This window comes from Phyllobates terribilis, unplaced genomic scaffold, assembly GCF_046119375.1.
Source record: "Phyllobates terribilis strain yellow unplaced genomic scaffold, ASM4611937v1 Scaffold_13__5_contigs__length_258822181, whole genome shotgun sequence".
In the NCBI taxonomy this organism is placed as follows: Eukaryota; Metazoa; Chordata; class Amphibia; order Anura; family Dendrobatidae; genus Phyllobates; species Phyllobates terribilis.
In genome coordinates, this window is record NW_027362773.1 from 226,402,764 (window position 1) to 226,474,852 (window position 72,089).

A 72,089-nucleotide genomic window follows, 5' to 3' on the forward strand; every position below is an offset into this window, starting at 1 on the left:
AGTCTTCACATGTCTTCCTCCTCTAGTTATCCAAAATTCTATAATAGCATGATCGCTGCCTCCTAGGGTCCCAGCCACCTTTACCTCCTCAACCATTTCCTCCCTGTTTATAAGGATTAGATCCAAAGTAGCAGATCCCCTTGTTTTCTCCCCTACCTTTTGGAAGATAAAGTTGTCAGCAAGAGAGGATAAGAATTTGCTTGACCTGTTAGTTTTACTTGAGAGAGATTCCCAACAAATGTCTGGATAGTTGAAATCTCCCATGACCACTACGTCATATTTTTTGGAGAACTTGGTCATTTGATACATAAAGAGTTCATCCATATCTTCAGCTTGCCCAGGTGGCCTGTAGTAAATGCCTACAATGGTGTCCTTTCCGTTGTTCTCTCCTTGTATTCTTACCCAAACAGTTTCCACAGAACTCCCAGTCTCTGAAGCTTCAATCTCTGTGCAGATATACACTTTTCTAACATACAATGCAACACCTCCTCCTCGTTTATCAAGTCTGTTTCTTGCAAATAAGTTGTATCCTTTTAGCCTTTTATTCCAATCATGTGTATCGTCCCACCAAGTTTCAGTGATTCCAATGACATCATATTCCTTTTCCTGCATTAGTAGTTCCAATTCTCCTTGTTTGTTGCCCATGCTTTGTGCATTTGTATAAAAACATTTTAGTTTGTGATTGGTTTCTCTTCCTCCCATATTTTTATTATTTAAATTGTTTTGTCTTTGTTCTTCCTTTCCACTTCCAGTAGCAGAGATCTCAATAGTATTTGTCAGCTGTATGGCTTTTTCTGGCCTTTTGCTTCCCTTCCCACATTGTTCTAGTTTAAAGCTCTTCTGATGAGTGTAGCAAGGCGACTTCCAAATACATGTTTTCCAGTCTTCGTAAGGTGCACCCCATCTCTAGCAAGTAGTCCATCGTATAGGTAATTCATTCCGTGATCCAGAAATCCAAATCCTTGTTGACGGCACCATCGACGTAGCCAGTTGTTCACCTGTAGAATCTTATTCCACCTCATTGTTCCATGGCCATCCACTGGGAGGATGGATGAGAAGACCACCTGCGCTCCCAATTCTTTCACTTTCTTGCCTAAGTCTTCAAAGTCATTGCAGATGGTTTCCAGGTCCTTTCTTGCGGTGTCATTTGTCCCCACATGTATTAGCAGGAATGGGTAGTGATCTGTAGGTCTGAAGAGTCTTGATATCCTGTCAGACACATCTTTAATGTTTGCTCTTGGAAGACAGCACATTTCTCTTGAGGTTATGTCTGGTCTGCAGATAGCGGCCTCTGTTCCTCTTAACAGGGAATCCCCCATGACCACCACTCTCCGTTTTTTCTTCACAACATTCTTCTTTCTCCATCCAGGAGGATTCTGAGGGCTTACAAGGTTATTCATTGCTGGCAAAGTCTTATTTTGCTGTATTTCTTCATGGTTCTTCTGCGTGAGAGCCTGGTACTGGTTCCTGAGCAGTATGGGTGCTGACTGCCTCTCGATCCTCCTGCTTCTGTGGGTCACATGCTTCCATTCCTCTGTTTCGTCAGGTGCAGTTCGAATTTCTTCTCTTTCTGAATCATGAAGAGATAATTCTGCTCTGTCTAAGAACTCTTCACCTTCCTTAATGATTTTCAAGGTAGTTAACCTCTCTTCTAGATTTTGCAACTTTTCCTCCAACAGGGACACAAGCTTGCATTTCTGGCATGTGAAGTTTGGCTTTTCCACTGGCAAGTCTGTGAACATGTAGCAGGATATGCAGCTCACCAAATGGCTCCTGGACTCTTCCATGTTCTTATTGTTAATGTTCTGAAAACAGTGAAAAAAGCTTAAAAAAAAAGCTTCAAAATGCGCACGCCGGTAGGCGCGCGGTTTACCGATGTCCTCTTTTCAGCTCCAACAGCCAAAATCCAGTGTTCTTTGAGCTCGCGGAGACTCTTCACTTACCCCAAAATGCAGTGGGAATATGCAAATTATCTCCTCAGGACTCCTCCCCTGGTTTACCGATGTCCTCTTTTCAGCTCCAACAGCCAAAATCCAGTGTTCTTTGAGCTCGCGGAGACTCTTCACTTACCCCAAAATGCAGTGGGAATATGCAAATTATCTCCTCAGGACTCCTCCCCTGGTTTACCGATGTCCTCTTTTCAGCTCCAACAGCCAAAATCCAGTGTTCTTTGAGCTCGCGGAGACTCTTCACTTACCCCAAAATGCAGTGGGAATATGCAAATTATCTCCTCAGGACTCCTCCCCTGGCTCATGGCTGGAAAGGTCCATGATTATCTGGCACTTCCTAGCCTGATAATATAAACCCCCAGTTGTCTGCTTTGCAGTAGCTGGTAATAAAAAATAGGGTTGGCCCCACATCATTTTTTTTATTATATCTTTAACAGGTTTAATAAGGCTAAACACCCTCTAGTGCCACTTGAAGGGTGTTAGTTTATTATATTTGGGGGGCTTGTGACATTAAATTTCTATGTGACATCTATCTATTCCATCTATCTATCTAATCTAAATATCTATACATCTATTCTATTTATTATGTATCTCCATTCTATTCTGACAGTTCGGGCTGTAAATTTACTGTACTTGGCTGATGAAATTTAGGGTTTCCTTTGAGATGAGGCATAAAAATTGGATTTCATACACATGGTTCGTGTGTCATGCAATTTTTTTCTCGCACCCAATGACTTGCATTGGTGACTGTGTTTCGTTTTTCGCATCCTCTCTCAGCATGCTGCAATTTTTTCCTCAGTCCAATTCGAGTTTAGAAAAAAATCACAAATGAGCACTTGCTCATTTACTATCATTGGTCAGAGCGCAATTCGATGTTTTCTCGAATTGAACTCCTGTATTATATGCTACTGTGAGCGAGCCCTTAAAAAAGGTCATAGTCTTTTGACAATGCACAGCTCTGCTATCTGTACCGAATATCTTCTGTAGATCTGTTTGCACATCACATGACCAAAACTTATTTCCCTGCACTAAACCTGGAAAAGAATGATGGAAGAGAAAAAGAAATATAGCGGCAGTTATCAGCAGAATTGTACCACGTTCACATTATCAGTATTTGGTCAGCAATTTAAATCAATATTTGTAAACCAAAACCAGGAGTGGGTGAAAAATACAGTGTTTCTATTATACTTTTCCTCTGATTGTTCCACTCCTGATTTTGGCTTACAAATACTAAACAGCCTCCCCCCAGTAAGCCCACGCAAAACGTGCGTTGGGGCTGCTACTGTGCGTGGGTCCACACGGGTGACTGATGGATAAGCAGCTATTTTCTGGATGGAGTTCACCTTCTGTCATTTGATATGGTTGCTGTACATTTGTTAATACATGTTTGATACCACATGGGATGTGTAGGAGCTACATTTTATAATGATACCTGTATGTACTTATACCCTTTTGACATTTGCTCAGATTTTATTAGCTACTCCCATACCTGGAATTTATGTGTGGACCCGGTGCATTAATACCTGTGCTCTCAATTTAGTTTTATCTCTGTATTGTATCCTATTATATATTTTTTGTAATAAAATCCCTATGATTGCTTTATATTGGCTTGGACTTTGGCTCATTGTCTCTCATTGTCCATATTTAGTCTGTGGATTGGCTAGCAGGCTGAAGCAAATGTTTTACGTACCATGTATGTGTTTTGGATGATACTGACAACATTTTATTATACGTAGAATAACCTTTATGTGCTGGATTAAAAAAAGAAAAATTTGAAGGCGACTAGTAATCATTAGAGAATCTCAAAGGTCGAAGAGTGGGTGAATTCTGAGACCCCTGTGGGCTCACACTGGTGAACTGTTCAAAACTAGTCATGGGTTGACTGGCCTGACCTTCATGACTTTGTTTTTTCTATTATTCATGTTAATTATATATCATGTGTTCTTAAGCAACTAATTAAATATTGATTTTTTTTATTATATTTAAGTGAACAAACAAGGATCAAGGATCTACAAACAAACATACAATGAATGTTTCTTTTCGCATGATGCCGTGTCATGCCACATTGAGGACTATTTAGATACTAGTTACAAAGGAATAAAGGAATCTTACAATAAAAGCAAACTGCGACTTACAGTTTGAAATTAAGACAGTGTGAAACCGTTATATACTAAAAAAATGTCTCAGTAATACTTTCGAGGGGTTTCCTTTAACCCCAATTTTTGTTTTTGCAATTTAGTTTTCCCTCCCCTACTTCCGAGAGCCATAACGGTTTTATTTTTCCATCAGCATAGCCATATGAGAGCTCGTATTTTGCAGGACGAGTTTTCATTTTTATTAAAACTATTCATTTTAGGATATGATGTACTGAAAAAAACATGTAATAAAATTCAAACTGAGGTGAAATGGTGAAAAAGAAATGCAATTCCGGCTTTGCTTTTTGTATTTTATTTTTGAAGCATCCATTAAGTGATAATAATGACCTGGCAACATGATTCTTTGGGTCAGTATGATTATGGTGTCACAAAACTTATATTTATTGTTTTAGTGGTTTAAAAATGTCTGAACTCTGTAAAAAAAAGTGTCGTTTCTGCAACCCAAACCTTTTTTTTATTTTTCAATTATGCTTTGGTGGATTTGCATTGCTTACTAGGGAGGAGATGCAGCTATCGAAGAAAACAGCATTTTTTTTTTTACAGTATTTCCTTCATGGGTTAAGTACATTTATATTTTGATTATTACTGGCTTGGTGATAAGTTGTAGTAATGAATGTCTACAGTAATTTTAACAATGTTATCTGTTTTTACAATGAACACAGTGATCGACAGCGGCATTTAAATATTTAAACGACAGCAATCATGGCAAGCTTTGGTCACTGCTGTTACAAGAAGTCAAAAAAATGAAAAACAAAAACAACTTGTTCACACTGGTAAAGCACGACAAAGCAGGAAAAGGTTGTTGTTTTTTTGCATTGTCTCATGGTTCCCCCTATAGCGCCCTGCAGCTGTGACATCTTACAGATTCTCATATTTTGTACTGTGGTGGTCAGAACTTGGGCCATCACAGATCCACGGCTCTCAGTGGAGTGTAGATTTTATGGCAGAGTCTTTCTCCATCTCCAGAGTCATTAAGTCTCTCTCTTCTATGGTGTGTAAGCTTTTATGATCAGCAGTGTTCTTTCTTTTTCTCGCTCTCTTCCCTAATGGGTAAGCTCTTATGGTCAACAGGGTCCTCTCTCTTTCGCCTGTAGAATGTAAGCTCTTATTGTCAGTGAGGTCTTCTCCCCTGTAGAGTGTAAGCTCTTATGGTCAACGTGGTCCTCTCTCTTGTAGAGTGCAAGGTCTAAAGATCAGCAGGGCCCCCTCTCTCTCTTTATATCTCTCAAGTAGAGTGCAAGCTCTTATGGTCAGCGAGGTTTTCTCTCAATCTCCTGTAGAGTGTAAGCTCTAAAGATCAGCAAGTCCTCTCTTTCTCCTATAGAGTGTAAGTTCTTATGATCAGCTGGGCCCTCATTCTCTCTTCTTCTGTAGAGTGTAAGCTCTTATACTCAGCAAGCTCTCTCTCTTTCCTCTCTCCATGTGTATTTCCTAAGCAACTACAAGTTCTACAGTATTGACATCTACTCAAATGTATTCACTGCAAATTGAATTGTTGGGAAAAATTCCTTGAAACCAGAGAATTCTAACATCAAAAGACCTGTTCATCTCTAATATATACATCACACTTTGCATTGTGGTTAATTCAGGTATTGTTTTTTTATTTTGATATTGGTATTCAATTTGACACATCCCTCTCTATACCTGTAATTTTTACACTGACCACTGAATATAATACTACTAGCTTTCTACTTCTTTTTTTTGTACAGATGACTTTTCAACAGTCATTATCAATACGGCAAAAGTTCAATGAAACGTAACACTTATGTACTGTAAATGATGCTGGATCCTCCATTCATATTAGATGATGTCACAGCTCACCTCTTCCGCTCCTTTCACAATCATATACAGATCAGAGCATGCCTAGAATGCTCTACTGTAGAAGACAATATGTCAGAGCCAGTCTACAGTTGCGTATGTCCGTTTGGCTGCTAAGGAATGGGAATTACAAGTGTATGTGCACACAGAGTATGTTTTTAAGGCAGTCAAAAACAAACGGTTTTCTAGAGGATCCACTTCAGGAAATCCTTCTTGGGGGAGTTTTTGAAGAAGATTTTAATTTCCTGACTGGTTTCAGAGTTCTGGTAGAGTTTCTTTGGTGAAGCATTTTTTGCAGTGTTGTGCTTGAACAGTATCTATTTTAAAGTGGATTCCATCAGGAGCCGCTTCAAACAAATGAGATGTACTTTCTTTTTTCTGACCAAGGGTTTTTAAAGGCCTGAAACAGGAAAAAATCTCAAAACACTGAACATATGAACATCAAAGTGGTTTTACAATAGAAATAAACGGGAGTCTTTCAGGTAATTTTTCAGGCGGTTTTTGAACCCTATCCAAAAAAAACTTCTCAAAAAACTCTGTACCATAAGGTTATGTGCACACAGTGTCTTTTACGTGTAATTTCTTTGAAGCAACTTTGCTGCTGATCTTTTGGGTGTCTCGGCTGCTGGCTTCTTTTACCCTACACTATCAGGTATAGAAAGCCAGTGGCTTCCTAGCAAAATCCACCCTAAGGCCATGTTCACATGTTCAGTATTTGGTCAGTATTTTCCATCAGTATATGTAAGCCAAAACCAGGAGTGAGGAGTCAGGGGAAAAGTAGAATAGAAACACATACACAGTGTGGGATGCGATGAAGACTTTCATTTGGGGCATTTGAATAAGAGAAATCAGCAAAATAAAATCCAAAACATGGGAGAAATCACAGGAACTGCAGCCAAGAGGTCATGATGCGAGAAGTAAATTATATAGAAAATCCATCGGAGACGAATAGACAGCAGTGGGAGTCATCTCAGAGGGACATGACTGGTCATCTAATGGGGTGTATGTTCACCAAACAAAAATATTTTATTGAAGGGGAAAGTGCAGGACATTTGCTGGCAAGAATAGTAAAGGCGCAAGAAGGGTCTTCACATATAATTAAACTAGTATCAGCAGAAGGGGAAATATTTCCAGACACTTCAGATCTCTTGTCCACATTAAGTGCATACTATAGAGAAATATACTGTCTAAATCCACAGCACAAGAGGATGATATATCCCTATACTTAGACAGTATAAAGCTCCCTAAACTGTCCATAACAATAATAATAATCTTTATTTATATAGCGCCAACATATTCAGAGGTTCATATACAATAGTCATAAGTAACTGACTCGCCCCCAGGGCCGTGGGGTACTCGGCAGCCAGGCCTCTGGATGCCGGTTGGCGGGGAATATCACGGTGGCTGGCCCGGTCCGTGACCCAGGGTGGTCAGTGCAAAAGGGGGTTATTTTTAGAAAGTTTGTGACGCCACTTGTGGTGTCTGGTGAGGATCACCAGCGTTGCAACAGTCCTCTGAGGCAGATGTTAGGGCAGCTTGTGATAGGACGGCTCCCTACAGATGGAGCAGGCTTCAGGGCAGTGTAAGATCGTGTGGTGGTTGTTGCGCTGGGCGTTGTAGTGCAGGGAGCGAATGATGGCGCGGATGAAATAACTGGACAGAGGCGGTGCGGTGCAGTCATCCGTGTCTTTACTCACAGTTCTTTAGTTCCACAGGGTGCACTGTCAGATTACAGCCTCCCACTTCGCGCTGCGCTCACCGGGCTGGGGTTCAATCCTTCCTCAGACAGCTTGGGAATACCTGGCAGAACCCCACTTTCTCGTGTTCCTATTTTGACCGACTTCACACTGGTCTTTCTCCCTCATGCTCTGCGCTGCCCACTCTCAATCCTGTTCGGGTACTCTGAAGTCCCTTCTGTCCGTCGGAGTTACACAGACTTGCTTGACCCTCAAGGGACTAGAATGCAGCCACGATCCCTCTGTCTTCTGGCAGATGCAGGGCGTACGGGTGCCTTCCTGCACTCACCGTACCCCTGGGATCCCTTCTCAAAATGGAGCCTACTTCCTGCTCCTCTCCGGGGCCTCCAGACTTGGCCCTACTTGTGGAGCAGAGCTCCTTATGAGACTCTGCTCCCGGACTGTTCTTCTGAACTGTCCCGAGCTGTTCTTCTGAACTGCTCCTCTGCTGAACTGCCCTGCCACTCTAAGATGGCTTCCCTATTTATACTCCTACAAAGTGCTCCCTCTAACTACTTCCTCCTCCCACACCCACTACTGGTTCCCCCTACCTTTGGGTTCCCCCCACTCCAGCCAGGGTCAGGGCTCAGCAGCTGCACTCTGCATGTTGCCCCTCCTGCCGGCCTGGAGCAGTGTAGTGTCGGATGCAGGTGTTTGGGGTTCCGTGCAGCACTCCCTCCTTACCTGAGAGAAGAGAGACACCACACCTCGGGGTGAGGTGCAGTACCTCTGTGGCGACTGAACCCTCAGGGGCGCCACATAACATATGACGCTCCCCCAGGGCCGTGGGGTACTCGGCAGCCGGGCCTCCGACAGCCAGGGGATATCACGGTGACTGGCCCGGTCCGTGGCCCAGGGCGGTCACTCAAAAGGGGAATATGAATATACGGGGGAATTTTGGGAAAGTTCGTGATGCCACCTGTGGTGTCTGGTGAGGATCACCAGCACTGCAACAGTCCTCTGAGGCAGATGTTAGGGCAGCTCGTGATGGGACGGCTCTCCACAGGTGGAGCAGGCCTCAGGGCAGTGTAGTAGAAGAGAGTGGGTTGCGCTGGGTGTTGTAGTGCAGGGGGAACAATGGCGCCGATGAAGGAATGGACAGAGGCAGTGCAGTACAGTCATCCAAGATTTTACTCACAGTTCTTTAGACACTTCACAGATGCACTATACAGGTAAAGGCCTCCCGCGTCGCGCTGCGTTCACCGGGCAGAGGTTCAATCCTTCCTCAGGCAACTTGGGAATACCTGGCAGAACCCCACTTTCTCGTGTTCCTATCTTGACCGTCTTTACTCTAGTCCTTCTCCCTCCTGCTCTGCGCTGCCCACTCTCAATCCCGCTCGGGTGCTCTGAAGTCCTTCCTGTACGTCGAATCCGGGACCTACTTGACCCTCCTGGAGATTAGAATGCCGCAGCAATCCCTATGTCTTCGGACAGATGCCTGGCGGACGGGTGCCGTCCTGCACGTGCCGTACCCCCTGGGATCCTTTCTGTAGAACGGAGCCTACTCCCTGCTCCCCTCCGGGGCCTTCTGACTTGGCCCTACTCCGGAGCAGATCTCCTAATGAGACTCTGCCCCCGGACTGTTCTTCTGAACAGTTCCGAGCTGTTCTTCTGAACAGCTCCCTAGAACTCACATTTCTACTGAACTGCCACCCTAAGATGGCTTCCCTATTTATACTCCTACTAAAGTGCTCCCTCTAACTACTTCCACCCGCACCCACTACTGGTTCCCCCTACCTTTGCCCCCCCCCCCACTCCAGCCAGGGTCAGGGCTCAGTAGCTGCGCTCTGCATGTTGCCCCTCCAGCCGGCCTGGAGCAGTGTAGTGTTGGATGCAGGTGTTTGGGGTTCCGTGCAGTACTCCCATCTTACCTGAGAGAAGGGAGACACCACACCTCTGGGTGAGGTGCAGTACCTCTGTGGCGACTGAACCCTCAGGGGCGCCACACATAGTTAAAGATAATACAATAATTAAAGCAAAAATAACAACGAACCTGCTAGTAAGAGCTTACAATCTACAATGAGATTGGGGGTGACACAAAGGGGCTTATTTACAATGATGTTCCAGCCATCTTGAGGGCATGAGGGATAGATAAGGCTGCATGATCAGTCACCAGCTAATATATGTAGTGCTTTTGGGTGCGGGGGAGTTTGATGGAAAATTATGTTCATAGAACTAATGAATCGGCTATATGTAAAAAGGGACTTTGATTAGGGAACATGATATGCCGCCCTAAACAGACGTGTTTTTAGGGACCGCCTAAAACTGTGTAAGTTATGGTTCATCCTAATTTCTTGGGGTAGGGCATTCCAAAAAATAGGTGCAACTGAGAAAAAAGTCTAGGAGCCGGGAGTGGTGGATACGGATTAGTGCAGATGTTAGTCGAAAATCGTTTGAGTTGCTTAGACAACGGGAAGGCCGATAAACAGAAACGAGGGAGGAGATGGAGGGGGATGCCGCGCTGTGGAGAGCTTTATGGGTGAGAACAAGCAATTTAAATTGGGTCCATAGATTCTAGTATGCTCTTGGACAGGCCATTAAAAGTAGAGTTAGAGGAGGCAGTGAGTAAACTCCAAAATGAAAAAGCCCCGGGGTCTGATGGTATCCCAGGAGAATTCCATAAAGAATATGGGGAGATATTGTTACCAAAATTATTGGGAGTTTATGAGGAGGCTGCATCAATAGGAAGATTGCCAACATCTATGAATGAAGCAATAATTGTTCTAATCTTGAAACTGGGAAAAAAAACGTAGGTACCCAGACTCATATCGTCCAATATCCCTACTCCCTGTAGATATTAAAATAATAGCCAAAGTACTAGCCAATAGGTTAAATAAAATGATAACAAAAAAGTGATCCAGGAAGACCAAGCAGGATTTATGCCTAACAAATCTACAGCTATCAACAATAGACGGTTATATCTTAATATACAAATGAGTAATAAGGAGGCTGTGAAAGCTTTCGACAGTGTTGAGTGGAATTATTTATGGAAAGTATTAAGCCAAACGGGATTTGGTCATAAGTTTTTTTAAACTGGGTCAAAATTCTCTATGGGTCACCGTCTGCTAGATTGAGAGTAAAGGGTCGATTGTCAAGGCAATTTGAGTTGGGCAGGGGTACAGGGGTTCCTGCTCTCACTTCTCCTATTTGCATTAGCTATTGAGTCGCTGGCATGTAAACAGAGATTCGAAGGACTTCATTGGTTTTAAGTGTAATAACATAATAGAAAAGTTGAGTCTGTATGCTGATGACATGCTACTGTATGTGGGCGATATAGAGTCATCTTTTGGCCCAATATAGACAGATATCAAGGAGTTGAGTCAGAGATCAGACCTAAAAATCAATTGGGATAAGCCCTCTATATCACCACTGGACCCTCTCCTACATAGGAAAATGACTCGCCCCCTGGGCCGTGGGGCACTCGTAGTGGCGACCCGGTCCCGAGGCTCAGGGTGGTCAGACCAGTGGCAGTCTATGATGTGCTGTAGGTAATGTCCGACTACGCCACCCGTGGATTGCGGTCAGAGCTAACCGCCGCTGCAGTGCAGACCGCTGGGGCTGATATAAATGTGCAGCACTGAATAGTTCAACTCCCCACGGGAGGAGTATGGCCCCAGGGCAGTATATAAAATGGATGATGGAGGGGATGATTCCGAACGCGATAGCCAGTAAACGGAGGCCTCTTAAACAGTTCAGGGTCTTTATTAGAAGAGGTAAAATGACCCAGAAACAGGCCCGGTTAGGAGGGGGCATGGATGTCTGAGAACAAGTGGGAAGCTGACCCTGGTCAGGGTGAGGGTGTAGGCCTACCGTGCTCTCTGTGCTCCTTCTGGCTATTTCCCTCCTTGTAGTGTAACAGTCCACGTTCCCGAGCTCACCGTGTCCTTTCGCCCGTATGGCTTGCAACTTGGGTCCCTTTCTACTCCCAGCCTGGTACGGCTTTGCTGGTCCCTTCTGCTGTGGCGGAGCCTCCGGGCTTCTTAGGCCAAGGAACATACAGTCCCCTGCGGACTGGTTATCTGCTGTAGGACCTGGAATCCTCCCAGCCTCAGACACCAAAGTCTGGTAGATTAGTTTCTTTATCTGCCAGGACAGGCTCACTTCGCCTTTTGTCCCTGGCTCGTGGCTCTCCTACTGCCACACGGCCTCTTAGGCTGAAACACAACTATCTGTCCCTGCTCTGGGACACCTCTCAATCCAGAGACAGGTTGTCCAGTTCTCCCTAACCCTGCCCCCAGCTCCAGCTTTTATAGGGGCAGCCTGCTCCCCCTACTGGTCTGGAACAGGAGGTGCTGCATGCTAATGGTCCTTGACTAGAGGACCTCCCCCTTGCTCTCAGACACAGCTTTATTATATTTGTGGCATCCAGGCCAGGGTGACACATTCCCCCCTAGTAAAATTTAGTACTCCGGGACTAAACAATAAACAAAGATAATATGCATGACCGTAAAACATCAGTAGACAAACGACGCACAGGTTGAGTTCTTAAGGTCACAGTGTGGTCTGTGACCGGGTGTCCATTTCACTAACACAACGGGGAGCCTTAACCAGGTGGGGGGTCTGTTCTAGCACCAAGTCCTTTATAATCTTAGTTCATTCCTTGGTTAGGCTCCGAACGCAGTCCATACAAAGTCCCGGTTATTAAAAGTCCATAACCTTTGAGTCCGTACGGTAACTGTAAGAAACTGAAATACACAATTACTAATCATGCATGTAACTTTGCAAACATTTCAACACTTGGCAACAGGGTTATTTACAGTTTTAGTGCACCCTATATTCTCCAGCGAGCGGGTATGTGTCCCTTTGTGCTACTGGTTGACCTGCGTAACCCACTGTCTGGTGGTGGACCGACCTGGTTTTCTTCACTACCATTTAGGATACAGTCACTGGCTAGACTTACAGGCAGGGCAGGCAGCTGTCTGCGGGTCCTCTGGCTCACCGCAGGCATGGCAGGCTCACTGTCAGCAGAGGGTGACTCTCCTGGGCTGCTGGTACAGGCTCTTCGGCCTCTGGAACTGCTTGCTCTTCTTCACCTTCCGGCTCTGGTGTAGGTTGTTGCTGAGCCGGTTGCAGGAAATGCAGGACGGGTACCACTGTGGCATCGTTTATTCGAGTCCATGACTGAGGGAACTTTCCGAGAACGGTGCTGATCATTTCTTCCTTGTCCTCTGCGGGTTCAAGGTCACTTTGATCCTCTTCTGCACTACGGAGATGCTCGGGGCACCTTTTTAGGTGGTCTCTGGAGACGGTACTAGTGGTTTCTCCTCCATCCTTGGTGATCACGCACACCTTCGAGTTGTCATGATCAGACTGCAGTACGGTGTAGGGTTCCCTTTCCCACTGGTCGTCCAACTTATGTAGCCTTCTCTTTCGCTTCAGGACCTGCTCACCAGGTTCTAGGGGACCAGCAGGGGCGTGTTGGTTGAAGAGTCTTTCTTGCCTTTCTCTCACCTGGGCCAGGCTCTTCTCCACACTCTCTTGTACCTTCTTGTACTTCAGTCGCCTTTCCGTATCCCAGTACGCATCCGGGGAGGAGTCCTCAGGTGTTAGGACTCCCATCTCCAGGTCCATGGGCAGCTTACCTGGTCTGGCTCGCATCAGGTAAGCCGGGGTGCAGTTTGTAGCATTCACTGGGATTTAGTTGTATAAGTCTATCAGGTCTGGCAGTTTTTCTTGTACAGGCTGCGTTCCTTCAGGGGCAAAGTCTTCAGGAGATCAATGACTATATTGTTCATTTTCTCACACATCCCGTTGGTTTGTGGGTGGTAAGGCGTCGTCCGAATCTTCTTACAGCCATAGAGGTTGCAGAACTCTTGGAAGATTTCAGCTTCGAACGCTGGACCCTGGTCCGTCAGGACCTGTTCCGGATACCCGTGTGGATGGCAGAAGTATTGCTGGAAGGCTCTGGCCGCAGTTTGGGCTGTCAAGTCTTTTACCGGGACCACCACTAGAAAATGGGAATAGTGGTCCACGATTGTCAGGGCGTAAATGTATCCTGACCGGCTTGGAGCCAATTTGACGTGGTCCAGAGCTACCAGCTCAAGAGGCTGATGGGTGACGATGGGTTTCAAGGGTGTCTTCTGGCTGGTGCGGTCTTTTCTCCTTAAGTTACAAGGGCCACAGTCCCTGCACCACTTCTCTACAGCCCCTCTCATGCAAACCCAAAAGAACTGTCCTCTTAGCAGGAACTCCAGTTTCTTCCAACCGAAGTGCTCCGCTCTGTCATGGTAAGCCCCCAGGAACATAGCTGCATCCCGCCTTGGGACCACGACTTGCCAGGTCAGCTCGGGTGTCCGGTGGTTGACAAGTCTTCTGCACAGCTTGCCTTCATAGAGGAACAGCTTGCTCTTCTCTTTCCATAGCTGCTTGGCTTCCTCTGAAGCATCCGGATCTAAGCGGGCATCTTCCTGGGTCAGCAGATCTTTCACCAGGCGGATCGCAGGATCACTATCTTGGGTCTCGGCCCAGCTGTGGTGAGGTAGGGGATTGACCATAACGGTAGTTAAATCTTCCTCCTTCACGCGGTGGGAGTATTGAGCGGCCCCATACTGGTGAAACGCGGGGAGTTCTACCTCCTCCAGCTCTTCTGGGTCTTCGTCACCTTCAGGTAAGTGAGGCATTCTCGACAGGGCATCAGCATTGGCATTGGTTTTGCCTGCCCGGTACTTGATCACAAAGTCATAATTGGAGAGACGGGCCATCCACCGCTGTTCCAGGGCACCAAGTCTTGCACTGTCTAGGTGAGTTAACGGGTTGTTGTCCGTGTACACAGTGAACTTCGCGGAGGCCAGGTAATGCTTGAAGCATTCCGTTACGGCCCACACCACCGCCAAGAATTCTAGCTTGAAGGAGCTGTAATTCTCCGGGTTCCTCTCGGTGGGCCTCAGCTTCCGGCTGGCGTACGCGATCACCCTTTCTCTGCCCTGTTGGTTTTGTGACAGTATGGCTCCCAGTCCCACATTACTGGCGTCTGTGTGGAGAATAAAAGGCTGGCCATAATCAGGGTAGGCCAGGATCTCATCCCCTGTGAGGGCCATCTTCAACTGGCGGAAGGACTCCTCTTCCGGTTTATCCCACTTGAAGGGTGGCTTTTGGGTTCTGGACTTAGACTGTCCTATCAGGAGGTCCTGCATAGGAGCTGCCATCTTAGTGAACCCAGGGATGAACCATCGGCAGTAGCCTACCAACCCGAGGAACTGCCTCTTTTCTTTGATGTTCGAGGGGCTTGGCCAGCTCTTGATTGCTGTGACCTTGTCAGGGTCGGGGGCTACTCCTTCCGCACTTACCACGTGCCCTAGGAACTGGACTTTCGGTTTCAACAGGTGACACTTTGATGGTTTCACCTTCAGGCCGTAGCCTGCCAGGGCTTCGAACACCTCGGCCAGGTGCTTTAGATGGTCCTCGTAAGTCTTCGAATAGACGATCACGTCGTCCAGATAAAGGAGGACTGTCTCGAAGTTTCGGTGCCCTAGACAGCATTCCATCAGCCTCTGGAAGGTCCCCGGTGCGTTGCAGAGCCCGAAGGGCATACAGTTGAATCGCTCAGTCCCATCAGGGTGGTGAAGGCGGTCTTCTCCTTGTCAGCCTCTGCCACAGGAACCTGCCAGTACCCGCTAGTAAGGTCCAAAGTAGAAAAGAAGTTAGCTGATTTTAGTGCGGCTAAAGACTCCTCTATTCTAGGCAGCGGGTATGCGTCTTTATGGGTGATACGGTTGATTTGTCTATAGTCCACGCACATTCTCATGGTGCCGTCTTTCTTTTTTACCAGAACCAGGGGGGCTGCCCAGGGGCTACAGCTATCTCTAATGACCCCAGCTTCTTTCATTTCTCTTAGCATGCCCTTTGCGTTCTGATAATGTGCAGGGGGTACAGGTCTATGTCTCTCTTTTATTGGTGGGTGGCTCCCCGTGGGGATATGGTGTTCTATCCCCTTTACTCTGCCGAAGTCTAGCGGGTGCTTACTAAAAATTCTCTCGTACTCCTGGACCACCCGGTAGACTCCTTGTTTTTGGTGCAGGGGAGTGGAATCAGCACCCACATGGAGTTTCTGGCACCAGTCCTCCTTTTGTTTCTGGGAGCCATTACCCTCCGCCTGTGGAGATGGAGGCAAAGGCTCCACGGCCCTGATAGCTTTGTGTTCAACAGCAAACAGTTTGGCAAGTGTAGCGTACCTGGGTAAGTGTACCTCTCTCTCCCCATTGTTGAGAATGCGAACGGGCACCCTCCCATGACGGACATCAACCACCCCCCGGGCTGTCAAAATGGTGGGCCTGCTGTCCGAGTACACGGGTTCGACCATGGCTTGGTAGTCTCTACCTCTCAACCCGATTTCAGTCCGACACCAGATCATCATTTCACTTTTGGGAGGCATGGAAATGGGGAATGGGTCACTCAGTCTTACGCTACCGATCTCACCACCAGACAGTTCTACCTGCTGCCGTCTCATCAGGGCTTTTATCTCCTTGTTGAGGACTCTCTGTTGGCTGGAACTAGCATTCACCGCCACCTGTTGTAGAATTACAATTACCTCTGAAAGACAATTTTCAATCACGTTAGTACCCACAGTTATTTTAGGGTGACTTTCACGACGGTCAATGTCCACAATAATCACTCCCTGTGCCGGTAGTTCAACTTTACCAATTTTAATGGTCATCTCCTTGAACCCCATCTGCGGCATGGGCAAGCCATTACTGGCGATGATGCTCAAGTCACTGTCCGGATACCGTGTTATATCAGCATCAGTCCAATACTGCTTAAAAAGTACATAAGGGATAGTAGTTACTTGCGACCCGGTATCCAGCAAGGCGCTCATGGGGATGCCGTCCAGCACCATGGGTAAAACCGGGCGCCCCCCAACGTACTTATCATGCCAATTATAAGGGCCTGGTGATCTTATGCCTGGGGGCTGGCCCTCTGCCCCAGGTTGGACCCGTTTAAATTACAGTACCTGGAGATGTGTCCGGGCTGGTTGCATCGACGGCAAATGGGCTGTTCATCCTCTGCGTAGCGATCTGTGGGCCTCCCTCGGAACGACGGGATCCTCCTCTGTCGACGCCACGGGACATCCTCCGGACTTGAATCCAACTCGATGGGTCTTGACTGGTCCACTTGCAACGCCTGGAAGGTCCTGGTCAACGCCGCGATGCTCCTGGTCAGCTCCTGGACGTGGTGGTGCAGATCTTTCGACGGGGCTTGGTTCAGGTCCTATGCGTCAGCCCCCACGGAGTCCAGAGAGGAGGGCGCTGCCTCCTGGTGATAGGTGAGAGCAGGGCGCCGGGGGTTTATAGCGCCACTTGTTGCGGGTTCGTGGAGCACCCTTATGGCCCTGTCCTTGAATTGGGCAAAGGTCAGATCAGGGTTCTGAAAGAACATGAGGCGCAGCTGGGTCCTGTGGGCGCTAGACAGCAGACCTTCTATGAACTGTTCTGTTAGTAGCTTATCTGTATCTTGCACGCTGCCAGGGTCAGCTTGTTTGATGGCTCTCAAGGCTTCCTGCAAATTTAGAGCATAGTCTCCGATGCTGTCCTGTGCCCGCTGCTTACATCCATAGAACCGCATTTTAATTTCAGCGGAGGTACGGGTATCAAAGGTACCCCGCAGCCGGGCCAGAATGTCCTTTACAGTTCTTTTCTCCTCAGCGGGCCATGACTTTACCTCCCGCTGGGCTGCGCCAGTTAACTGCCCTGTCAGTATGCTAATCTTCTGTTCCTCTGTCAGGGGGTAAACTTGGAACAAACTGTACAGCCTTTCCTTAAAGTCAGTTAGGGCATGGGGCTCCCCTGAATACTTGGGCAGCCAGGCCGCTCCAGGGATGTTAGGTAGGGAGAATGGCATCACCACTGCTGCAGCTGCGCTGGTGGAAGTGGGCGCCTCCGCGTCCGACATCTTTCTCCCCCCTAGTTAAGTGTGGCCTACCTTCCGACGATCCTCTTCTGTAGGCCGCGGCTCCGCTGGTGCTGCTCCGGACGAGGACCTTGCGTCGCGTCCTGGTGACGTCAGCGTCGCTCTCTCTCCCTTCCAGGACCTTGCGCAGCGTCGGTGCGTGGGGCGGAGCTTCGGGTCTCGTGCGGTTTGGACGTCTACGCCCCTCTTCTTCCCGCGCGGCATCCTGAAGATGGCGTCCGATGGCGGGAAAATGGCTGAAGATGGAGGGAACCGACGGAAGATGGCGGGAGATGGCTGAAAATGGCGGGAAACGGCTCCGGATGGCGAGGAAACTCTTCTTCAGGTACGTGTACAGTCTTTTTCAGGCACGCAATACCCGTTTGTGGCGGGTTGGTTACAATCCTGCCGACTACGCCAAAGCTGACTCGCCCCCTGGGCCATGGGGCACTCGGTACCGGGCTTCAGGGCAATGCTGGGAGTAGTAGTGGCGACCCGGTCCCGTGGCTCAGGGTGGTCAGACCAGTGGCAGTCTATGATGTGCTGTAGGTAATGTCCGACTACGCCACCCGTGGATTGCGGACAGGGCTAAGTGCCGCTGCAGTGCAGACCGCTGGGGCTGATATAAATGTGCAGCACTGAATAGTTCAACTCCCCATGAGAGGAGTATGGCCCCAGGGCAGTATATAAAATGGATGATGGAGGGGATGATTCCAAACGCGATAGCCAGTAAACGGAGGCCTCTTAAACAGTTCAGGGTCTTTATTAGAAGAGGTAAAATGACCCAGAAACAGGCCCGGCTAGGAGGGGGCCTGGATGTCTGAGAACAAGTGGGAAGCTGACCCTGGTCAGGGTGAGGGTGTAGGCCTACCGTGCTCTCTGTGCTCCTTCTGGCTATTTCCCTCCTTGTAGTGTAACAGCCCACGTTCCCGAGCTCACCGTGTCCTCTAGCCCGTATGGCTTGCAACTTGGGTCCCTTTCTACTCCCAGCCTGGTATGGCTTTGCTGGTCTCTTCTGCTGTGGCGGAGCCTCCGGGCTTCTTAGGCCAAGGAACATACAGTCCCCTGCGGACTGGTTATCTGCTGTAGGACCTGGAATCCTAACAGCCTCGGACACCAAAGTCTGGTAGATTAGCTTCTTGATCTGCCAGGACAGGCTCATTTCGCCTTTTGTCCCTGGCTCGTGGCTCTCCTACTGCCACACGGCCTCTTAGGCTGTAACACAACTGTCTGTCCCTGCTCTGGGACACCTCTCAATCCAGAGACAGGTTGTCCAGTTCTCCCTAACCCTGCCCCTAGCTCCAGCTTTTATAGGGGCAGCCTGCTCCCCCTACTGGTCTGGGACAGGAGGTGCTGCATGCTAATGGTCCTTGACTAGAGGACCTCCCCCTTGCTCTCAGACACAGCTTTATTATATTTGTGGCATCCAGGCCAGGGTGACACAAAAACAATTGCACTAGCTCATATACAAGTGGTAGAATGGTTAAATATCTCGGTGTGGTAGTTGGTTCAAATATTAAAGACTATTTAGAGTTAAACATAAACACCTTCCAGATAGATATAGATCCAAAGTAAATGCCTGATGTACATTGCCTCTGTCTATAATAGATAGGGGGAATCTCATTAAAATGATTTTGATGCCACAATTGTTGTATTTGTTGGATCCCTCCTCCCATATTTCGAAAAGTGCAATCATTGTTCAGAGAATATGGTGCAAGCAAAATGCAAGAATAAAACTGGCGTCACTTCAAAAGGGACAAAACTGAGGGAGGTTTGGAGATTCCAGATCCATGGATATATTTTATAGCTTCACAGTTGCAACATTCTCATGGGTGGGGAAACAGTGTGGGCAAGAATGTTAGTCTCGTCCTTCAAGACAAAAAATGGGTGTCGTCCATATATACTGGAGGTGGGCACTAAGTACACAGATAAGGGAATACTCTTATTTTACCCCATTATGGCAAAATGAGCGGCCGATGAAGTTTGACAAATATACTGGTTTCGGAGGTTGGGAATCAAGGGGAATTCAGACTTTAGATCAGTTAATAGAAAATGGAACACTTAACCCCTGAACGACCTTGGGTCTTTCTGTTTTTGATTTTTCATTTTTTGCTCCCCTTCTTCCCAGAGCCAGAACTTTTTTAATTGTCGTTCAATATGGCCGTGTGAAGGCTTATTTTTTGTGGGACGAGTTTTACTTTTGAACGACATCACTGGTTTTACCATATCGTGTGCTGGAAAATGGGAAAAAAATTCCAAGTGGGGTGAAATTGCAAAAAAAATGTAATTCCACAGTTGTTTTTTGGGTCCTTTTTTTCACCACGCTCACTGATTGCTAAAACTGACCTGCCATTATCATTCTCCAGGTCATTACGAGTTCGTAGACGCCAAACATGTGTAGGTTCTTTTTTATTTAAGTGGTGAAAAAAAACTCCAAAGTTTGCTAAAAAAAAAAAAATGACACCATATTCCGAGACCCGTAGTGTCTCCATTTTTCAGAATCTGGAGCCGGGTCAGGGCTTATTTTTTGCGCGCCGAGCTGAAATTTTTATTGATACCATTTTGAGGTAGATCCGATGTTTTGATCGCCCGTTATTACATTTTATTCCAATGTTGCAGCGACCAAAAAAACGTAATTCTGGCGTTTAGAATTTTTTTCTCGTTACGCCGTTTACCGATCGGATTAATTCTTTTTTTATATCGATAGGTCAGGCGATTCTGAATACGGCGGTACCAAATTTGTGTATGTGGGTTTTTTTTTTTATTATTTTATTTTGAATGGGGCGAAAGGGGGGTGATTTAAACTTTTATATTTTTTTTTTTTTTTTATATTTTTAAAAACATTTTTTGTTACAATTACTGCATGCTTCAATAGTCTCCATAGGAGACAAGAAGCAGCACTTGTCTGATTGCTTCTACTGCATACAGGCGATGAGCAGATCGTTTGTATGCAGCAGAAATGCTCACTTGCTATGAGCGCTGACCACTAGGTGGCGCTCATAGCAATTGAGACATGAAAACCACAGGGCTCTGCTGCAGACCCTGGGTTGTCATGCCCACCCATTGGTGACCCGCAATCACGTGACGGGGTCACTCATGGGCGGGGCCTAGGACTCGCTTCCCGAAAGCACGAGCTAAATGCCGCTGTCAGAGATTGACAGCGGCATTTAACTAGTTAACAGACGCGGGTGGATCGCGGTTCCACCCGCGGCTGTTGCGGGCACATGTCAGCTGTAAGAATCAGCTGACATGTGCTCGGTTCAGTGCGGGCTCAGCGCCGGAGCCCCTGCTGAACAGGCATTTCCGACCTGGTGAGTACTATTACTGACCAGGTCGGAAAGGGGTTAAAAGCTTTAACAAACTACAACAAGAGTTTGGATAGCCTCATGGCCTCTTCTTTCAATACCTACTACTTAGGTATGCATATCGGACTCAGTTTAACGCTGCAGCACCGGATATATGAAAAAATAATTTGCTAGACTCAATAGCAGCATCAAAATACACAACCGGTTTAATTTCCAAAATCTATCAGCAACTCTTACTGTCTCGCATGGGAGATCATCTCCTCGGAGCTAAATTAAAATGGGAAGCATATGTGGGGTCGATTATGGAAGAACAGTGGAAAGAGGTGTTGGAACTCACTCTTATAGTGTCCCCATGTGAATCCCAGAGGCTCTCGCACAAATACCTTATTCATAGAGTATATAGAACACCAAGCTTTAGTTACACGCATGCCGCTAGGTTTAGATAGGGTGAGACGGGTTTCATGAATTCTTTGGAATCCTGGGGGAACAGGTACTCAGGGCGACCATAGGCTGCAGCTTCTCTCAGGCACATGATAGATTCAATTGCTGACCAGGCACATCTGACAAGAGTCTTTTTCAACTGTTTAACAGTGGAATTTAATCTGAAACATGGCCAGTGCAATTCAGGGATATTACAGCAACAATCTTTATCACAGTACAGTCTGAGTTTCTTGAGCAACCGGCTCCAGTAACGATACAGTAGTTTCTTCACAAGGCACACTATTACAGTCTCTTCAGTAGAATAATTCAGCATAGATTAGATCTCTTAGCAGCACACTTCTATGCATACACAACCACAGGCTTTTCCTTCACAAGGACACAATAGACAGCATTCTTTATCCTGCATAGAGATGGAGGGGAGAGGGTTTGATGAGGGATATGATCCCTAAGACTATTCCTTCCAGTCCTTATCTTCCTGCCCAATAATACTCTGCACTGTTAGTTCAGGTCGTTTATCTGACCTGTGTTTAGTTTCTCTCCTGATCTGAATCTTGTTCAGTTGCCTTCTGTCAGATACAGATAACACACCATCTCTCTCTCTTTGGCTTCAGCCAGACTACAATAACAAGTTCCCCACAATCCCCCTAGGGCTCTGCTAAAACACTCCCTGTCTCCTGTGACTGTGTTAAGCCCTCTAGTTGCTGGATGCTTCTGAAGCACAACACTTCCTGTCACCTGTGCTTGTGTTATTTGTAACAGTTGCTGGATGCTTTTGAAGCAATAGCACTACTTCTGCATGTCACACTTTCTTTTCAGAATTGGGGTATGTCCAATTGCAGATTGTCCAAGATGTGGAACAGGAGATGCGCATTTGTTCCACATGTTCTGGGAGTGCAGTAGTTTGGGATCCTACTGGAAAAACACACTATCTTTAATAAAAAAGGGTATTTTGTGTGCAAATCCAAGCAGACCCCAAAATATGCATATTGGGATAGTTGGGGGATTCGGACGATTTTAAATCCCCGATGGCTATAGGTCTTTTGCGAACATTGTATGAAGCATGCAAACTTATTGCACAACATTGGCTAGACGCTCAATCACCGACAGTGAATGAGTTAATAAATCAGCTAAACAATATTATTTGGTTGGAAAAAGGGGTATATAGAAAGAAAAAAGCAATCAAGAAATTTGACAACATTTGAAGACCCTGGTTGAATGTTCCAAGCCTGCCATCTGGAGTACTCGTGGGCAGGGGTGGATTAAGAGTAGCAAGGGCCCCGGGCAGTTTAGAAGGCGCAGCCCCCCCCCCCACACACACACACACACCTGATGCATCACGTGACATGTCACATGATACCCTGTGATAGATCATGTGATAGTTCACGTGAAATTAATTTGGTACAATATTAATTATAATAATTTTTTTTAGGCTGTGTGCCCACTATGCGTTTTTTAAGCAATTCCGCTGCAGAAACACTTAAAAAACGCTTGGCCTGCCATGTTCCCCAATGATAATCCCCATTGCCGTGCACATGCTGCGGAAATTTCCGCTGCGGATTATCATTGCGGAAAAATCCGCAGCACTACCAATTATTTTGCGGAAGCGCGGCGATTGACTTGCATTGGAACACATGGAATCCGCATCACTGCATCTGTACATGCAGAATCCATGCATTTCAATGTGCGGATGGTACCCGGGTGTGGAGGACAGGAGACTCTCCTCCGAACCCGGGTACCATAGAACCTGTAAAAAAAAGAATAAAATAAAAAATAAATATTACAGTATACTTACCGTGTGATGGCCCCCGGTGTCTTTATCCGATGCGTCCTGGCTTGCCGGCAGCTCGTGATGGTCTGAAAAGGACCTGCCGTGACGTCATTTAGTCATGTGACGGGTCACGCGACCGCTGACGTCGGCAGACCATTAGAAGGTAAGTATATATTTTTTATTTTTTACCATTCTTTACGGTCACACTATATATGCTGGTTGCATGGATTTATATAGTCTGACCAAGTTGTCAAGTACTTTCCAAGTGATGCTAAAATCGCATGGAAAGCGCTTGTCAACCCGCATGCGGAATTGCATGTGAAGAACGCTTCACATCCGCAAGTCCCTGGCAGGAAAAACGCATATAAAATCCGCATGTACAATCCACATGTACAATCCGCATGCACAATCCGCATGTACAATCCGCATGCGTTTTTTCTGCTAGGGAGATGCAGAAACGCTCAAAAAAAATCCGGAGCATTTCTGCATCGTGGGCACATAGCCTTACATTAATTGTATGACTCAATATGGAGCACACGTAGCCATCTATACCCAGCAGGGGGCCGCACGGCGCCATCTATACCCAGCGGGGGGCCGCACGTAGCCATCTATACACAGGGGGAGGCCGTACGGTGCCATCTATACCCAGCAGGGGGCCGCACGGCGCCATCTATACCCAGTGGGGGGCCGCACGTAGCCATCTATGCACAGCGGGGGGCCGCACGGCACCATCTATACACAGCGGGGGACCGCACGGCGCCATCTATACACAGCGGGGGGCCGCACGGCGCCATCTATACACAGCGGGAGGCCGCACAGCGCCATCTATACACAGCGGGAGGCCGCACGGCGCCCCCCCCCAGAGACAGCAGGAGGCCGCACGGCGCCATCTATACTCAGCAGGAGGCTGCATGAAGTCACGCATACACACAAACATATACAGACATATACATACACGCATAAACTTATTTGAAACACAAAAATACATATAAACAGACATCACACAATTATGTCTGCCTGCACACACACACACACTCACACTCAATCACACACACTCACTCTCACTCACTTTCACACACTCACCATCCCCCGGCTCGGCTCCAGTCCTCCTGCTCCTCTCCGCATCAGTACTCCTGCTCCTCTCCGATGCAGGTTGCAGCATCGCAGGCCGGGAGCGCACAGGGCCGTGTCTCCTAGCTGTGATGCGGCCGGGCCAGCACAGGAAAGTTAACTGCTGCAATGCTGGCCCGGCCGAAGAAGAAGTAGCGGCCGTGCGCCGCTGCTGGGGGAGCGGTCCGGGGGCCCCCCCACCACTTTCTGCCTGTATGCCGCGCCCCTGTGTATGCTGGGCCCTGCCTGACGTCATGTGGCAGGGTGGTCCCAGCATCATTCAAACTGCCCGCCCCGGTGGATCTGCAGCTGGCCGGATGGGAGTGGCTGCGTGATGCAGCTTGTCTGTGAGTGGCTGCTTTGAACTTTGGGACCGCCCTGCTTAATGTCATGTGGCAGGGTGGTCCCAAAGTTCAAAGCAGCCATTCACAGACATGCTGGCTGCATCACGCAGCCCTGTATATGCACTAGCGCCGGCGGGAAATTTAAATGATGTTGGGACCGCCCTGCCACATGACGTCAGGCAGGGCAGTACCAACAGCATTTAAACTGCACGCTAGTGAATATATAGCCGTGGCGGCCAGATGGGAGCGTCATGTGGCACTGGCAGGGCGGGGCGACACAGTATGATTCAAACCGCCTACAGCTGCGGGCCCGCAGCGGTGATCATATAAACCTTCGGCCAGCACGGCGGTGACCGAAAAAAATGCACATTATAATGGGAGCAATTCATGGGCCCCCTGGAGCCTCAGGGCCCCGGGCGGTAGCCCATATTGCTCGTGGGAGATAGCATATGGCAATTTCTGGTTTCATGAACACTTGTGATATGATCATTTTATTTATTTATTTATTTATTTTACTCACTTATATAGCGCCATTAATTCCACAGCGTTTCACAGACAATATCGGTACTGTCCCCATTGGGGCTTACAATCTAAATTCCCTATCAGTATGTCTTCGGATTGTGGGAGGAAACCAGAGAACCCGTAGGAAACCCACGCAAACACAGGGAGAACATACAAACTCCTTGCAGATTTTGTCCTTGGTTCCAGGATAAATGTTATACAGGTGCTTCTCACAAAATTAGAATATCCTCAAAAATTTAATTTATTTCAGTTCTTCAATACAAAAAGTGAAACTCCTATATTATATAGAGTCATTACAAACAGAGTGATCTATTTCAAATGTTTATTTCTGTTAATGTTGCTGATTAACCAACATTAAGCCACCTGTAAGTATGGTCAGCGCACATACAAACTCATTATAACTGAATGGCAGATATTCTTCTAATGTATATGACTCGCCCCCTGGGCCACATGGGGAACCCGGAACCAGGCCCTTTTGTGGGATGCTTGGGGTTGTAGTCACCGTGGCGGCGACCCGGTCCCGTGGCTCAGGGTGGTCAAACCAATGGCAGTCTATTTATGTGGTTTTGATGATATTAAATGTCCGACTACGCCACCAGTGGATTGCGGTCAGGATGAACCGCCACTGCAAGGCAGACCGCTGAGGCTGGTGTTGTGGGTGCAGCAGAGTGTAGTACAACTCCCCACGGGAGGAGTAAAGCCTCAGGGCAGTGTAGAGTGATGATGGTGGTTGTGGTGCGGGGCGTCCCAGTACTAGTAGTGCAGACGAGGTGAGAAAGCACAGAGACAAGGTGTTGCAGTTCAGGTTCTTTACTCACAGTTCTCATCCAGGTCACTTGTGCACAGGTAGGACCGCCTGAGCCGTGCTGCGTCCACCAGGCAGGGGGCTCGATCAACCCCCAGGCAATTCTGGAGTGTGGCACAGGACTCCCTTCTATCCTTTCGTCAGCCGTGCCCCACCAGTGACACTACCTCTGTCCAGCTGCCTCGGGTCTTCTCCTGGGAGGACTGGGTGTCCACTTCCCTGACCCTATGTGGTGTGCCTTCCTAGTAGGTGTAGTGAGGGGTCGCACCAGTAAATGATCACGACCACCGGTTCTTGGTTAAGGATTAGTCACCTCCACCAATTTGGGATCTTGTACCCTGTTCTGCCAACCCGTCACCCGCAATCTCCTGGGTCCTTAGAGTTCCTTCTGCCTTCGTGTCTCTGGGCCTTTCTACACTTTGGGTACTTCTCTTTCTTTGCTGTTCCTTTCTGTTTCAGTTCCTTTCTTCTGGCTCCGGCCTTCACCCTACGCCTGCCTCGTGGAGCTGGGCCCAGACTGAGCCACAGCTCCCTGTCAGCCCTCTCTGGCTGAACTCCTTCTCTCACTCCACTGACTGAACTGAACTCAGATCTAAGATGGTGCCCACCTTATATACCTTCCCCTCTGTGTATGAGCCCAGGTGACTTGCAACCTATGCCCAGAAACCATCCCCTCCTGCTCCTACATCACTGGGTTTCCTCCCCCCCTCCCCACTCCAGCCAGGGACATGTTCTGTCGTGCCTGCATTACTGTACTAATGGGAGCACCGTTGAGCTGTCCCCCGGAAATGGGGTGTGTGTGATGCATGCAGCTAACTGAGTCCCGGTCCACACACCATCTTTTCCCGGGAGTGGGATATCACACCTCTGGTTGAGGTGCAATACCTCTGTAGCGACCGAACCCTCGGGGCGCTACATATATACATCATATAAACAAAAAAAATTGTATGAATATAGATTTCTCTGGAGTGTTAGGGTTATCGGGTTAGGCGCGAGGAGGTTGTATTAGTTTGTTTGAATGGAAAAAATCTATTCCTTGGAAGACGATGACAACTTTATTGTATTTTATGTATAACAAGAATATACACTGCTCAAAAAATAAAGGGAACACTTAAACAACAGAATATAGCTCCAAGTAAATCAAACTTCTGTGAAATCAAACTGTCCACTTAGGAAGCAACACTGATTGACAATCAATTTCACATGCTGTTGTGCAAATGGAATAGACAGTAGATGGAAATTATTGGCAATTATCAAGACACCCTCAATAAAGGAGTGGTTCTGCAGGTGGGGACCACAGACCACATCTCAGTACCAATGCTTTCTGGCTGATGTTTTGGTCACTTGTGAATGTTGGTTGTGCTTTCACACTCGTGGTAGCATGAGACGGACTCTACAATCCACAGAAGTTGCTCAGGTAGTGCAGCTCATCCAGGATGGCACATCAGTGTGAGCAGTGGCAAGACGGTTTGCTGTGTCTGTCAGCGTAGTGTCCGGAGGCTGGAGGCGATACCAGGAGACAGGCCAGTCCACCAGGAGACGTGGAGGGGGCCATAGGAGGGCAAGAACCCAGCAGCAGGACCGCTACCTCCGCCTTTGTGCAAGGAGGAACAGGAGGAGCACAGCCAGAGCCCTGCAAAATGACCTCCAGCAGGCCACATATGTGCATGTGTCTGCACAAACGGTTAGAAACCGACTCCATGAGGGTGGTATGAGGGCCCAACATCCACAGATGGGGGTTGTGCTCACAGCCCAACACCGTGCAGGAGTCTTGGCATTTGCCACAGAACCGGATTGGCAAAGTCGCCACTGGCGCCCTGTGCTCTTCACAGATGAAAGCAGGTTCACACTGAGCACATGTGAGAGATGTGACAGAGTCTGGAGACGCTGTGGAGAGCGAGCTGCTGCCTGCAACATCCTTCAGCATGACCGGTTTGGCAGTGGGTCAGTAATGGTGTGGGGTGGCATTTCTTTGGAGGGCCGCACAGCCCTCCATGTGCTCACCAGAGGTAGCCTGACTGCCTTTAGGTACTGAGGTGAGATCCTCAGACCCCTTGTGAGACCATATGCTGGTGCGGTTGGCCCTTTGTTCCTCCTAATGCAGGACAATGCCAGACCTCATGTGGCTGGAGTGTGTCAGCAGTTCCTGCAAGATGAAGGCATTGAAGCTATGGACTGGCCCGCCCGTTCCCCAGACCTGAATCCGATTGAGCACATCTGGGACATCATGTCTCGCTCCATCCACCAACGTCACGTTGCACCACAGACTGTCCAGTAGTTGGCGGATGCTTTAGTCCAGGTCTGGGAGGAGATCCCACAGGAGACCATCCGCAACCTCATCAGGAGCATGCCCAGGCGTTGTAGGGAGGTCATAGAGGCACGTGGAGGCCACACACAATACTGAGCCTCATTTTGACTTGTTTTAAGGACATTACATCAAAGTTGGATCAGGCTGTAGTGTGTTTTTCCACTTTAATTTTGGGGGTGACTCCAAATCCAGACCTCCATTGGTTAATAAATTTGATTTCCATTGATGATTTTTGTGTGATTTTGCTGGCAGCACATTAAACTTTCTACAAAACAAAGTATTCAATGAGAATATTTCATTCATTCAGATCTAGGATGTGTTATTTGAGTGTTCCGTTTATTTTTTTGAGCAGTGTATAATGTTACCATGTAACATTGAATATCTCTTTGTTCTACTGATCTTTCTTTGTAAAAACGTTATTGTGTAATTTTCTTAATAAAAATGATCTGATTAAAAAGAAGAATAGAAACACATGCAGCACTTCTGCATTTTTCACCCACTCCTCATTTTGGCTTACAAATACTGATGGCAAATACTGAACATGTGAACGTGGTCAAAAAAATGAGCATGCCACTTTTTTTAACCGCTTCAACTTTATGAATGCTGAATTGCTTTTATAAAAACCTTGACATTAGACAAAATATGCACAGCAATGTCATTTTGATAATGCTGTGAATTATGTTCATTTTATGGTGCAGTTCTTTTTCAGGCAAATTTCACCTGGAATTAGCCTTAAAAATATGCTGTGTGCATATAGCCTAAAGGTGTGTTCACATTGAGTAATTTTGCTAAAGCTTTGAAGTATTTATCAAACTCCTTTATAAATCATTGGTAAGGCCACATCTGGAATATGGGATCCAGTTTTGGGCTCCACATTTTAAAAAGGATATTCAGAAGTTAGAGTCAGTTCAAAGGCGGCAACTAGATTATTACAAGGGATGGAGCCCTCTCATATGAGGAGAGGTTGAAAAAGTTGAGCTTGTTTAGCTTAGAAAAAAGACGCCTCAGAGGGGATCTCATTTACATGTACAAATATATGTGAGGTCAGTAAAAAGGACTAGCAAATGATTTATTCCTTCCAAAGACCATACTAAGGACCAGAGGGCACTCATTACGGGTGGAAGAATGATGACCCTGGCAGCTAAACAGGAAAGGGTTCTTTACAGTCAGAGCAGTCAGACTGCGGAATGCCCTACCACTAAGAGGTTGCAATGGCCGACACTATAACAGCTTTTAAAAAAGGGCTGGATGATTTTTCCCGATACACATAACATTATGTGATATACTGTGTAAATAATTTAGTGACAAAATGTACAATTGGTGAAAGGAGTTTGAACCTGATGGACCTAGGTCTTTTTTCAACCTATGTAACTTTGTAAGTGGAAACTGAGTGGAATCTCTACGTTTTTGAGGAATTTTGAGTTTTTGATGAGGATTTTGGTGAGTTTCAGCTCAGTTTCTGCTCAAAATACTCAGTATGAATTTACCCTAAGCCAAACATTCAGTTTCATTATCAGTATGTAAATTGCAAGATTTCTATTTTATTTAGTTTTTCATATAGTGACATGGATAAAGAAAAAAAAGAATCAAAATTAAGAAAAAGTTTAACATAAAAACCTGTTTTAAAAAGTAGGTAATTATCTGAATACATACACTGGGCTCAATTCATTAAAGGGAACTTGTCACCAGAAAAAAACGCTATTAACTATGACAATTCCTCCGCTCAGAGTATCTGGGAATCAGTGATAGAGCTCTGTCATCCTATCCTGTGCTAGGGCATGCTGAGCTGTCAGTGATTTGATTAACAGCTCAGTTGACCTATCGGAGACTGGGAGGGGCAGAGATTTCTACAGGTGCTTCCTGTTATTAGTAATTGCCTGCTATTTAGGTGAGCTGTCTGGACCAGATCACTGCCAGTCAAAAGTTTATGCTCTCTGGTGTGTGTTTGCCTGATTCCTGTTCTGTGAGTTCTGATCTACTGCTGCCTGATGTTTGGACCGTATTCTGGCTTCCCGTTTGCTATTGCCCCTTTGCTTATCCGCTATTTCTCTGGTATTCTATCCCTGGACTGTGACCTGACTTTCGCCTTTGTCTTTTCCCTTAGTTTACTTTGTGCTCTCTTCGTACTGACCCCAGAACTTCTCTGCCTCACAGCCTGTCCGTGAGTAGTGACTAGCGTCACATTAACTTGCAGATATGGTGTTAATCTGCAGGTTAATAGTGTTCTGAATCGGTCCGGTTCAAAAAACCTGAACACTTACCCGAATACTGAGGGAAGAAAATGAACTTTATTCCAGTCCGGCAGCATTCTGGTTTCAGTCACGGGGCTATGTACAGAGAGCAATGACTGTAACCACAACCATGGCCCTGACCGACAGGGTTACAGCCGCCACTCTATATACACAGAGCGGTGACTGAACCAGCACCGGCACCACTACCACATCTGAAACCCAAATTCTGACAAGGGGAATAAAGTTCATTTTCTACTGGCAGCGTTCGGCTAAGTGCGGGCGCCGGGCAGGATAATAGAGCTATTAACCTGCAGATTAAACCCATATCTGCAGGTTAATAGCATTTTTTCTGGTGACAGGTTACCTTTAAGACCAACATTGTACATGACAGTCTCAATGACGGGACATGGTGGAATAAAAGCTCATTCACACGTCCGATTTTTCCACGTGCAAGAAAACCGGAAAGATTATTCTGAACAGACTATGATCACAGTTTGATTAGAGTGTGGTCCGAGTGTCGTCAGTTTTTTTCGTACGTTGAGAAAAAAAAAAGTTTCCCCACCCTCTCCATTCCGACAGTCCATGAAAATCATTCCGCATTCAGACCAGCTATATTAAATAGCCATCATCTGTCTCTAACAGCTGGAATAATTTAAAGGAGTTGTCCACTAATTGGACAACCCTTCTCCTTCCCCTTGTTTGGCCCTGATAAAATTAAATCACCTGCTCCCAATCCCTCTTGCACTGATTGGGCCTAGGGCTCTTGTGTCATAACAACAGCACGAGAGGCCTGGGAATGCAAGTGTCGATACCGCTGGAACTGTGCCGGCACTGAAGGTGACTATAGGTGTCTTTATTTTATTGAGGCTAAACATGGGGAATGAGAAGGGGTTTTCCAAGTAGAGGACAAACCTTTAAATTCCACTGTCAATCACTGACAGGGGCAATTCAACAGAATACATGTTGGCACGAGCATGTCGGGTCCCATTGCCCCCACAACATGGTTGTGGGCAACCGATAGGTTACTTTGACAGCAGGGCATCTGCTGAAGACTCCTGTTGCTGTCATCTTGATCCTCCTGTGAAGCTCAGCTGTATATTGAGCTCCATAGGAGACAGAGATTTTTACTATAAAACTGGAATACTGTTGCATTGCATGTATAGTATAAGCAACTGCAGGTTCAAGTCCCCGAAATGGACTAATAAATTATATAAAGAAAACTTTTTTTTAAAGTGAAAAAAATATGAAAGTTCAAATCCCCCTCTTTTTCCCTATTAAACATAAAGAAAGGAAAAAAATGAAAATACAGTACTTGGGATTGTCATGTTCATAAAAGTATGATCCATTAAAATATGGAATGAATTAACCCGATCGGTAAACGCAGTAGAGTAAAAGAATCAGAAAGACAAAATTGCATTTTTTCCGTCACCTCACTTCCCTTAAATGTAATAATAAGAAATAAAAACTTCTCATTTGCACAAAATTGATATCAATAAAAACATTAGCTCACCATGCAAAAAACAAGCCTTTACTCAACCCCGTCAACAGAAACAAACATGCTACTTGTATCAGAAAATGGCGGCAACAAAAACATGTATTTTTTATAATGTGAAATTTTTTTTGTATTATTTTGATAGAAAAAAAATTGATGCATGTTTGGTATCACCGTAAATTGGCCTGCCGTGCACAGTCACATTTCCAGGTCATTTTTACAACACACTGAATGAAAACTCCTAAAAAAATAGTAGAATTGCATTTTTTTCACCATTTTTTTCACCATTTCATCACAATTGGAATGTTTTGGGCATTTTTCAGTACATTATATAGTAAAATGAATGATGACATTCAAATCTCCATCTCGTCCTGCAAAAAGCAATGGCTATGTCGGCCTTAAAATAAAAAGTTATGGCTTTTGAAAGGAGGTAAGGGAAAAATGAAAGCGCAAAAGAAAAAAAATTATCTGGTCCTTAAAGGGATAACTTATCAAGTATGAGGTACCAGAAAAATGCTCTTCCAAACTTTACATATATGACTCGCTTTCTTTTGAGCACCTCCAAATTGTTTATCTTAAGATAAGTTCAATAGGTTTGTCCGGTCTATTTCACAGGGGACAAGGAGTGGCAGAGGACAGGGAGTGGCAGCACTTTTTAATTATGCTATTAAAGCTTCCTGCTGATACAACTTGTCTCATTACTTCCAGAGAAATGGATGACTTCTAGTTAGGAGGATCCCTATTGGAAGATTATGTCCTGGCATGTTATCACCACAACTATAAACAGTCACCTAGTACTTTCTGTTCCCTATATTGAAATGTTCATTGCATAGCACAATCATTCATACCTTGCAAGGCTGGTTGTGTGAACATACTGTATGGTACACTATGTATATCAAGAATAAGTCATTACCTTATGGGAAACAGTTGGATCATTGTTGTTGTGTCTTTAACTAATAGTGACAATATATAATTATTCTTAAATAAGCCAACCTGACAAACGTTCTCTGAAAACAGAACGCAGTGTGATTTTGCAATAGAATATTTAAAAAGGAAAATATTATTTAACCCCTTCATCCCCCGGGAGATTTTCCTATTTTTTTGTATTTTTTTTTTTATTTTTCCATCAATATAGCCGTATGAGGGTTTGGTTTTTGTAGGACGAGTTGTACTTTTGAATGACATCATTCATGTTATCATGTGATGCCGTGGAAAGCTGGAAAAAATTCAAAATGCTTTGAAATTGCAAAAAAAAGTGCAATTTCACAATTGTTTTTTATTTTATTTATTCATCATATTCTTCACTATATGGTAAAATATTTAGATTTGAGAGTCCTCAGTGGTTCATACCTTTTAATGGCTAACTGAAAAGATGGTAACTGATTTATGTCATTCTACATCAACTAAGGAATGTGGTCCTCAGAACTTTGGGGTCCTCATAACCCTGGAAATCTCAATCATTAGACAATAAAACTTTCACAGTCCTTATCTATGAACCAATCCAATATTTACAGCCAAAACTGTTTATCTTTCTCCCACAGTAATAGCTCTGCTTTACATTACCTGTCTCATCTATTGCATTATTTCTGTGTCCTATTGTGTATAAATATGTGACTCTTCAGATTTTGTGTCATACTATGCCTGATGAAGAGGCCTGAGTAGTTTCGAAAGCTTGCAATCTGTTACCATCTTTTCGGTTAGCCATTAAAAGGTATTTGAGGACTCTCAAATCTAGATATTTTTCTATGTACTGGCTAACATGGTACAAAAATATATATATATATTTTTCCCTGTATCACTATATGGTAAAGCTGACCTGACAATATGATTTTCCAGGTCAGTATGAATACGCAGATAGCAAACATACATTTTTTTTTATTTAAGTGGTGAAAAAAAATCTGTATCTGTGGTTGTTAGAGGCACATGATGGTTGATAATTTAATCCGGCAGATGATGGCTAATTTAAGCTATCATCTGCCAGAAAAGATCCAAGTTCGGAGTCAGGGAGCTGGCATTTGATGTACTGGCATGGCATATGTCTGTAAGGGGTTAAGGATAGATATCGATTTAACATGTGATCAAGTTTTATTTAAAGGGTTATTCAAAAGATGTAAAATATTCAACTATGCACAGGATATGTTATAACTTGAGGATCAGCGGGGTTCGATGGCAAGGACCATCATAGATAACGTAAACAGGGCTGTAAAATGCTCTGTAGTAGATAGAGTGAAGGAACTACACACCTAAAGACACATGGAGATACTTCAAATACGATTTATTGTCAATATTTCATGTTCGTTGGTTACACCGCGGTAAGTACAGTATTGCATTAACGTTTTGGGTAAAGACCCTTCATCAAACATAATGGCTATGTTCAATGCATATAGGTCAAGGGGGTCAAGGATGCGGGGTGAAGTTCGCCCAAATAGGGACAACCAGGACCAGCTGTATCAAGGCCTGCAATGTGTCTACTGTTGGTCTACAGAAGCTCAGTGGTTGGCTGCAGAGGAACTAGAACCCTTTTCAAACTAACTCTATTTCACTGTGTGTGCCACCTACCTGCTTGATTATTGTAAAATGCTCTGTGGGATTGAAACAATGACCATAAGCCAGTACTCCATTCATTCTGCATGGCAGACCCAGCGATGTCAAACAGCCCCATAGAGAATGAATGGAGCAGTGGAGTACTTGTGCTGCACCACCACAAAAGAAACAAAAGAGGAAAAAAGTCAGCTCAACTTACTCAGACGGGAGATTAACAGGAAAAAACAAGGAGTGATCCAACGTCCAAAAGTCTTCTTTAAAATCAATAATCCTTTATTGCAAAAGTATTTTAAAAATCATATGCAGAAAAGTAAGTAAAGCGTGGATTTATTCAGGGTTTTTAACCATTTGTTTTTTCATAGGTCATTGGTCACACCTGCTACAGCAAGTTTTGCTTTATTTGGTCCATCCCCTCACCACTACCTCAAAGATTAACTATAGTTTTAATTTTAATAAAAAAAAAATCAATAGTACATAAGAAATTAAGCAATTTTGTGATATATTTAATCAGTGAAATCTGTTTATATCTCCTCCCGCACTAATCTTTCACTTTCAATGGACGAGTAAAATCTGTTAAATCTGTATTCAGTGATGACAGATGTTCACATTAAAGAGACAGGAGATGACAGTTGCTGCTCCTGAGATTCTATGGAGAAGGGAGGAGGAGCTAGAGGCAGACACAGAAATTCTGCTGCAAGTTCTCCTGAAAGACAGTTGTACATTGTGCAAGTGGTTTTCAGCCTTACAATATTAATGACCTATCCATAGGGTAGATATTATGAGATTGTTTGGGGTCTGACACCCAACAACCCTACCCATCACTTTTATTAGCTCCAGTGGTGGTTGTATGGAGCCAGACAGGAAAGCTCTGTCCACTGTGTAGTGGCTGCTGCCAAGTGCTCAGTTTATATTCATCGGAGCTGATAGGAGCTGATGGGTAGCGTTGCTGGATGTCAAATCACCAACAATCTAATGTATATGACATTTCCTAAAGAATTTTCATTAAAAAAATAGATAAAAAAAGCCTTGTCCTACAGTCTACAAATAGGACTGCTATGAAGGGGTTAATATGCAGTATCTCCATTTGCTCAAACTTATACTGGCTAAACTAGAGCTACCCTGTGTTAATCTGGTATCAATGTCATCATAGATGCAGGACATAATAGCTGATGTGCAGAAAATGAATTGAGTAACTGCAGGAGAATAAATCAATCCCTATAGGAATTATATCAGCACTAGCTGTAAATCAGCATTACCCAGTATAGAAATCATGAAAACTCAATAGCTTTTAAACAGCAGAAATCGTATTGCAGGGCAGTCTGACCCTTAGTCAGATGCCTCTGACTGAGGTGCCCTGCAATAAGAGGTTAAAATCCCGTTTCCTGTCCTCCTCCCATTCCCTTTCATATAAATGTCCCTGTGTGTCATCTTGCGGTCTCTCCCCACAGCGTGGGACCCGGAGACTGGTGTCTGCTGGTGAGAGACCGGTAAGATGGCAGACAGTGCCAGCCTTGCCCAGGCTATACGAGATAAGATCAGAAGGGAGGGGAATGCTTGGCTTACCTGCATACTTGGTGAGCCAGGCACTCCTCCTTCCCAGCAGAATAAAGAACCCTCTGGCGGCTGGCGACCCACTCGGCGAATTCGCCAGTGAGACTCAGCCCCAGTGGTGACTCATCCCGGCGCGTGCACAAGAAGGCTGTGCGCTCGCTGGCGGTGAGATCATCCTCACAGAGCGGCATAATGGTGGCGGCTGTAAGCCTTACATGCTTAGAAGGCAACACAGCGCCGCCACCGTCAGGTGCGGCGCTTCCTGCGCCGGGTCTGTTTGTGGCCCCGCCCACCCGCCATCATGATTTCTCCTCGGCTGCTGCACGCGGTGTGTGCAGCAGCTCAGGACAGGCCCCTCCCTCCTCATTCTCGGCACCAATTTTAAATAAAGCGCCACTAACCATCCCTCACACGGTACCCGCGGCTGCTGCACGCTGTCTTTCAGGTATCGCAGAGCCGGCGGTTCCAACCCCCACCTCACAGCCCAGTAAAACAGTACCCCCCTAACTAAGGTTTTTTCAAGGGGCCAATAATCGCTGCATGCTGCAGAGCATTGCAGAGCCCCCTCTTTACTCTTCTGTTTGTCCCACTTTACAACGGCAGCCTGCTTTTGTAGCCATGGTGCAGCTCTTCCTCTGTTGAGGAGGCCAGTAATCCACAACCGCCGACACCATCATGCGTATTAATCCCCCCCCGCCTCCACCACTACCAATCAGCTATCCATCACAGTCAGTGATTTTAGCCACGTCACCACCCCCGCCCTCCCCGCAGCCACCACCCATCCTGCAGGTTCTAGCCCCCCTTCCTAACCTCCCTGACCCAATCATCTCTTCCACAGCACCTTTGATGCCCTCTGGCTCTGATATGGCATCTATTCCCATTGCTGGTCCTTCCACGGGTGCAGGATCTCCAGCTCGTCATCGCCACCATCGCGGGCGCGGTACCCGCACCGCGGATTCTTCATCCTCTTCAACTTCCTGCAGCCCAGTTCCACGCAGACATTCTAAAAAGTCGGATAAATGACGTACCAGGCATTCTTCACATAGCTCAAGATCATCCAGAAGGAGCTACCGCTCTAGGTCCTCGCGCTGGCGTTCACCGTCATCTACGGATGAGTCGTCTAACTCTTCAGCTGATTCGCAGAGGGGTTCACATCGTCGTTCATGGCGCCGTGACAGGTCACCCGGACTTCCTCAACATCAGGAGGGTATGATCGCTCCCACTTCTGTTCCCGTCCAGATGATTCAGCAAGGCTGCGGTGAGTACCAATATTCTGGGGCTCGGGGGGATGGTTCATCACCGGTAGTAGCTTCCATCTCAGGTAGAAAAATTTTAGTCAACCCACTTATGTTAATGCAGAACCCCCTGGTTCAGCGGGATCCCACCCCGGTCCAGGCTAGCATACATAAAGACGTTTTCTTCTGCAGTATTTCCCCGTTAGGATCTAATTTAGATGAGGAAACTTAAAATAAAATTTGGTCAAATGAATACATTGATATTTGGTCACTAGTTTCCACTGACCAACACACCATTGACAAGGAACGCCGTGTTGCCGATAGACCTTATGACTGCAAACCGAAGGTCGCGAGGACTATGAATAATTGGCTTCAGGCCTTCTTTGTTATGGGATGTATCATGAGTCAGAGGAACCCTGAGCGATGCTCAGAGATATTTGTTTATATAGACTCTATATATAAATCTTACAAGTCCCATGGAGGCAGTCCCTTTAGCCTCATCTGGGATGGGGGGTAAAAGCCGTGGATACATGGCTCAGACTAATGATGGCCCAAAAGGCATCATCTTCCTTTCAGTCAATGGCCCCTGGCCCCCTCGCTGGTCCCGAGTCAGCGGCCGTTCGCAGACCTGGCACATGCTGGCTTTTCAATGAGGGGCACTGCCGTTTTTACGGACTTTGTAAATATAAGCATGAGTGTTCTGCCTGTGGAGCCCCCCATGCAGCCATTAAATGTTCCCGCCCCTCCACAAAGTTTCCAACAATGCCCTCTGGTCAGTCTGAAAAAAAGGACTCCAGTGAGTGTGTCCGAGATGGGGCCTTGGCTCGACCTGTACCCCAATAAAGAGGCAGGGGCCCAACTCCGCTTTGGTTTCTTTATTCCTTTCACTTTCAGCAGGTTTCCCTGTCTTTCTTCAAATCTAAAATCTGCCAGAGATTTCCCTCAGGTACTGTCTGAGAAGCTTCAAAAATAAATATCTTTGGGAAGAATTAAGGGTCCTTTTTCAACCCCTCCGTTTTACAATCTACGGGTATCTCCGCTAGGTATTGTACCGAAGAAGGAGAGCGGAAAGTTTTGTTTGATTCACCACCTTTCACATCCTAAGGGTTCCTCTGTTAATGATGGCATTTCTGATAGTGACGCGTCTGTCACATATGTTTCCTTTGATAGAGCAGTCGCCCTGGTCAGGGATGCCGGTCAAGGAGCTTTAATGGCAAAATCTGACATAGAGTCGGCTTTTCGCCTCTTGCCGGTTCATCCTGACTGTCATCACCTCTTAGGTTGCTTGGTGGACGGGCAATACTACTACGACACTTGCCTTCCAATGGGTTGCGCCATTTCTTGCCATTATTTTTGCTCCTTCCTTGAATGGGTCATTAAGTATGAAACAAATTCCTTTTCAATCATTCATTATCTTGATGATTTTTTGTTCGTTGGCCCTCGGGATTCTAGTTCTTGTCAATATTTGTTGAACACTTTTTGTTCTTTTATGACTCGTTTTGGAGTTCCTCTTTCGATTGAAAAAACTGTCGGACCAACGTCTTCTCTATCTTTCCTGGGTATTGAAATTGACTCAGTAGAAATGTTTTTTCGTCTTCTCGATGACAAGATTTCAAAATTATCTATCATTAAAGGTTTTTTCGCTGTCAAAAGCGTCACTCTCTGTCAAATGCAGTCCCTGTTGGACCTCCTTGTTTTTGCATGTCGGGTCATGCCCATGGGAAGAATTTTTTCTCGCCATCTGTCCCTTTCTACTAAAAGGCATAAAGCTTCCCCATCACCGGATTCGTATAACCCCCACTTTGGGGGCTGACCAGGTGGTTTGGAGACAGTTTCTCTCCTCTTACAATGGTCGTACTTGTTTCCAGTCAGCAGATTCTTCTAACGAGGATCTGTCTCTTCTTTCTGATGCCTCAGGATGCTTAGGTTTCGGTGTGATTTTTGGAGACCAGTGGTATGCTGAAAAGTGGCCCGAGTCCTGGCACTCCAGGGACTGGGTTAAAAATGTTACACTGCTGGAACTTTTCCCCATTGCAGTTGCAATTTGTATCTGGGGCCCCCATTTGCGCAATAAGCGCATCTGTTTTTGGTCTGATAACATGAGTGTAGTCCATGCGATAAATCATCTTGCATCCTCGTCCATTCCGGTGATAAAGCTAATTAGGTTTTTAGTTTTACAATGTCTATCTTTCAACATATGGTTTCGGGCATGCCATATTCCTGGTTCTATGAATGTTGTCGCTGACTCACTGACTCACTGTCCTCATGCAAAACAATAAAAGCAGAAACCATCCAAAACCTGACAAATTCAATGGACGAGAGAGTTCAGAAGCTCCTTTCGAACAAGGGGTCCTATGTGCAAATGTAACATCACCTAGAATAAAGTTTTGAGTTGAAAACTGTTTGATTTCAGTTTGTAATAACCTGCTAATGCTTATAATTTCAAAAATGACTATTTTTTTGTTCTTTATTAAAATGAAAAGGTTGAAAACTCTGCTGTGCATAATAATTTGGAACATGCATTTTGAGTGCAGTTTGAGTTTTTTATTTTTTTAAAAATATACTGTTATCATAGGCAGTTTGTACAAAAACCTTTCAATTGTACTCTAATAGTTATTTGACTGGAAAATTACAATGACTGCAATTCATATAGGTAATTTGGGAAAATCTGAGAAAATATTATTTTCATAATAATTTGGAACACAGTGTAAAACATGTAAAAAATAATTTCTTTTACAAATTTTATACATATGGATGCAGTAAGTTTTTATAGTCTAGATGAGTGTTTCTGAAACCCCCAACACATCATGTTTTCTGGATTTCCTTAGTATTGCACAGATGAGAGAACCTGTGGAAGTTTCTGATGCCTTAATAATAATTCAATTATCTGTGCAATAATAGGGAAATCCTGAAAACATGTCGTGTGGGGAACCGTGAGGACTGGAGTTTGGGAAACACTACTGTAGATAAAGCAAGGATGGAAAAGTTTTTGCTTTGAAAAATGTTACTCGAGGTCATAACTCAACTTTCCAAGGAGTAAAAAAGGGACAGATCATGCAAACTTTTAATAAATGGAGAAGGAAAACAGTGTCAGCTCTCCCATTGAGGAATCCAGAGCACAGAAAGCCAGCAGTGCCGCAGGAAGACGAATCGATAGCAGAAAAAAAAATCCAGTTTCAGAAATCTCATAAAAATAGAAAGTTTATTGAAACAACATTAAAAAGAATGAGGTAGTATCATGATAGCCACAGCCCCATACGGAGAAGGTACAGGGCAGACATGTTTCATACCATCTGGTCTTTAATCATTGCAGTCATTAATGATTAAAGACCTGATGGACTGAAACGTGTTCGTTCAATAAATTCTTTATTTTTATGGGATTTCCGAAACTGGATTTTTTTTGCTATCGATCTAAAATTTTAGGCCATACCGTCAGCCACATTCCTAGCCCCATCCATACCTGGCCAAATAAAAAAAAATTTTTCAGTAACAGTCCTAAACATTCCATCCATGGAGTTCTTAATCTGTTGATGATCATCCTTTTGGGCAGCACCAACCACAGCCCCCCAGACACTGATCAGAGAGGTGACTGTTTTATTTTACTGTAAATCTACCATTTAAGAAGAGCCCAGAAGTTCTCACCCGGGTTTAGGTCAGGAAGGGGCAGTATCATTATTCTCTCATCTTTATTAAGGCCTTTACTCCCTAGACAAACGGAGGAGACTTTGATGCTGCAATGGAGCATTTGGCCAGCATAAAAATCATGGTTTTCTTGAAAGCTGCAGTCTTTTTCCTGTACCGCTACTTGAAGAAAGTGTCTAAAATCCTAAAATCTTGCAATGGGTTTGGGAGTTAATTTTGAGTCCACTCTCAACCCGAAAAGGTCCAACTAGCTCATCTTTAATAACTCCAGCCCATAGAAGTACATCAACTCCAACTTGCAGGCATCTGAGTGGAAGTGGAGGTCTGTGCCCATTACTGATCCAGTCCCGGGCCCATCCACCTGGCCTGTCAAGAGTCACTCATCTCATCAGTCCATAAAATCTCTGAAAAATCTGTCTTCAGATATTTCTTGACCCAATCTTTACATTTCATCTTCTGTGTCCTGTTCAGTGGTGGCCATGTTTCAGCTTTCCTTACCTTGGCCATGTCTCTGAGCTCCTTGTACTTCTGGGTACGACAGGGACGTTGCAGTTCTGGAATATGATAGCACTGGCGAATAATGACTTCCTAGTCCCTTCACATTTTATTCTTCTCAAACATTGGCAGTTATTGAGCGTCTTTTTATTTAACACATTAAACAGAAAATCTTGAAAACCCTAAAAATTAAAGAAAACACTTTGGCCAGCATATTGAAAATAGCGGATAGGTGGTGTGGAGGGGATACCACTCACACCCCATAACCGCAAACCAACGCCTACTCAAAAGATCAATAGAAAAACGAAGAGGGCAAATGAGTATATTGGCATAAATAAGCTTTATTATTAAAAATTATTTTTAATCAGTATCAAAAGTATAAAGACAATGTATAGATTTGCGGATCAAAAATCCCACCATACCATAGGACCCATGGATAAGTAAAGGACTCAGTACCTAGACAGTAGATCACAAATTAGAGATGAAAAAATAGACACAAAGAGAGATAACTATAAATAAGCGTGGGTCCCCTAAGGAAGACGTCCTGGAGGGAATCACGAAAATACATAGACCGCACAGAATGGGCTTAGATCAGTGACTGAAGTGTGACACTTCACCTAGAGATGCCATCCAATAAAGTGTAGATCGAGAGTAGCTACAAGGAAGGAAATGGGAAAAAAGAGAAGGTGGGAAAAGGTGGTACAAGCAAACATTAAATATACTACACAGTAAAATGGGGGTTAAGTCAATTAGGTAAGGAAATGAATCGTTGAGTTCATCATATAGTATATTGTGGCACCCCAGGGGTCTGGTTACGACAGTAATAGAAATATTACGTCTGAGAGCAAGTGGGAGGTTTCCTGGTCAGGAGCCCTTGAACATGCAACACCTCCTGCCCAGTCCTGGGAGGGGAGGAATCTGCCCTTATAAACTGGGTCTGGGGTGGGGTTAGACAGTCAGAGCCTGGAGTTTATTCCAGACACAGGGAAAGTAACAGCGAGGAGCTCTGTAGGAGCAGGAGCTGAAGACCAGGGACTTGAGCTAAGCGGAGTTCGTCCTGGCAGAAGACGCTAAGAACCGGACACAGGAGTCCGAGGCTGTGGGGACTTATATATACCCAGCAGCAGAAACCAGCCGGCAGGGGATTCCAGGTCCTCTGGCCATAGAAGCGCGGAGGCTCAGTCACGAGCAAGGGACCAGCACCGCCATCGAGGAGCGGAGGCTATCAGAAGGCCGCAAGTCACCAGCCATACGGGTGAGCACTACACGGTACACTCAGGGACGTGGGCTACTTCCACTCGTTACAGCAAGGTAGCCAGGAAAAGTGCAGACAGACGGGGAGGCCTACAACGCCACCTGGTCAGGGGAACTCCTGTTTGCTCACAGACTGACCAGGCCTCTCATGCTAGCCAGTACTCCCGGGAGGGTCTGCCTTATTATCAACAGTAAAGACCCTGAACTGCACTGCAAAGACTCTGAGTCATTCCTGCTGCGCCCGTGCACCATCACTCCCATCATCCACGTTCCCTGCCCTGAGGCTATACTCTTCCCATGGGGAGTTATCCCATCCTTTGCTGCGCACACCACACCAGCCTCAGCGGTCTGCCTCGCAGCGGCGGTACACCCTGACCGCAATCCACGGGTGGCGTAGTCGGACATTAAACCACAAAAACCCTATAAAGACTGCCAATGGTTTGACCACCCTGAGCCACGGGACCGGGTCGCCGCCACGGAGACTGCAACCCCCAGAGACCCGGCTCCGGGTATCCCACACACGTGCACACACGGCCCAGGGGGCGCGTCAACATCACTGACATGACCCAAATGACTCACCCACAAGAGTATAGAATGTTGCTCGCACAGGGGACAGAGGAGGGCTGGTTGCTCCCGTCAAGAACGGGCCTCGACGCGCGTTTCGCGACTGCTTTCTCAAGAGGCATAGATGCAGAGGACTCAAGGACCTTTTTATGCCCACCCCTAGAGGATCACATGTGTTGTCATGTGATCAAGCAATATGGCCGCCACCGGTGCAGCGTCTACGGCGCATGCGCTGGGATCATTATCGCCCCACAATCCCCCGCGGCATCCAACATAGCGTAGGCGCGACCCGGAAGTACCACCTTGGCAACTTCCAGAGAAGCGCCGCAGCCATAGTGACAGACGCGCGGGGAAGCAGGGCGTGAGTAGCCCAGCGCATGTGCACAGCATCCACCGATAGCGGTACATAGTGCCCCGATTATGTGAGCCCCAAGTCTATAAGGGACAACATGTCAATTGATAGGCAGCCAATCAGAGCAAATAGACTGCCCCCTATACACAGATAGGGGGAAACAAAGGCCATAACAGGTCATATTGGGACCGGGAGGGGCAATGAGAAAAAAGAAGAAAGAGTAGAAGAATAGTAGAGAGATGAAAAAGTTAGACAGTTCAAAAATAAATAATAAATACATATATGAGACCACGTATGAAGATGATACAGAAAAAAGAGGGGGGGGGGGCAAAAAACAAGTACAGTAAAGATGGAAAGAGAACAATAAAAGTAAAGAAAAAAGACACGAAAATTAAACCTCATTAGAATGGATCTATTAATTGCTGATTGCTGCCCATTGTCTTGAATGGAACCTACTCAAGCAGCAAAATATAGAACTACCATGTCAGAAGCTGCCTGGGCCTCAGCCAAATTTATGTGGACATAATACTGATGTTTTTTTCTACTTTTGTTTAAAAATTGTATTTGCATTACTTTATCAGTATTAGATAAGTTGAACTCCATGAACAGTTGGGTGTCAAAAACACTAACCTCCAAAAAAAAAGTCTTGATATTCATACTAGGTCCTTTCTCCAGTGATGCAGCGTCCCTAGTCAGTTCCTAGTCAGCCACATGACTACATTGCTGAATAGCTGCTATGTCATTATAGATTCAACTAAAAGAGGGGCACTTGTGAGGAATTTTGACTTTTTTTATTTTTAAAGGAGGTTCTTAGTCAGAAAAACCTTACCATACATTTTATGTAGAGCACTAAATGCCCATATGCTCTTTACACAGCTGCAGACTTTAACTTGGGAAAATGATTAGTAAACAGGGGCATAATGGTCACAACCGCATGGGTGTGACATTGACAAGGGCATCTAGGAGTAGGAAGGCTTGTGCTGATGAAGAAACGGCAGCACAGCAAAACTTGGATTTCCCTTGGTTTGAGTTATGGATAGCAGGTGCTAATTCCTTGTGAAGGCAAAATCTGGTTTATAAACGAGAAGAACCAAGCCATATGAACCCATAACATGGCTTAAAAAGAGATGTCCTTGTCTGAAATACTATTGCACCAACATTTAAAATTGTCATAAAAATTTTACAAAAACACAAACATACTATATCCTGAACATGTATCCCAAATGAGTTCACCGATAGTTGTGTTGAATACTCACAGCTTGTACAGACATTTGCCTGGATCCACAGACGTTTCACTACCAAACTTGGAAAGAGTCCAGCAATGCAGCAACAATTCCGTAAGACTCAATGTTCATTCCATCCTTGTTAAAACAAGATAACAAAATATTCAGGGGCCCTTTAACTAGCCTACATGTTTTGTTAGCTTATGCCTTATTCATGGCCATCATTTTTTGATACCAAGTTTTAAAGCACCACTCCAGCTTTTTTGTTTTTTTTATTGCAGTGCTGGAGTGGTGCTACAAATCTAAGTTCCCTGCACCTAGTATACATATTTCATCTTTTATCGTTGCCGCTCTGGTCATCTTCTGCATTTAGTGACCTGTCGGATCGTTCAAGTGTTTGCTGGGAGATCCGTAAGTCACTACTCAGTAAAGGTCAATGAAAGCCTGAACAAGTCTCCCATAGACTTATGTTAAGAGCTTGTGACCATCACCTCTGACTTCTGGTCGGTCAGAAGTTGTGGTCACAGGATGCGGGACCAGAGTGGCGCCGGGAACAGCAGCGGTTAAACATAATACTAGGGTCAGGAACTTTATATTAGTGACACCACTCAAGCGCTGAAATAAAAAAAAAAACAATCACTGGAGTGGTGCTTCAAAGGGAACCGGCCGGGTCCCCTGTGCCCCCAGAACCACCACTAATTAGGTCTGCATATATATAAACACCCTGCCTAACAGTCCCTGTATAACATTACACACAAACAGGTCTTTACAAAAAGTATTTCTAAAGTCAGTTTATGATATGTAAATGAGGGCTTTGACTAGTCGAGAGGGTGTTAGTGTCCCCAGACTAGTTGCCCCACTTAGTATGTTATCATGCCCCTATGGATGTGATAAAATAACTTACAAGCGCCGGCATCATCATTAGTGCTATACTTACCTCGCACATGTGCACGGCTTCTTCCTCTCATCATTGATCCTCTAAAGTCGAGTGTAAGCGTGCCGGCTTCCAAGAGGCGCACTGCGCATGATCAAGTGCTTAGGCAGGGTGTTTATATATGCAGACACAACTGCTGGTGGTTCTGGGGGCATGGGGACCTAACAGGTTCCCTTTAACCATGATGGAAATAACATTAGGTCTAATGGGATTATATCTGCATTGTATAACTCATTTCTACGTTTTTTACTTTTCCCGGACTTTCTTTTCACTTTCAGATAAAGTTTACAAACTTACATTTTTCTGACTACATGGAAATATTTAACACACAGTTGTCAATAGACAATGGGAAAAATAAATTTATTGAAAATAAGTAGCACATTCATAAAACATCTTGTAGGAATTCAGCACACAGTATACATGCAATCTTACTTTGCCTAAAGTTGATTTTTGCTTAGTAGTATACTAATCATTTTTACTTGCATATGTTTCCCTGTCATTAAAATATACACAGAAAGAGGCTAGAAATTATGAAAATGGTTTCCTATGCTTCAAAATAGTTTTCTCTTTTATACTGTGGTTGCATTACTGCAAATATAATGAGAAATGTTTGGTGAATGCTAACCCCTTCAAATTTTGGTTGATGGAGCTGAGTGAGGACTTGTTTTTTTGCGCCCGGAACCAATGTTTTTATTCATACCTTTTTGGGGTATATATTAAGTTTTGATCACCACTTTTTTTTTTTTTTTTCAGTGTTGCTGTGGCCAAAAGAACTCTGACGTTTAGATTTTTTTCTCATTATGCCATTTACCGTTCGGGTTAATAAATTTTATATTTTGATAAATTGGACTTTTACTGATGTAATGATACCACATATGTGTATTTTTTATTTAATGGTGGAAAGGGGGGGGTGATTTGACCTTTACCATTTTTTTTTAAATATTTTTTTCCACTTTTCACTACACTTGTTAGTCCCTTTAGGTGACTTGGACCTGCGACCATCCGATCACTTGTGCTAAAAACAGCAATACGACAATGGTGCTGTATGTATGTATCAAAAATCACCGTCTCCAATGAACACCAGCCAGAAACTGGCATTCACAGGAGAACCGTCATGACAGCTACCATCCATCATGTACATCATGTATGGGTACCAACCATCATGGTAACTCATGGGCGCCTCGCGCGCCACTGTTAGAGGCAGATGATGGCTGAATATCATAGCCATCATCTGCCAGGAAAGATGCAGGTTCAGTTCCTGAGCTTGCATCAAAGTCAGGGAACTGGCATATGATGTAACTGTATGTCATCTGTCGATAATGGATTAAAGAGATTCATTGTAAACCGTCAAAAGATTTACACTGTACTATAACAAACAAGAAGAAAAATGACTACTCATCTATAATGTTAGAAAGAGGCGAGGAACATGTTACCGAAAGTAGAAGGAGGCGGAATGCAGATTATCTATTCTCATAATACGGGTTTATTTTGAAGATAATACTACGCATTATGAACTCGGTCTGCAGTATTGCATGACGGTATATGGCAATTTGTTGTGACTGGGGTGTAATTGGGAAACATTTTTTTCTTTTTTTTTCCAATCTAAATATTAATTTCATAACTACATCTATGGTCTCCGGCTATAGGGTTTAACTGTGATCAACTGGATTAAAGGAAAGGAAATAGGAATGTGATTTCGAAGTCTCAATTTAGTGAACATAAACATGTCAGGTGGACTTTGCTATTGATAGGTGTATGATCTATAAATCAGGAATATAGCATAATGCTGTAGTTAGAAATAAAGTTAATTGACGGTGATCTCATGAGATGCAGGGAAGTCCCGGGTCTAGCTTTAATATGCCTGGGACTTCATCGTGCAGCGGTGGTAAGAACAAATTCTGATCGATTTGCTCTTTTCTAGTAGTTCTCAATGAAGTCTGTTGACTTAATTTGTTAAGGTGATCTAGAGGTTAAGTGAAAAACAAGTAGAAGAGACGTGCCGGTAACAAGTATTTGTAGTTACTGGAGCCTGCAGTCATATCTAATGCTATGAAGAGCAAGCTGCAAGGAACGCCTGGTACTGAAAGAACAAACAGGTGCAATGCAGAAAATCTATTCTACAAAGACAAGATTGTCTCCAAGAACATGATACTCTATATTATGAGTTTTGCTCACAGAGTTGTATGATAGTATATGATAGTATGTTGTGACTGGGGTAAATGTGCAGCAATATTACATTTTGTATAATCAATATGTTTAAACTACTTCAGAACAGCCCATAGATGATAAACGCCCAGGCAGTCTCCCACAGAGAAGGCAGAGAGGGTTTATTACCAACTTTGCCTTTTTGATCGCTGTATACACATGAAGCGCTGTGTATAAAGTCAGGTAAAAAAAAGTATTTAAATGTTGAAATGTCCCCCAAAGGTTTTTTATAGGAGAAAAGAGGAAAAAAGCACGCTATGTGAAGGACCAGATGGACCAATATGAATTGAAGACGGCCGAGAGGTCACTCAATTACTGGAGTTGTGTACCCCTGCACAACCCCAGTGACTGTCAGAGGGTGGAGGGAGAGTAAGTCTCACGGCGTGGTGCAGGCCGGGGGCTCGCCACGTGCAGTGTGTTGCGCACCGCTGGTTGTGCTCGCCGCTTCCGGGTTACTGGTCGCGAACCACGTAGCCGGCCGCGGACCACGTGACTCGGGACTGGATGCGCGTCACCGCAGGTCCTGATGGATTAGAAGAGGCGGCTCCCTTGCCACAGGTCCTCAAGTGACGAGGGAGGGAGGAATTGCAGGGAGGATTAGCAATTGATCCACAAAGCTGCTCCTGCCGCTGACCCTCAAGAGAGGGACTAAAAAATGAGTGTCAAAGAAAAGCGGTCTATGGAGCGCTGAAAATGATCACTGGAAAGAACGGATTTGGGGCTAAAAACATTTAATGAGCCCTTTCCACAACGCGTTTCGATAGTAAACTATCTTCATCAGGTGGTACCACCTAGCCATTCCCTAGTAGAAAAAAAAAATCGGTCTGATATGTAAAAATAATGTTAAAATATAACTCAGTAGTCTTTTGTGGTTATAAAAAAAAATAGAAAAACAGTCACATATTCCCTTAAGTTTCAAGCTGGTTATTCCCTCTGCAATTATCACCATTTATCCACCTATATACTGTATAACCTGTTAAGTGTTTCAACCTCATCTCTTGTGATTGGCTATGGAGCGTGGACAGGGGTTCTCCCGAGTCGACCCCTGGAAGAAAAGAGATGCAGCAAGATTGGGATGGAGGCACTGCTCCATATTGAAGTGAGAACCACTAGTCACCCTGCCCACGGAGGTGGCTTAAAAGGGTGTTACACTTACCAGGGGTTTTTATCTGCTTGGGAGTAAGAACACCTCTTCAGTAAAAAAAAAACAGAAGAGATAAAAACAGAAGTAATGAATATAAACGGGGAGTAATGCTCTAATACACACAGTACTAAGAGGGGTTAATCGGCCATGTTAGGTCCAGCTCTAATTGGGAGCAGCTGAAGAGTTAGGGCAGGTAGGCTGCTCACTATATCTCCACCCCTGGGTGAGGTTCACATAATAAAATGGAGTCTGTTGTTTGACACATGGCATGTGTGTCTGGAGGGAAGAAGACCTCCTATGTGATATCTCCAGACTGAGCCAGTATGCTGGATGCTATCTAACCTGTGTATCCTGGCCTATCTCTCAAGTGACATTGTTAAGAACTGTTTACTTTGTTTTGCCTGCACTGAATGGCAGTTTATTTTCTTTTGCTAGTGGCATGGTTCATGAAGCTTGAATAAACCAGCATGGACATTTAAATGGAAACGGTTCCTGTGTTACATTACCATGCGCTCAAGTGAATAACATTCCCACAGGGCATTCACATATCCATGTTACATGCCCAAGTGCTGTCTGATTTTTTTTATCGGACAGCACTTGGACCCACGGTGTTAAAGATCCATTCACACATCTGTGAAAATCATGAATCTGAGAATGAAATTCATAAAAACTCAGAGCATGTCCAATTCTAATTAGATGTTGAGAATCAGAACAGAACATACTCAATGGGTCCCTGTGCTCTCCGATAAAAAAAAAAAATCAGGCCATACATAGATATTCACATGGTTCTGTGGATGCACCCTAAGGCAGCATTCACACATCCATACGAGTGTTTCATGCTGGATGAATCCTTACTGACTCCAAATGTTCTTGCAAAGGGGAACTTCTTACTCTATATTTGCAGTATGTTAGAACCCAGAGAAATGTCATTCTTTTTGCAGAATCTCCACTTTTGATATTTTTCTAGAGAATCTGCATTTTACATTAAACTTCAAGGATACCCACATGTGGCAATGTATTTCTCCTTAGGAACCATTCATTGTCACCCTGAGTTACTGTATTTTTTGGACTATAAGACAATTTTTTCCTACAAAACTTTGGAGGAATGTAGGGGGGTGCGTCTTATAGTTCAAATATATATATTATATATACACTGTGGATGGTGGAGGATGTGGGGGGAGCATCTGCGGCGGAGGAGCAAGGCACTGGAGGCAGGAGCCGCTTGCTGTAGCCTACACTTTGCCCGCTGCTAAGAAAAAATGAACATTCACTGCTTCCTCGTAATGCCAACACGACGGAAGTTGCCAGTACAACTGTTAGGTATTCACGATACTGTTTGTTTTTTAAAGACTCAACCGATAACCCCAAAAAGGCCATTTGCACCACCTTCCAGGCCAGCATTAGCAGGGGTAGCAAAACTAGCAGCCTTACCACCACCAGTATGATCAGGCACATGATAGCAAAGCACCCGACTAAGTGGGCCGGACCCCAGGGTCCAGAAACAGTGTTGGCCGGTGACGCCACTACTTCTTCCGCTGTTGTGCGTGCACGCCAATCCCCTGTCCACGGCACATGTCAAGATGCCTCCCGCCCTGCATGTGTCGTTGCACACTCAAAACTAGCACCATCAGCAAGCATGTCCATGTCCTTGTCCCAGCGCAGTGCTCAGTTGTCCCTACCCCAGTCCTTGGAATGCAAGCGAAAAATACGCAGCCAACGCCCCACAGGCCACACTACTAAATTCACACATTTCGCAGATGCTTGCGCTCGAAATGTTGCCTTTTAAGCTCATAGAGACAGAAGTTATCCGGAACCTGAAATGACCACATCAGTCGCAAGCTGGAATCACTGCAGCACTGCCTCGGCCAAGCGGCAACAGGCTGTACTGAAGCTAATATGCTTAGGTGACAAACCGCACAATGCTGAAGAGTTGTGGACAGCTTTGAAAGAGCAGGCAGATCTGTGGCTCACACCGCTAAACCTACAGCCAGGCATGGTCATGTGTGACAATGGCCAGAACCTGGTGGTGGCTCTGAGGCAAGGCGAGCTCACATACGTACCATACATGGCCCATATGTTTAACCTTGTGGTTCAGCGGTTTCTCAAAACCTACCCGGATCTGCCAGATCTGCTTGTCAAAGTACGCCACCTGTGTGCCCATTTTAGAAAGTCAGCTGCAGCTGCAGCCGCCCCTGTCGTGCTTCAGCAGCATTTACAGCTTCCAGCTCACAGACTGATCTGTGATGTCCCCACTCATTGGAACTCTACATTGCAGATGTTGGGAGGGATTTGTGAGCAGAAGAGGGCAGTTGTTGACTACCAGCATCAACAAGGCCGTCGGTATTCAGTTCAGACACATAAGACCTCAGGAGTGGACATGGATGTCAGACATATGCACCATCCTCCAAAACTGAGGACTCCACCAAGATGGTGAGCGGTGATGACATCATAATTAGCATCACCATCCTGCTTCTCTGTCTTCTGAAATGCTCTCTGCTCACAATTAAAGAGGATGCATTGCAGGCAGAGCACGATGAGATGGAGCAAGGAACCATACAGGGTGATTACACACAGCCCAGCCTCCTCTCATCCCAACGTGGATTGTCCAAATTTTGGGTGACAGTCATTACTGGTTGGTGACACTTCTAGACCCACGCTAAACGAGAACTATCTGTCTCTTATTCCCACGCAGGACAGGCCTAATAAAATGGGGCAGTATGAGAAGGCCCTTGTTGCGGAATTATTAAAAAATTCCCATCTGAAAACGCTGGTGACAGAGGTCACAGTTTGTTGGACAACCAAGGAGTACAGGCGAGAGAGACACAAATGCAATCCATCAGAGGCAGGGGAACACAGTCAAAGTTCTGGGACAGTTTTCTCAGACCCTCCCATCGCACAGGCTCTGAGGAGGGAAACGTTTCGGAAGATGGTGACGGAGTACCTTGCCGACCGTACCAACGTCCTCCATGATCCCTCTGTGCCTTATAATTATTGGGTATCCAAGATGGACACGTGGCATGAACTGTCTCTCTACGCCTTGGAGGTCCTGGCCTGCCCTAAAGCTAGCGTTTTGTCAGAGCGGGTTTTTAGTGCCGCCGGTGGAATTATAACCGATAGGCGCATCTGTCTGTCAACTGAAAATGCTGACAGGCTGACTCTTCTAAAAATGAGCAAGGGCTGGATTGAGCCAGACCACCGAATGATAGCAGGGTAACAAACTCAAATACAGTGTTTTTTTTGTGAGGTCTAACTCTATTCCCATGCACCTCTGTCTTCACAACCAGACATAGGTATACACTTCCTGATGTTGTCTATTTGCTCTTGTCCTCCTCCTTCTCCTCATCCTCCACATCCTCCTCCAGATGACCACCATATCTACCATATCTACGTCTCTTGCAAGGGGCATTGGAATTCCTCCAAATTTTTGGCAGCCATTGCATTCACTGCATAGGCAAACAATATGGGAGACCCACTCCCTAATAATGAGAGCATTTTTTACAGGAGGCCCTCCGACCTCTATGTCTCTTGCAAGGGGCATTGGAGTTCCTCCAAACTTTTGGCAGCCTTTGCATTCACTCCATAGGCAAACAGTATGGGAGACCCACTCCTTTTTAATGGGAACATGTCGTACTCATTACTGTAGCCCAGCTCGACGTGTCTTTAAATTGTTAGTTGTGTTTTTCTTAAATTTTGGCAGCCGTTGGACTCACTGAATATCCTAAAACTGGATAGCAGACCCTTTCCTTTCTAATGGGAACACGTTGTTACTTTGTCTCAGCTCTATGTGTCTTCAAATTGCTAGTAGGGTTTTTCCTAAATTTTAGCAGCCGTTGGACTCACTGCATATGACGCCCCCCCTGGGCCGTGGGGTACCCGGTGCCGGGCCGGTAGATGCTGGGGGGTTGTAGTCACTGTGGCGGTGACCCGGTCCGTGACCCAGGGCAGTCAATCCAAGGGGAATTTATATGTATAGGTGTGAATGTCCGACTACGCCACCTGTGGAATGCGGCCAATGGAGACCGCTGCTGCGGAACAGTCCTCTGAAGCTGGTGGTTTTGCAGCTAGGGTGGTGTAACTCCCCACAGGAAGAGTTAGCTTCAGGGCAGTGTGTGGATGATGGTGGTTGTGCAGGGTGTCAGTAATAACCACAGAGTCAGTATAGTGCAGTCCCAGGGTCTTTATTGAAAACAATTAGACAAGCCTGGACTGGAGTACTGGCTAGAAGTAAGAGTCCGGTCAGCCTGGAAGCAAACAGAGTCCTCTTTGCCAGATGAAGTTGTAGGCCTGACCTTCTCACTATACTCTTTGGCTTTACTGCTTGTAGCTGTGTTGTAGCCCACGTCCCTGAGTGTGACGTTCTGTGATCACCCGAATGGCAGGCAGCTCGGACCTTGTACATGCGTCGCTCCTCTGTGGCGGTGCTGGTCCCTCTGTGCTGCTGAGTCTCCGGGCGTCTGATGGGGCCAGGAGACCTGCAATCTCCTGCTCTACGGTATCTGCTGCTGGGCCTGCAGTGCCCTCACAGCCTCGGATTCCGGTGTCCGGTCCTCTGTGTATTTCAGCTAGGACGAGCTTCCTCAGCTCCAGTCCCTAGCTCCTCTCTCCTCGATGTCCTAAACTCCTCACTCAAAGACTCACTAACCCCGCCCCCAGATACCAGCTGCCAAGGGAAGGGGCTTCCCCTTGCTTGTCTGGAGCCAGGAAAGTGTTGCATGGTTAGTATCCCTGGCTAGGGGACCCCTGCTTGCTTCCAGGCATGGCATTACCTCTTTTTAAGGAGGCAATACCACTGTGGCAACCAGACCCTCTGGGGTGCCACACATACCCTATAACTGGATAGCAGACCCTCTCCTTCCTATATGGGCTGTGATTATAAAGGCGCAGGTCTCCTATACTGTTTTTGCATATGCAGTGACTGCAAGAGCTGCCAAAAATTTGGACGTACTCCAATGCCCCTGGAAAAGACGTAGAGGAGGGCCTCATTAAAAAAATCTTCCCATTATAAAAGGAGCGGGTCTCCTATACTTGTAATGCCCATGCACTAAAAAACATTTACCCTTGGGGGGTATACATGAACATACTGCATAACAAACATTTCCTACGGGCATCATAAACACCCTTAAAAAAATGATGTGAGTGATGCATCACGATCACCCTGGTGATATGGTGGTATGGTGGTGGATGATGAGGATGAGGATGAGGATGAGGAGAAGGAGGACAACAGAAAATAGACAAAATCAGGAAGTGTATATCCATGTCTGGGTGTGAAGAGGTGCATGGGAATAAAAGACACTGGATTTGAGTTTGTTATGCTGCTATCATTTGGTGGTGTTGAGAAGTCTGGCCCAATCCAGACCTTGTTCATTTTTATAAGAGTCAGCCTGTCAGTATGTTCAGTTGACAGGTGGATGCGCCTATCAATTATACAGTTGTGCTCAAAAGTTTACATACCCCGGCAGAATTTTTGCTTTCTTGGCCTTGTTTTAGAGAATATGAATGATAACAAAAAAACTTTTTCTCCACTCATGGTTATTGGTTGGGTGAAGCCATGTATTGTCAAACTACTGTGTTTTCTCTTTTTAAATCTTAATGACAACCAAAAACATCCAAAGGATCCTGATCACAAGTTTACATACCCTGGTGATTTGGCCTGATAACATGCACAGAATTTGACACAAATGGGTTTGAATGGCTACTAAAGGTAACATCCTTACCTGTGACCTGTTTGCTAGTAATCAGTGTGTGTGCATAAAAGCTGAGTGAATTTCTGGGATCTAGATAGACTCTTGCATCTTTCATCCAGCCACTGACCTTTCTGGATTGTGAGTCATGGGGAAAGCAAAAGAATTGTCAATAGATCTGTGGGAAAAGGTAGTTGAATTGTAGAACACAGGAAAGGGATACAAAAAAAATATCCAAGGAATTGATAATGCCAGTCAGCAGCGTTCAAACTGTGATTAACAAATGGAAAATCAGGGGCTCTGTAAAAACCAAACCACAGTCAGGTAGACCAACAAAATTTTCGACCACAACTGCCAGGAAAAATTTTCGGGATTCAAAGAAAAACCCACAAATAACATCAGCTGAAATTCAGGACTGTCTGAAAACTAGTGGTGTGGCCGTTTCAAGATGCACAATAAGGAGGCACTTTAAGAAAAATGGTCTGCATGGTCGAGTCGCCAGAAGAAAGCCATTACTGTGCAAATGCCACAAAGTATCTCACCTACAATATGCCAAACAACACAGAGACAAGCCTCAAAACTTCGGGAACAAGGTAATCTGGAGTGAGGAGACCAAAATTGAACTTTTTGGCCACAATCATAAACGTTACATTTTTAGAGAGGTCAACAAGGCCTATGATGAAAGGAACACCATTCCTACAGTAAAGCACTGAGGTGGATCGCTGATTTTTTGGGGATGTGTGAGCTACAAAGGCACAGGAAACTTGGCAAAAGTTGAAGGAAAGATGAATGAAGCACTTTATCAGCAAATACTGGAGGCAAATTTGCACTCACCAGCCCGGAAGCTGCGCATGGGATGTACTTGGACGTTCCAACGTGACCACTATCCAAAACACAAGGCCAAGTCGACCTGTCATTGGCTACAACAGAACAAAGTGAAGGTTCTGGAGTGGCCATCTCAGTCTCCAGAACTCAATATAATTGAGCGACTCTGGGTAGATCTTAAGCGCGCAGTTCATGCTAGACAGCCCAGGAATTTACTAAAACTGGAGGCTTTTTGCCAAGAAGAATGGGCAGCTTTACCATCTGAGAAAATAAAGAACCTCATCCACAACTACCACAAAAGACTTCAAGTTGTCATTGATGTTAGAGGGGGTAATACACGGTATTAAGTACAGGGGTATGAGAACTTTTGATCAGGGTTAGTTGGATGTTTTTGGTTGTCATTAAGATTTAAAAAGAGAAAACACAGTAGTTTGACAATAAATGGCTTCACCCTACCAATAACCATGAGTGGAGAAAACATTTTTTTTTTCATTCATATTCTCTGAAACAAGGCCAAGAAAGAAAAAATTCTGCCCGGGGATGTAAACTTTTGAGCACAACTGTAATTCCCCCGGCAGCACTTAAAACCCGCTCTGACAAAACACTAGCAGAAGGGCAGGCCAGGATCTCCAAGGCGTAGAGAGCCAGTTCATGCCACGTGTCCAGCTTGGATACCCACTAATCAGGGGCGGACACAGACTGTAGTGGGCCCCTGTGCAAGAAATTTTTTGGGCCCCCCCCTGCCCTTCATAGGGCAACAAAGTTATGTAAACATAACCCCCCCATGTGCATCTCTCACCCCCCCATGTGCATCTCTCACCCCCCCATGTGCAGCTCTCATTCCCCCCCGTGCATCTCTCATCCCCGCCATGTGCAGCTCTCATCCCCGCCATGTGCAGCTCTCATCCCCCCCATGTGCAGCTCTCATCCCCCCCGTGCAGCTCTCATCCCCCCCGTGCATCTCACCCCCCCCCCGTGCATCTCTCATCCCCCCGTGCATCTCTGATTCCGCCCACTCCTAGTTAATTAATTGTATTTAAAAAAAAAATAAAACTTGTTATACTTACCCCCATGCGATCCCTGCAGAATCCTGGCGCTCGTCCACGTCGCTGCCACCAGGTTCTCCTGACTTCCGGTCATGTGACGGCACCGTCACATGACCGGAAGTCAGGGGAATCATGAAGGCGCTGCCGCTGCAGCGCTGCACTGCTACACAGAGGAAAGCAGTGCTGAGATGTCCCGGCGCTTAGCGCTCAGCATGGGGCCGGGGGCCCAGGGCCAGCTCCAGGTTTTTGTGGGCCCCGGGCGAAAGAGTCTGAGTGGGCCCCTTTAACACATACCATGATTCATGATGCACAGATACCGAAGAGAAATATATATATAGTACAATGCAAAGATTTCACTTCTTACATTACATGAGTGATATCTATTGTAAATTCCACAATAGCTCAGAAACCAGCAAATCGCTCCACACAGTATACTGGCCCCCATAAAATGCTCCATACAGGAGACTGGCCCCCATAAAATGCTCCATACAGAATACTAGCCCCCATAAAATGCTCCATACAGGATACTGGCCCCCATATAACGCTCCATACGGAATACTGGCCCCCATATAACACTCCATACAGGATACTGGCCCCCATATAACGCTCCATACAGAATACTGGCCCACATATAACACTCCATACAGAATACTGGCCCCCATATAACACTCCATGCAGAATACTGGCCCCATATAACACTCTATGCAGGATACTGGCCCCCATATAGCGCTCCATACGGAATACTGGCCCCCATATAACGCTCCATACAGGATACTGGCCCCCATATAACGCTCCATACAGAATACTGGCCCCCATATAACACCTTGCGGGATACTGACCCCCATATAAAGCTCCATGCAGGATACTGGCCCCCATATAATGCTCCATACAGAATACTGGCCCCCATATAACGCTCCATGCAGGCTGTTCCCCACACATAATGCCCCACGCAGGCTGTTCCCCCCACATAATGCCCCACGCAGGCTGTTCCCCCCACATAATGCTCCATGCAGGCTGTTCCCTCCCCATATAGGATGTCACCCTCCCTTATAATGTCCCATGCAGGATGTCACCCCCCCCTTATAATGCCCCATGCAGGATGTCACACACACCCCCTCCCTTATAATGCCCCATGCAGGATGTCACACACACCCCCCTCCCTTATAATGCCCCATGCAGAATGTCACACCCCCCACTTATAATGCCCCATGCAGGATGTCACACACCCCCACCTCACCCCCCCTCCCTTATACTGCCACAGGCCTCCATACAATAAAAAAAAAAAAAATCAAATACTCACCTCATGTCTCACCTGCTGCCGCTGCTCCGGACTCCAGCGTCGCCGGCCTCATCCCGCTCTGCGCTGTGACTGCTCAGGAGAGAGCGCGGTGTAAAGACGTCACCGCGCCCTCTGACCTGAGACGTCACACAGCTGCAGCCGTGGAGGATGCAGGAGCTGCTGCGGAGGCACGGGGAGGGGTAAGTATTGTGTCGGGTGCCGGGGCGCTGAGCAAGCGGGGGGGGGAAGCGGGCGCTGACACCGCTCTCCTCCGCTCATGGGTCCCATAGCGCGCGGGGTGCCCGACGGTGAGGGCTCCCCCCCGCCTGCTCAGGGCCCCGGCATTTTCCCGGGTGCTGACGCCGGCCCTGCGGGGGCCCCATGAGGAGACGCAGAAGAGGGGGGCCCCAACCGACCGGCCGGGCCCCATACTGGAGTCAGGACAGTCATGCCCTGATGGCGGCCCTGCTGGAGGGGCCCTCTCTCCCTCGGGGCCCCCGTTCAATGAACGGGCTGCACGGGCGGTAGGTCCGCCCCTGCCACTAATGATAAGGCAGAGAGGAATTGTGACGCCTCTACTTGAAAAGCCCTTTTCTTTACCCTGGGAGATGGGGGACTCGGAGTCGGGTCTTGTGATGGAGAGATGGGGTGCAGCCGTGGCCGGGATCCGACCTGTGCTCAGGGCAGTCACATTAAAAGAGATGGTGTGGGCTTATCCGGGTTGAGTGGCTGATTTACGACTACGCCACCTGTGGCACCTGGTGAAGGCCACCAGCGCCGCTGCAGTCCGCTGAGGCATGGTGTTATAGCGGCCAAAGTTATTACTACTCCCCACAGGCGGAGCAAGGCCTCAGGGCAGAGGGACAGAGGGACAGGATGGAGGGGGGTAGTAGTAGAGGAAGACGGGCGCCGCGTTGTGCGGTGTGGCACAGAAATAACAGTCCGGAGGCCATAGGGGTGAACTTCCAATGCTTTACTCACTTCAGAGATGGCAGATGGAAGGCAACTCCCTGCTCCTCGCGGAGTCCTGCGGTCACCAGAGACGGGGATCCAACAACCTCCGAGTAAGTCGAGCATTCAGTCGGGACCCTACACCAGAGTGTTCCTGAACTACAGACTGAATCCTTTCCTGTCCGTGTGCATGTAAATAGGCCGGGTATCCCTCTGATCTCCTCTCAGAACAAGGGCACGGGTGGCAGCTTCGCTCCGTCCGATACCCAGTGGGATCCTCAGGGCCTACCGGGCTTTCCCGACCAGGACGTGGAGTAGCAAGGTCGGGTGTCGGGGGCCGGTACCCCTCTCGCAGCCGGACTCCCTCTGAATATATCAGGTTGGCGAGGACAGGTGGCGTACTCCGCTCCATCTGCATCCTGCCTGGGATCCATTTGCTGTGGAGCTACACTCTTAAGCTCCGGGTCTTCTTGGTCCTGGTCTTTGACCGGGTTGAGACATTCCTCGTCTGCAACCTGCCCCTCGTCCCAAGGCCGGGGCACGAGGGCTGTGTCTCCATCCGATGCGGGCCCACACAGGATCCGCGTTAGGGTGGGAGAGCACAGTCCACTCCGTAATTGACAGCATAGAGAGCGTCAAAGAGCGATTGAAGGCAGTCAAAGAACCAAGACCAAAGATGGCTTTTTATTAAATATGAAATTTACAGTGTCACTAAATTGTAAGTCCTCCACCCTCACCCACTAACTGGTTCCCCTAACTCTTGGTTCCCCAGTCTCCCTGTAACCAGGAGGGCAGCACCTAGTGCATACTAGCCCCCTCTGGTGGAGAAATGTGGTGTTGGATGCAAAGGTTGGGTCACGACTATCATACTGTTCTTACCTCAGAGGAGGAACACTACACTCCATTAGAGAAGTGCAGCATCCCTGTGGCGGTCGAGCCCTCAGGGGCGCCACATCATGGAGGATGTTGGTAAGGTCAGCAAGGTACTCCTCAGCATCTTTGTAAGATTATCCCTCATTATGAGTGTACCCCGCGCATCAGGGCCTGTGCGATGGGAGGGTCTGAGAAAACTCTCCCAGACCTTGACAGTCTTCCGTTGCCTCTGCTGGATCATATTTGTGCCTCTCTCGCCTGTACTCCTTGGTTGTCCAACAAACTGTGACTAGTGTTTTCAGATGGGAATTTTTTTTAATAATTCCGCAACAAAGGCCTTCTGGTAGTGCACCATTTTAGTAGACCTGAAGAATGAGAGATACAAAGTTCTCCTTGTAGCCTGGGTCTCGAAGTGTCACCAACCAGTAATGACTGTCACCCAAAATTTGGAGAACGTGAGGGTCACGGAAAAGGCAAAGAAACAAACTCAGTCATGTATGCCAGACTGCTAACAGGCAAGACTTCCATGTCCTCACCAAGAGGAAGACTGACCATGCTCTCCTCCTCATCCTCCTCCCTCTCCTCAGGCCATCCATGCTGAACAGACGGCAGGAAACTAGCTACTGTTCTTCCTCCTCCTCCTCCTCCTCCTCTTCACCAATCCACATTGGGATGAGATGAGGCTGGGCTGTGTGGAATCACCCTGTATGTTTCCTTGCTCCATTTCATCGTGCTCAGCCTGCAATGCCTCCTCTTTAATAGTGAGAAGTGATTGTTTCAGAAGACAGAGAAGTGGGATGGTAATGCTAATTATAGCGCCATCGCCGCTCATCATCTTGGTGGAGTTCTCAAAGTTTTGGAGGATGGCACAGATGTCTGGCATCCATGTCCACTCCTGAGCTCTTATGTGCGGAGGCTGATCTGAATACCGACGGACGTTTTGAAGCTGGTACTCAACAACTGCCCTGTGCTACTCACAAATCCATCCCAACATATGCAACGTTGAGTTCCAATGCTTGGGGACATCGCACACCCGTCGGTGAGCTGAAAGCTGTAAATGCTGCTTAAGCAAAGAAAGGGAGACGGGAGCTGTAGCTGACTTTCTAAAATAGGCACACACATGGCGTACTTAGACAAGCAGATCCGGCAGGTTTTGAGAAACTGCTGAACCACTAGGTTAAGCACATGGGCAAGGCATGGTACATGTGTGAGCTTGCCTCGCTTCAGAGTCGCCATCAGGTTCCGGCTATGGTCACACATGACCATGCCTGGCTGTAGGTTCAGCGGTGACAGCCACAGAGAAGCCTGCTGTTTTAGAGCTGTCAACAACTCTTCAGCGGTGTGTGGTTTGTCACTTAAGCATACTAGCTTCAGCACAGCCTGTTGCTGCTTGACCAAGGCAGTGCTGCAGTGCTTCCAGCTTCCAACTGATGTGGTCATTCCGGAGGTGGAGGCTGAAGAGGAGGAGGAGGTGTAGGAGCTGTAGAATGTGGGGGCAACCCTGACTGACCCAGGGCCCGCAATCCTCGGCGTCAGGAGGACGTGTTCCGTCCCAAGGTCCAACTGGGTCCTGGCTTCCACTATATTAACCCAGTGTGCCATCAGCGAGATGTACCGTCCCTGCTCACAAGCACTTGTCCACGTGTCCATGGTTAGGTGGACCTTCACAGTAACTGCGTTGTTGAGGGCACGGCTAATGTTGTTGGACACGTGCTTGTGTAATGTGGTGACGGCACAAAGAGAAATAGTGGTGGCTGGAGACCGAGTACTGAGGGATGGCCACCGCTATCATGTTGTGGACAGCTTCCGTCTCCACAAGCCTAAAAGGCAACATTTCGAATACAAGCATTCGCGAAATATGTGAGTTTAGTAGTGTGGTCTGTGGGGCATTGGCTACGTATTTGTGCTTGCATTCCAAGGACTGGGGTATGGACAACTGAACGCTGCACTGGGACAAGGACGTGGATGTGGCTGCTGATGATGGTAGTTTCGAGTGTGCAATGACAGGTGCATGGCGGGAGGCATCTTCGCATGCGCCATGGACAGGGGATTGGTGTCACCCGCAGAGACTGTCTGGACCCTGGCGTTCGGCTCACCTAGTCGGGTGCTTTGCTGTCAAGTGTCTGAGCATGCTGGTGGTGGTCAGGCTGCTGGTTTGTTACCCCTGCTGATGGTGTCCTGGCAGATGTTGCAAATGGCCTTTTTGGGGTTATCTAGACAGTCTTTAAAAAAACAACCAGACTCGGGAAAACCTAATAGTTGCACTGGCAACTTCTGTCGTGTTGATGCTCCGGGGAATGGTTGCCCGCCTTGTGTTGTGGCCACCACACTGCTTGTTCCTGCCTGTTGTGGTGCTATGCCTCCCTCTCTCCCCTGTATGCTGCTGTTCTCAATCTTTATGTTGCCTTGCCAGGTTGGGTCAGTGACTTCATCATCCACGACCTCGTCTTCCACTTCCGCACCCTGGTCCTCCTCTTGACTTTCTGGCAATTGTGTCTCATCATCATCCACCTCTTGCAAGCGTAATTACCCTCTCCCACCGTCACCTTCATGTGACCGTGGCTGCTCAAATATTTGGGCATCGCTACATGCGATCGCCTCTTGCCCCGCTTGAAGCTGGCTGAGCGAGAGGCCCAAATCTATAAATGGAAAAGTGAACAGCTCTTCGGAGTGTCCAAGTGTGGGCTCAGTTGTCTCCGGGCACTCGGCATGGTGAAAGGAAGGTGAATCAGGGTGAGGAATATGCGGTCCAGACTCATGGCTACTGAGACATGACCGTGTGGAAGACAGGGTGGTGGTGGTGATGGCAAAGTAACTGGAAGCATTAGCTGCTATCCAATCAATAACCTTTTGACACTGCTCTGCGTTCAATAGTGGTATGCTGCGGGCCCCTAAGAATTGGGACAGGAAGGTCGGGCGACAAGATGTGGGTGTTTGTTGTGGCCCACAGCCTCGGCCTCTGCATGCACCATCACCATCATGTCCACTTCCCTGTCGCTTTCCACGCGCCTTGCCCATTTTAAATGGAGGATAATCTTTTGCACGGTCCTTACATATGGCTGGATTTGTACTGTGGTAATATGTGATATGTATGACAGATGCCCACGGTTTTAAATACCAGCCTATTCCTATTATTGGCAGAGACCACATGTGAATAGCTTCACCGACACACTGCGGTCTAACTGTAAAAGGAGGATAGTATTTTGCATGGTCCCTACAAATTGCCGGATTTGTACCGCAGTAATATGGGATCACGTCTGACGATGGAAAAGATCTGGCTGTATTCTGCAGTGCTAACAAGCAAATGGAGAAGTAAAATGTTGGACACTTATTAGTTTTTAAGAAAATAATCAGGATTAAAAGCAAAAAATAAAAGCCCTGATATCTAATCCAATGGCTATCTGTAACAGGCAGCAGCAGCAGACAGAACGTGCAATGGACACTATTGTGCTGCATAGTGTTCACAAATTTCTCTGCTTGCCTAACTCCTGCTATCACCACTGAATACATGCAGCTGGATTAGTCCTCAGAAGGACTGTTAGTTCAGATAGATATGTATCCTGATGTGGAATACTTATACCTAACTATTACACCGCCAATTCTGTCCCTCACACAGCAGCACCTCTCCCTTCTCTGCCTGTCTGAAGGTTAGACTGTGACTACCATAGCATCACCAGGTGTTATATATAGGCCCGATGACGCTATGCGACCAGTCAATCACTTTAATGCCACAACCAAGATGGCTACGGCATTACAGTGAGTGGCAGACAATCCCTGCTTGTTCATTGGCTCTCTAAAGAGCACCAAACATGCAGGGCAGTGAGATGCTCGAGCGAGTATTGATATTGAGCAGTGACGAGCACGCTCGCTCATCTGTATTAATATGCAATGATCAAAACACACTTAGTTATAGCCAGATGCCGAATAGGTAGCCCAACCTTTGAACCTGCTCTGTGTACTTCGCAACAGCCACCGACACAGTTTGTTAAGATGTTTATATAGAAAAGTAAACATTTGTTTAAATACTTACAGTCTCAAATCCATTATGTTGCAAAGAAACATGACCTGTTGCATACAATATTTAAGGGAGTATAGACGGTGGATCAGTTCTACTTTGGGCTTTTTGCACAAATTTTGAAGCTGCTTTATCTCGTTCAAACATTTTTAACTGCAAAAAAAATGTCATTGCTTATAGTTCGCAAAACAAAAACCAAAAAAGCCATGAAAAATAAATAATATAAATTGGAAACTAGGTGACGATTTTCCATTTTTTTGTTTTCATTTATCCTTTCCCTGTTCTGTTCCAAGAGCAACATTTATTTATTTATTTTTATCTAGACATAGCTAGTTTGTTTTTTTTGTATGAAGATTTTTAGCACCATTCACTTTAACATACCATGCACAGAAAAATAGGAGGAAAATCTGGTGCAATAAAATTGCACAAAAAAATCAATTCTACCATTGTTTTTGGGTAAACTACTTGCAAACATGATTCTCCAGGTCAAAATAATTACAGCAATACCAAACTTGTTATTCTCTTTTGTTTAAGTACTGAAAAAAAATTCTGATATTTGTTAACAAAAATATTAGTATTTTCCGAGGTCCGAAAAGTTTTCATTCCCGCATTGATGAAATTGTACGAGGTCTTGTTTTTTGTTTTTATTGATGCAATTTTTGGAGTAGATACCATGCTTTAATAGACTCTTATTGAATGTTGTGGTAGATTTTCAGCAGCACTATAAAAAAAATTCTAGAGGTTTGATTATTTTTAACTACCACATTTCACCCCTTCCTCCCCATATTGTCTCCTCACACATTTCCTCCCTTCCTACCAATTCTGTCTCCTCACACATTTTCCCCCTGCCTCCCATAATGTGTCTTCACACATTCTCCCTCTCAATACTGCTTACTCAAAAATTCCTGCCTGCTCCTCATACTTTTTCCTCACCTCACACCTTTCCCCCCTGCTCAACATGCTATCTCCTCACACAATTCCCTCTCTCCTGCTCTCCATACTGTCTCCTCACACATTTCTCCTCTCTTCCTCCCATACTGTTTCTCACATTTCCCCCTCCCCGTACTGTCTCCTCAAAATTATCCCTCCTCCCTCTATACTTTCCATTGACAATAAATTACATTACAATAAATCTTCCAGTTCATGAGCTCCATTACCATTAGCTCCATTGACAATAAATTACATTACAATAAATCTTCCATTACCGTGAGCTCCATTACCATTACTAGCTTACCATTCTGATGTTCACCAGTTCAGGAGAGTGAGAGTGACATCAGCAGTGTGATCAGATGACCTGATGAACAATTACAAGAAGTAGTATGCAAAAACAGTTTGGGATCACCTAATAAATTTTATTAAACAACATATGAACACTTACAGCCAAAGTTAAGACCATTTAAAAACCAAAAGGTTATCATTCTAATAAAGGTCCGCAAAATGATAGCAATCACCTTTCCTCTTCTGCACCACAATGTAACTATGAAGATTGTATCAATATATTATTATAAATCTAGCATGTCATCATTAATGTCACTACAAGCAGCCAAATGCTAAATAAACTCAAGAATCAGAGTAATAATAATCAATATCATGCCAAAAAAGCACCACTAATGATCAAATTGATCCATGCATCAGCATTCAGAACAATGGTAAAGAAAATAATGTACGGCTATCTTCTGTGGATAGTATGGTGATATAGATATGAAGATTGCTGAATACTGATACAGACCTGACCTCTGGTCAAAAAACCTCAGTGTATAATAAGCAAAGCTTGTAGTGCTGTCCAATGGATGGAGAAAAAATAAAGATGGGGAAAAGCCCCACGTCTCGCCACCTGCCAAGTGGCTTCCTCAGGGGTAGAAAACCATTAGTGATAAAGTGTCCACATTTTATTTTACATTAATAAATGGATAAATACTAACAGTTGTGTGCAGACTAACCTGTCACAGATAGACACAGCATCCGGAAATGCTAGCGGCGCGTGTGTCAGCAAATAATATCATTGTCACTGCGCAAGTGAGCATGTCATTGCTCCACTGCGCAGGTGCAAGTATACCTTAATTGTGCATGCATGAAACGCAAATGAGGGAAAGGTGATTGCTTTCATTTTGCACATCTTTATTAAAATAATATCCTTTTGGCTTTTAAATGTTTTTAACTTTATCTGTAAGTGTTCATATGTTGTTTAATAAAATGTATTTGGTGATCCCAAACTGTTTTTGCATACTACTACTTCTTTTTATTCATTGATTAACTTATGGTATGTGTTTGGTTGATCCCATTGGTATTCAGTTATGCCCTTAGTTACAGTCCTGCGCATCGTTATTGGCACCCATGAAGTTTAAGTACATAATGTGGAATATCTACAGAAAAAAATGAATCAAGTGAATCAGTTTTTTTGTATACAGTACTTGTGTTAAATATAAAACAGCAAATGATAAATAATAATTTAAAACAAAAAACAATGGGAGAGAAAAACAGAAAAACCTAAAGCTTGCTGTGTCACTGGTATTGGCACCCTTTATATTAATTTAGTATGGAAACACATTTTGACTCGCCTGTGGTAAATCACAAAAGAGATTCACCTGTAATTAATTGTCGGCGCCCATGTGACATGAATTAGCAAATGAATGATGACTTTGGTGTTTTAAAAAGCCACATGGTAGGCCCTGTTTCTTTGTCACAATGGTGAAGACAAGGGAGCTGTCTGAGGTAATCAGAACGGCTATTATTAGCAACCAAAAGAATTCCAAAAGGTTACAAGACCATCTCTAAAGACCTTGGTATCCCAGTCTCAACAGTGTGCAATGTTGTTAAGAAGTTTGCCAAGGATGGAACCATCATAAACCTCCTTGGACAGAGGAAAATTGGCAAGAGATGTCTTCAAAGGTTAGAAAAACACCATGCTAAACATCCAAAGACCAGAAGGCCAACCTGGAACAGTCTGGGGTCATGGCTTCAACAAGTACCATATGCCACACACTAAACCAAGCAGAGCTTTATGGGTGAAGGCCAAGGAAGAAACCATTGCTGAAGAAAAGACATAAAAAGGAATGACTGATCTTTGCCAAAGAGTACCTTGACAAACCATAATCCTTCTGGGAAAATGTTCTGTGGACAGATGTCACAATGTGACAGACAGCCGCTCTTGAGCCGAATGCAGAAGGTCACTGTGCTTGGCATTGCAGACGCCTTCTTGATCCTCTCATCTCTTTGATATTGTTGTATCCTTCTTCCTTTAGGACCCAGTAGCTACCTCCACCTTATGCTGCTGATTGATACACCTTTGCTTGGGAGTTAAAAACTTGCAGTTTCTCCAGAGAGGCGCCAGTGATAGTTCTATGTACCTCTGTGTTGGCTTGGAGCTTTAGCAGTTGGCTAGTTTCTTCTCTGGTGCCCTTGGAGGACAGTTGGCGTTATGTCTCTGGTATCTGCTCAAGCTAACTGTATCCCCTTTGTTTGTCTACCTTGTTGTCTTTAGTTTGTAGTGGGGCTTGATTAGTGCTTACCCTGTCCCCTCCCTATCTAGGGCCAAGCTCTAGAGACATTTAGGGCTTAGGTTCCTGCTTGGTGATAGGTGTGGAACCTATATAGAGACGGTAGGGTAGGCAGGGTGATATTAGATCTGCCTAGGGGTCTCCACTCCCCCTTTCCCTAGTATTTGGGCTTCCTTCCTCTCTTCCCTTTGTTTTATAGAGTTTTTTGGCAATGCAAACCAACAGTTTGTTCACAGAATGGCACATTGCATTGCACAATGAAGCTTATAAGGAAAAGAAAACCTTACCAACAGTTTAGCATAGTGGGGGATCCATAATGTTGTAGTGCTGCTTCGCTGTGTCTGGTACTGGAGGCCTTGACGGTATCACAGGAATCATGAAAACAGAATTATCAAGAGATTTTAGAGCAAAATGTCTTACCCAGTGTAAGAAAACTTGGTTTGAGTCGAAGATCATGAGTCCTTCAGAAAGACAATGACCCAAAGAACACATCCAAAAGTACACAGGAATGGTTTAAATCAAATGGACTGTTTTAAAATGGCCAGCAATGAGTCCGGACCTCAATCCCATTGAAAATCTTTGGGGTGAGCTGAAATCTGCTATTGAGAAAAAGAACTCGGCAAACATTCAAGAGCTTGATCAAATTGCAAAGGAAGAGTGGGAGAAAATTCTAGCTGAGAAGTGCAAGAAGCTTATAGATGGCTACAAGAAACGTTTGGAGACTGTCAGCAATGCCAAAGGGTGTGCAACCAAGTATTAATTAGGGGTGCCTTTATTGTTGCACATTCTGTTTATTCTGTTTTTTTATCTTTGAAATCGCAACATGGAAGTTGAAAAACAATGTTTTATTGTTGTATTAATTTGGACCACTAATTAAACAATCCTGAAGATATAACTTTGGTACATTTCCTTTTATTTCTGAAGATATTGTACAGTCTATGAAAAAAATGAAGGGGTGTCAATAATGATGAGCAGCATTGTACATAGAAACCTGACATATGACATAACAGTAAGTCAGATGTAGGAAAGGGATAATACATTTTTCTTTTTCTGCCTTGTTACAAATGTATGTTATAAAAACTTACTGCATCTCTTCACAGTCTGATCTGGATGGTGAAGTTCACTTGCTCTGAGAGATACCGCATGTGACCTTGTGAGACCCCTTCCCAGGTACTTTCCTTTCTGTACCGATCATGGTCCTATTCTTGGTGAAGGTCACAGAGCACAGGACGCTCCTGCACCAATAAAAACAGTTTTTATACATCTAGCAAATGGGACAGAGTGCCCCGGCCTGCAGATTCTAGAACATGCTTCACAGAAGTCTGAATGTGGATTAAGGTTGCATTCAAACATTCATGTGAAATGTCTGCGTACTGTCCAATTTTTTATCGGACGGCGCACAGATCCATTGAGCATGTTTTATTCTGATATTTAAAATTGGATCAGTATAGAACACGGAAGCACGCGGAAATTTCACCCGGGACCGGATACATGAACACAGCCTTAAGACTGTGGAGAGAGGGCTTACAGCAGGGGAGTCCTGGTGGGTAGAGTTAGGCTGGACATAAATACGAGCGGGGCCGGACTGATCCACTGGGACATCGGCAAATTTTCCGGTGGGCCCTGGGGCCTTGGAGGGCCCTCAAGCAGGACGTAGAGGGGCCCCGTTGGTTTCAACTGAATGTGCATCCTTGAACACCGTGCGATGCCGGGAGCGCAGGGACGTAAGAGGGGTCTTTTTTTTTTTTTTTTTTTTTTTTTTTTTTTTATGTCTGTCACTGTGGATGATGCTAAGGCTCAGCCAGGATTCATAGGGGGCGCAGGATAGGACACATTATTAAATAAAGGGGGCCAGGATGAGGGACTTTAATGGAACCTGTCAGGTCCCCCATGCCCTTCAACCCAGCAGCTTTCACTTATGTATGAGTAAATTCCTTGTCCTTTATAACATTTTTCTGTAAAAATTAGGTTTAAAAAAAGCAATCATATTGTCCCCATTTCCTATGATAATGATGGGTTTGATTACTTGATGGGGTGTTAGTTGCCCCTGACTAGTCAGCCATCTTTCCTTGTTGTCACGGGGTTCAGAGGCGCACGCTGTGCACAATTGTAAATTCAGAAGAGTGGCCCCCCGTCATGCGCAGTGCGCCTCTGAAGCTGGGAAGCGTACACACGGCTGCAGAGATGCAGTGACGCTGCCAAAATGTGCGGTGAGCGCTCACGAGATTTGCAGGGGTTGGCAATGATGATATCTCCTGCAAATTATGTTATCACGCCTACAGGGGAGTGATAACATGGAAAGAGGATTCACTAGTCAGGGGCAACTAACGCCCCATCGACTAGTCAAAGCCCTCATTAGCATTGGAAGCGGGGACAATATAAATTTACTCATAAATAAGTGAATGCTGCTGGGCTGCTGGGCATGGGGGACCTGACAGGTTCCATTTAATTACCGTATGGGGGTCACAATGATGAACATACATTATTAGTTTTTGAGCAAAAAAATGGCCAACTACACAATACTGAACGGACCATAGTACCAAGACAAAAGTGTCGAGCACTGGGTCCATATTGCCTACTCATATAGTTAGATACAAAAAAAGGAGGACAAAGGAGTAATATGGCAAAGCAGACATAATTTTATTTCAATACAAAAACTCCAAAGTGGTAAAAATATTCGAAATCACAGGAGCAGGGAATAAGGTGCGAGGTGCCAGAAACAGGAGAATCCCTGGGGGAACAGGGCAGTGAAGGAGTATTCATGGGTATATAAATAGCAATGGGCAAGTATGAGTACATAAATAAATAAAAAGGATATAGAAATGGGGCAACTGGGGGGATTTTTTCCCCTTATGATGTAATATACAACTCACAGTCCAAAAATAAATAGCTATCATGTGCAAATCGCAAGTAAAATATATTGACAGGAGGTAAAGACCAGAGTTCAAATGAGAAAAAACATGTTACTCCGTATAAACACAAGGGGAAGCATCCACACAGTGTCCCAGAATCTGCCCTCGAAGTAAACTTAGTAACTCACCCAAGAGAGTCAAAGTAGAGGAGAGCCCACGAGACCCAGGGAAACCCCAGAGAGTGCTGATGGTGAGGAACGCGCCCCGACGCGCGTTTCGCCGGTCTTTCTCAAGAGGCGCTACTTGAGAACTACTGTTCCCCCAGGGATTCTCCGGTTTCTGGCACCTCGCACCTTATTCCCTGCTCCTGTGATTTCGAATATTTTTACCACTTTGGAGTTTTTGTATTGAAATAAAATTATGTCTGCTTTGCCATATTACTCTTTTGTCCTCCTTTTTTTGTATTATTAGTTTTTGGTGGCAAGTGAGGGACATTATAACTGCTGTAATATAATTTACTTTTTAGGATACTGTTTTCCATGAGGGGGGACAAAAAGAGGGCTCTGTTACTGTGCAGGGCAGTACTATGCGCTTTTTTTCTTCATATGTCATAGTTTAGAAGTCGGGGAAAAAGTGGGGAGTATGCTCTAGAAGAGATCAGCTATAAATTACTGTTATTTTGTGCAGAGACAAGTCCTGGCAGGAAGAAGTGATGGCGGTCTGTGCCAGATGAAGAAGAAAAGTGAAGATGAAGGACTTCATCTAGAGATGCCAGTGGTGAGTCACTGTATCACATGTACATGCACATTTTACACTATATACAGAGCTCCTGTGTATATCATCACTGCTGATCACTGTATTACCTGTACACTGACACTATATACAGAGATCCTGTGTATAATGTCACTGGTGATCATTGTATTACTTGCATACTATATACAGAGCTCCTGTGTATAATATCACCGGTGATCACTGTATTACCTGTACATTGACACTATATACAGAGATCATGTGTATAATGTCACTGGTGAAAACTGTATTACCTGTACACTATATACAGAGCTCCTGTGTATAATGTCACTGGTGATCACTGTATTACCTGTACACTATATACAGAGATCCTGTGTATAATGTCACCAGTGATCACTGTATTATATGTACACTGACACTATATACAGACCTCCTGTGTATAATGTCACCAGTAATCACTATTACCTGCACTATCCACTGTATACAAAGCTCCTGTGGATAATGTCACTGGTAATCCCTGTTTTACCTGTACACTTACACTATATACAGAGATCCTGTGTATAATATCACCGGTGATCACTGTGTTACCTGTACATTGACACTATATACAGAGATCATGTGTATAATGTCACCAGTGATCACTGTATTGCCTGTAGACTGACACTGTATACAGAGCTCCTGTGTATAATGTCACTGGTGATCACTGTATTACCTGTACACTATATACAGAGATCCTGTGTATAATGTCTCCGGTGATCACTGTATTACATGTACACTGACACTATATACAGACCTCCTGTGTATAATGTCACCAGTGATCACTGTATTGCCTGTACACTGACACTGTATACAGAGCTCCGGTGTATAATGTCACTGGTGATCACTATATTACCTGTACACTGTATACAGAGATCCTGTGTATAATGTCACCGGTGATCACTGTATTACATGTACACTGACACTATATACAGACCTCCTGTGTATAATGTCACCAGTGATCACTGTATTGCCTGTACACTGACACTGTATACAGAGCTCCTGTGTATAATGTCACTGGTGATCACTGTATTACATGTACACTGTATACAGGGCTCCTGTGTATAATGTCACTGGTGATCACTGTACTACTACCTGTACACTAACACTATACACTATACTATACACTACTGTGTATAATGTCACTGGTGGTAATTCCAGTGTTGTTAGAATTGTGATTTTATTCATGATCTGTATTATAGTATTTGATTTGGTCGTATGTGGTAGTAATATGTGGTCTGGTCACAGTGTGGCGGTATTTCTCCCTTGTATAT